At 35.1% G+C, this 71528-nt stretch overlaps 7 protein-coding genes and 2 pseudogenes across 10 annotated transcripts in view; 1 reads left to right on the forward strand and 8 right to left on the reverse strand.

Annotated features, from left to right (window-relative positions):
• Positions 1 to 2830: 2830 nt before the first annotated feature.
• LOC134233728 (uncharacterized) lies at positions 2831 to 12238 on the reverse strand. The gene is made up of 10 exons (XM_062715723.1): positions 12022 to 12238; positions 11479 to 11567; positions 7105 to 7332; positions 6250 to 6471; positions 5818 to 5863; positions 5437 to 5732; positions 5035 to 5256; positions 4776 to 4925; positions 3973 to 4501; positions 2831 to 3182 (listed from the first exon to the last, which is right to left on the reverse strand). The coding sequence occupies exons 1-10, from the start codon at positions 12119 to 12121 to the stop codon at positions 2914 to 2916; spliced, it is 2151 nt and encodes a 716-aa protein (XP_062571707.1). The 5' UTR covers positions 12122 to 12238; the 3' UTR covers positions 2831 to 2913.
• A 4384-nt stretch (positions 12239 to 16622) lies between these two features.
• On the reverse strand, positions 16623 to 21638 carry LOC134233689 (protein mono-ADP-ribosyltransferase PARP15-like). 3 transcript variants are annotated; one of them, XM_062715671.1, is made up of 9 exons: positions 21529 to 21638; positions 20990 to 21138; positions 20326 to 20656; positions 19973 to 20255; positions 19761 to 19849; positions 19426 to 19665; positions 19043 to 19273; positions 18171 to 18879; positions 16623 to 17963 (listed from the first exon to the last, which is right to left on the reverse strand). In XM_062715671.1, exons 2-9 carry the CDS (start codon positions 21124 to 21126, stop codon positions 17701 to 17703), a joined length of 2283 nt encoding a protein of 760 aa, XP_062571655.1. In that variant the 5' UTR covers positions 21127 to 21138; positions 21529 to 21638; the 3' UTR covers positions 16623 to 17700. The 3 variants fall into 3 exon arrangements, with proteins under 3 accessions (XP_062571655.1, XP_062571656.1, XP_062571657.1); XM_062715672.1 differs by having other exon boundaries at positions 17771 to 17980; positions 18175 to 18879; XM_062715673.1 differs by having other exon boundaries at positions 17771 to 17983.
• A 2056-nt stretch (positions 21639 to 23694) lies between these two features.
• Positions 23695 to 24849, reverse strand: LOC134233719 (G-protein coupled receptor Mth-like). Its single transcript, XM_062715716.1, has one exon. It carries the CDS (start codon positions 24727 to 24729, stop codon positions 23695 to 23697), a length of 1035 nt encoding a protein of 344 aa, XP_062571700.1. The 5' UTR covers positions 24730 to 24849.
• An 859-nt stretch (positions 24850 to 25708) lies between these two features.
• On the reverse strand, positions 25709 to 31347 carry LOC134233720 (uncharacterized; annotated as a pseudogene).
• A 1855-nt stretch (positions 31348 to 33202) lies between these two features.
• Positions 33203 to 38024, reverse strand: LOC134233691 (heat shock 70 kDa protein 12A-like). The gene is made up of 6 exons (XM_062715674.1): positions 37962 to 38024; positions 36858 to 36995; positions 35620 to 35906; positions 34994 to 35206; positions 34662 to 34809; positions 33203 to 34481 (listed from the first exon to the last, which is right to left on the reverse strand). The coding sequence occupies exons 1-6, from the start codon at positions 37990 to 37992 to the stop codon at positions 33433 to 33435; spliced, it is 1866 nt and encodes a 621-aa protein (XP_062571658.1). The 5' UTR covers positions 37993 to 38024; the 3' UTR covers positions 33203 to 33432.
• Positions 38025 to 38311: 287 nt separating this feature from the next.
• Positions 38312 to 44859, reverse strand: LOC134233721 (uncharacterized). The gene is made up of 10 exons (XM_062715718.1): positions 44720 to 44859; positions 44152 to 44430; positions 43626 to 43919; positions 40988 to 41323; positions 40631 to 40696; positions 39574 to 39933; positions 39148 to 39462; positions 38617 to 38892; positions 38442 to 38519; positions 38312 to 38319 (listed from the first exon to the last, which is right to left on the reverse strand). The coding sequence occupies exons 1-10, from the start codon at positions 44745 to 44747 to the stop codon at positions 38312 to 38314; spliced, it is 2040 nt and encodes a 679-aa protein (XP_062571702.1). The 5' UTR covers positions 44748 to 44859.
• An 11606-nt stretch (positions 44860 to 56465) lies between these two features.
• LOC134233729 (putative nuclease HARBI1) lies at positions 56466 to 57904 on the forward strand (annotated as a pseudogene).
• A 4766-nt stretch (positions 57905 to 62670) lies between these two features.
• LOC134233722 (myb/SANT-like DNA-binding domain-containing protein 4) lies at positions 62671 to 63099 on the reverse strand. Its single transcript, XM_062715719.1, has one exon. The coding sequence runs from the start codon at positions 63097 to 63099 to the stop codon at positions 62671 to 62673; it is 429 nt and encodes a 142-aa protein (XP_062571703.1).
• Positions 63100 to 66182: 3083 nt separating this feature from the next.
• The window catches only part of LOC134233693 (uncharacterized), a 26985-nt gene continuing 21639 nt past the window's right edge, over positions 66183 to 71528 (reverse strand). For both annotated transcript variants that reach the window (XM_062715677.1, XM_062715676.1), the window contains exons 14-17: positions 68824 to 69110; positions 68297 to 68515; positions 67783 to 67930; positions 66183 to 67503 (exon numbers count right to left, since the gene is read on the reverse strand). In XM_062715677.1, the coding sequence (XP_062571661.1) occupies positions 66449 to 67503; positions 67783 to 67930; positions 68297 to 68515; positions 68824 to 69110 (1709 nt within the window). In that variant the 3' untranslated portion in view covers positions 66183 to 66448. The remainder of the gene's footprint in view (positions 67504 to 67782; positions 67931 to 68296; positions 68516 to 68823; positions 69111 to 71528) is intronic.

Raw genomic sequence — 71528 nt, forward strand, 5'->3', positions numbered from 1 at the left:
GTCTCTTTATGTTCTTAGTTAAGGAATAACTGTCTTATTTTTCGATTTCATGATGTGATCAATCGATTGGGTTGCGTGATAATTCGGCGTTTATGCATAAAATTATCACGCAAGCCAATCGATTGATCATCTTCATGAAATTGAAAAATCTGACAGTTATTCCTTATATTTACATGCTTTGATTCCGCCAATCCACGTGCCCCAAACCCTGCATGTTTCTGTCTAACTGTTTGTTTCGCCCTGCACGTGGATTTTTTTGGAATCGCGCCAATACATTGATGGGAAAATAAAGTACATTTACAATTTGTAATTTTATCTCGGACAAAGACATTGGGAATGTAAATATTGTAGTCTACTTGCATGCCACATTATATTATAATCAGACTAAAACTGTATTTGGAATAACATTTTGAGAGTATTTAACAGAAATGTCCATTTTTAGTAACCAAGGCAACACCGTTCATTGAAGTCAAAAACCGATATACAGAATTATGTACCGTAGTGTAGTCTACTTGTGTGTCTAGTTATATTGAAATAAGACCAAAACTGTAGGAGGAATAGCATGTTGAAAGAATTTCACAGAAATTTCTATTTTTAGTAACCACGGCAATACCGTTCATCGAAATCAGAAACCGATACAAAGAATTTTGTATCTAAGTGTAGTTCACTTGTGTGCCAAGTTATATTGAAATCAGACCAAAACTGTAGGAGGAGTAGCATTTTGAAAGTATTTCACAGAAATTTCCATTTTTAGTAACCACGGCAACACCGTTCATCGAAATCAAAAACCGATACACAGAATTATATATCGTAGTGTAGTCTATTTGTGTGCCAAGTAATTTCTATTTTTATCAACCACAGCAACGCCGTTCATCGAAATCAAAAACCGATATACAGAATTATGTATCTTAGTGTAGTCTACTTGTGTGCCAAATTATATTGAAATAAGACCAAAACTGTAGGAGGAGTAGAAAATATAAAAATTGTTTACAGACAAAAAGACAGACAGACGGACGGATGCCGGACGCATTACTATCGCATAAGCTCTTCTGAACTCTGACCAGTAGAGCTAAAAATTAAATCAGCCATCTCTGAGACATAATTTTCATAGAATAGTTTTGCATGTAAATTGTTTTTATTTTTTTTTTCACTTCTGTTAGTATTGCTTGTTTTTGCATCCATTAAAAGGGCATTTTTTTGTTCTTCGAAATTTTATAATTCGTAACTAAGAAAATAACACGTAATTAGATTGTATGTTCAAAATTCATTCAAAAGTCATTTTTTATATAATATTCTATCTTGTTATATTTATCATAAATATTGATTACATACTCTAACTGGACCGACAACATATCGAAATTTTTGATTTATAGACGTATTTGTTTTTTGTCACTTTCTTTTTCTTTTACTTGTACTTGCGCTTGACAAAATCTAGGTCATTGTTTCAAATGTTTCAAATTGTAAATACTTTGAAAAATAATCACGTAGATATATTAAAAAAAAAACACAGGGGTATAATAGTTATCCTTTTATTATATTTACCTAGTACGATTTAAACCTTCGGGAATATTTAAATTGAGAAAAAAAAATCGATACTGGCGATAAAGATAACTTACCTTTTCCTTCTCAATAGAAGCTTTGAAAACTGACACTTTCACTTTCTTGTAATTCGTAACACATTCGGCCTCAGAGGAAAGATCGTCACTTTCTTCATTATCTTAATCATGAAAAATAAGTTAAATATATAGCATTGCTGTAGTTTGTTTTCAAACAAAATATAATATATACATTTGTAATTGTAGGTTAATTATATTTTTGTTCATTTAAAAAGTGGTCTTACTTCTTTAATTGATTGATGCATTCTCTAAGTATCAGAAAATATGAACTCTTAAGAGAATATTCTGTATTTCAACACATCGATATAGTTTTAGAATTCACCAACATCATCTCTAACAGGTACGGAAGCGTATTAGGACCGTAGCAATATCTTTTAGCAATTTGTTATAACAAATAAGTAATTTGTTATAGCATATTAATAATTTGATTTAATAAATTAATAATTTGTTATAACAAATTAATAATTTGTTATACAAATGAATTAATAATTTGTTATAACATGTTATTAATTTGCTACAACAAATTACTAATTTGTTTTACTAATTTGTTTAAACAATTTACTAATTTGTTTTAAACAAATTAAAAAAAGATACTGCTGCAGCCCTAATACGCTTCAGTAAACAGGTTATTTCTACATCGAAAAATAACATCTCAGGTAACTGTAGAGGCCTTTGGCCTGTAAATGTCACTGAAACTTGGATATAGCAAAACCCCTTACATTAAAATTACTATATGCGAGCCTATATATACACTTAATTACATTGACATTCGTTTAAAAATAGAATTCAACCAAAGCTCTAGATCTGATTTAATTCAAAATTTAAATGTCATTCTTTTTTATATTACAAATTTACGTACAAATATTGATATTATGTGACTAACAAATGAATTAGTCTTACCTTCAACTGTTTCGTACGAATCAGAATCTTCCGAAGACAAGGAAATGTCTTTGTCTGACATTTTTATTAAACAGAAAGTAGAACTTTAATACGCAGGTATTTCCTATACAACTACTTCTATCTAAATATAAAAGCCGGTAATTTTCAAATGACCTTCAAACACTAATCTGAAAACACTACTGACATATTTCACTGTATTTATGATTAAATAAAATTTTAAAAAAAGTAACATGGCATAAAATTCTATTAAAATTGTAGTAATGAATAAAAGTAACTTTATTTATAGTCGGATTATATATACAATTTCTTAAACTTGTACATTTATCAGTCTCTTATTGGTGTTTATAAACAAGAACAAAAACTATAAATTAAACCAACAAAAACGATGTACACTGTATTACACTCTAACATAAGTGATGAGGTATTCCGGATAGTTCTGATAGCGATTATACGTCACAAACTCTCGGAATATCCAGGCTCCATCGCCGACCACACTATCACAGCGCTGAATCTCGGAATGTGCACAGGAATCGGACTCGCAGCCGGACTGGAAGCAGGGAGGTCTTCGGAGATTTGGTTTGGGATGCCTTGCTACATGTATTCTACCAAGGCAAGATCTCACCAGAAACATTTTCTTCTCGCCTTTCGTTCTGTCATCTTTGTGATCTGAAATCAGATCTCTACTTAGAATTCTGGCTCCAAGGCCGTAAACCGAGAATAGACTTAAGCAAAATTTTGATACTGCTTGAATCGCACATGAGTTTAAAAATTTTCAGGTTTGTGTGACATTCAAATGCAAACAGAAAAAAACTTTATTATAATTCTTTTTCAAGCTTTATTGATTTTAAGTCTATCTCAGTTTAAGCTTCGAAGCCTATAACAGTTTGGAAGTGTTCGAGAAAAATATGGGTAAATCTGTTTTGAGTAGATAAAAGAACTAGTAAAACCCCAAAGCGCACCATAATAGAGAAAATTAAGTGATGCATTTAAACAATATTCAACTGATTTTCCCAAGCAATATACTTTATTAGGCCATATATATAGCAACTTTTGAAACAACTGCCATTACTTTTTCGTATGACTGACGTTTTTCATGAAACAACTGCCATTACTTTTTCAAATGACTGACGTTTTTCATACAAATTGTAAGGCCGTTATTTCCACACTTCATTGTCTTCGGATTTTCCCCTTTAATTGGCCAAGTTATTGAGCCCACGGCGGACAACAGGGGTGTTCATTCCTCTATTGCACCTGATCCCATCTCTAATGTTTGCTTTATTTGCTTCCAATGTGTACTTTGGAGCTTGATTACAGAACGTTTTATGCTAGTACTCATTTCATACAAAATTAATTTGAAAATATAAACCTTTGAAAAAAATTATAAAACCTTTGTTGAATTTACGAAAATACTTTATTTCTTTAATTAAAGATTTGCCATTTCTTTACTGTTATGTACCTGTGTACTGGTCTGCCTTCGTTGGACTCTCGGCAAGATACACCCCTTGACCAAACATGCCTTTATTATCAGACATGCTAATATCTAAACCATTCAAAAGAATATTTTTGTACGTTTCGGTTTTTGTTCCATGAAAAAGAAAGTGTTCATTAGCCTCTTCTGGGTACTGATCGCTTCTCAGGACTGGATCCCTACCCATTATTTCCGAGGTGAGTACATTTATCATACTTGGTGAAAGTTCACTCAGTTGTTTGAAAACTCCATTTCTTCCTGCCTTCTGAAAAAGGTATGCCCGAAAATATGAATATTTTTCGTACAAACAAATGTTTTCGAGCCTCTCCACTTTTAAAACCTTTATACTAGAGTAGTTGAGGTCCGCCAGTCCCTCGGCGTCTCTTCCATGTCCAACCATCTGTGGTACCCACGTGGATAAAACCAGTTTCTCTATAGTTTGTCGTGTCGCTGCATCGACGTCAACCAGTCTGGCGTAGAGATTCAACTTCATTTCTATTAACCACGTATACCATGACTGTAATGAATACAGCAACAAAAAATTTCATTCATCAAAAAGCCATAAAAATTAGGAAATGATATGAAATGACAGATAAGGTTTTCTTCTCCCTTTCTTAATTTCGTCTACCCATCGCCTAATTTATCTATCCCTTTCATACAAAAATACCTTTCTTAATTCTTATATCTTTTTTTTTTCAAGCTTGACATTACGTTATATTAAACTGAATTGAATTAATTTATGGTGATTTCCCTTATTTTTTTCCCATGTAGATAGAAGCGGTTAATTATACTTTGTTGACATCCTTGATGGTTCTGCGGGCTGTAACTGTTGTCCAGTATTCCGGTAGTTGAGGTTCTTTGAGGGACAATTCACGACAAAACTCGAGTATCACAGGGGTAGCTGAAGCTCTCTGGAATTTTTTGCATTCTCCTCTCATTGCCTGTAAAACGTTATTAGAATTTCAGTGTTTATCTCTCCCACCCCCTCTCTCTCTCTCTGTCTTTGTGTATGTGTTTATGTGTGGGTGTGACAAACCATGGTAAACTTACTTTAGCTATTTCTGAGTATCGTCCATCAGTTTCTGGTACAACCACTGTCAAATTCATAGTAGTCTTTTGAAAGCTTAAAAAGTCATTCAGTGCTCCAAATATCGCATTTGACACAATCTTTGGCGGTGCATTATATTTGGACTTGTGCAGCATGAAGACAATGGAACTTATCTTTGCCCTATTCGCTTCCGTCAAACAATTAAACACTGCCTCACCAATATCCTAGCATCAAAAAAAATAATTTAAAAAAATATATGATTCGAAAATATTGTTTTGAAAGCTGTTCAGTTTATTTTCATGTTTACACAATGTAAGTAATCAGTTCTATGAAGGATAAAAACACAAGAATCAGTGAAAGAGGAAAGAAAATTTAAGACGCATATTGTTAGAACGTCGTCTCACCTTCCTTATAAAATGTGGATCGTTTTTTCTGTATTGTAACACATAGGTATGATAAATTTTATTTTTATCGAATTGTTTGGAATAAACAATTTCCATATCCCCGTCTGTCATCAAGGAGAGATGGTGAATATCATTTTCAACATGTTTGGTGCGAGTGGTAACATCAAGTGAAGCTGATCCAACAAAGTTGACCACCATGTTGAATTTAGCTTTTTCATCTTCATCTATGCCAGCTTTCACCAGGATTGAAATTTCCCCTATTTTACAGCTGCATACTCTTCTAAGGATTTCTGTGGCTGTTTATTTATATATTTTTTAAATACAGGTTAAAACCATTACCCGGTATTGTATATCAAAGACAAGTTAAGAAAAAAAGAGTACCTTCTTGCTGGTCAAGACCCAATGTTTTAACAGCATCTGCAAATGCCTATAAAGTAAAAACATTAGAAATTAATAGTACCTTTTTATGAATAAGCCCGAGTCTGTGTATATTGCGTCATTACTTTCAGAGAGGGATGCTATGGATTCAGAAACCATAATGTGGCGATATGAAAGTCGGTTGACGTCACAAGATTGCGTGAAATCAAGAGAAAAACTAATCGATCATAAAAAAAGCCCTTTGAATTTCATATCAGCCCTGCAGGTTGCACATCAGCCCTAGAAGCTGATACAGGTAATGTGATGTTAGTGAATACAAACATGCAATAAAAACGTGAATTTTTTTTTTCTAAGGCAGTTATAAATGTATGTATAGATTCTTATCTTCGCAAGATTTTGTAAAACAGTAAATATCTCGCAATAAGAACTGATTACTTGAATGGTTTCTTCGTCGCTGTGGTGTATGACAAAGTGGACCTCTTTAAGTGTTGTTTCGGGATTTTCGTCTTTATATTTCTCCACGGCACGGCACGCGTTTCTTGCCGCCAGATCCCTGGGGAACTTCAGGAATCCCGTAGTCAGAGCTGGGAGAGCTATAGTGGAGAATCCTTGTCTATCCAGCTCTGCCAGGCAGTTAGAAATAAACTGCATATGTACCTACCAAAAAGAAGACAGAATATCATCACTATGTTGCCATAAAGAAAAACAATGTGTTTATGAAATGATAACAATGTATACTGATGTCCTTGTATGGCAGCTTGTAGCGAGGGTTGAACTTTCTCATATGCAAGTCAAATTCCGAGGTCAAAATTGTGGGCATCCAAAAGGAGGACTTGTCATAAGGAGTAAACCTGTGAAAACTCTATAGCTCTAGTTATGACCAAGGTAAAATTGTTTAAAAAATTGGACAAACTCTATGGTCAATGTCAAAAATATTTATAACCATTGAAAGGTCTAGTCACAATGAATACAAATGTGAGCTATGAAAGCCCTAGCACCAACTGTTCAAAGGTTTGGCCAAGATTAAAGTCTTGTAATTTGGATAAAGTTAGCCAAACTCTAGGATGAAGAGGTCAAATTTGGAAGTAGAAAAATGAAAGGTCTTGTCAAAAGGAATACACCTGTGAAATATAAAATCCATAGATCCACACACTCAAAAGTTATGGGCAAGGAAAAAAATTCTGCGGACAAACAAACAGATTAACGAACAAATAGAAAAACAAACGGAAAGATAGTGCAAAAACTATAGTCCCCTGAATAATCTCCGATTACAGAGGCATAAAAACTAACCTCTTCTGCAAGACTATCTCCGTATCTTGCAAGGGAGCCGTGACAAATGATTTTGCACTTAAGTCTTCCTGGACCTGTGACTGCTACATCGCCCTTTCCGACTCCTTTCGGATATTTTTCAGCACACTCATCTTGAATATCTCGTCCTGCTGCGTCTAATAGTGCCCTGGAACACTGTCCGAATGTTAGTTTCAGGTTTTCTGACGTGCTGTTTACTATCACGTCAACCTAACACGAACAGAAAAAATACTAGTAAGTAAAAATTACATGAAAGGTTTTTATTTGGAATCCTCTAAAGAGAAACTCTTGAGATATACAGACCTATGCTCTAAAACCATTAAACCCAATTTAACAAATCATTCAAAGGATAAGTTGCAAATAATGTTACAGAAATTCTTGTAACTAAATAATAAAGAGAAAAGCGTCAATATTTCACCCGTATCGCTCCAATGATGGAAAAAAAATGAAATGGCTAAGTACTGTAAATATAGTAAAAGGAGTTCAGGGAATCAGCCCGAACGCCCACATGTTGAATACAGAAATTCCCGAACCCACCATTGATATCCAAAAGATGATTTGGTAACTGGAAAAATTGTAAGAGGAACCAGGCTTTTTTCGCAAGGGCGAAAAACCTCAAAATCTTATTGCATGATTAGAGGATTTCCTCCCATTAAGCACATTCCAAACTAGAGGTACTGTGAGCGATGAACTCACTAAATGATACTCTCATATGAATAAAATGTTTTTGCTGTGGAAAACTCAAAATATGTGACGGATCAAAAGGTAAACTAGGAGGTGCACAATGGCAATATATGATAAAGATTTTGTGAAAGTTTCATTAAATTTCATTCAGTGGTATGAGAGGAGTTGCGGATAAGAGATGGGTACCACAAAGCTTAAAGGTACTTGGACACAGATTTGAAGTTAATTTTTTCTGTATAATATCACGAATTATATATTTTAATAGCATTTCACACAAAAATTATTTAAAAATCTTAATTCATTAAAAAGATATTAAAACTTTTAATTTTTTGGCGGGTTTGATTGACACATCTTGCACTTTCACAAATTTTAACTTTATTCATAATCTTTAGGAAAAGTGGCAATCTTGTTGTGTATTATTGAGAAATATTAAAACTTAAATCCAGAAAAATAATTTTATTCAGAGTAAAAATGTTAGAAAGCAAAACTCTTTCACAAGTATCGTCATTCCGTTGTGTACAGAGTTTAGCAAATCGAGCACACTCGTGTTATGTACACAGTTTTTGTAAACAAGGCAAGAGTCTGTTATTGTTTAATGTTTACGATTCACCGGGTGCGTTTAAACGCCAAAGTCTGCTCACCACAACTACATGGACTGACAATATATTGTGTGTTTGTTTTGCTTTCGAACATGTAGACCTACTCTGAATTTTCTGGATTATAGTATTAATATTTTTCATGAATACACAACAAGATTGCCATTTTTCCATAGGATTAAGAATAAAGTTAAAATTTGTGAAAGTGCAAGGACGTGTCAATAAACCCGCCAAAAAAAATAAAAATTTTAATAACTTAGAAATGAAATAAGATTTTTAATTAATTTTTGTGTGAAATGCTATTAAAATATATAAGTCGTAATATTATAGAGAAAAAATTAACTTCAAATCTGTGTCCAAGTACCTTTAACAGACGAACAGACAGACGGACGGACATACCGATTAGTATATAACCTCTCGCTTTTCAAGCGGGGGGGATAATGGTTCTTTTTACACACTAGTAAATTTGGCCCCAGAGTAAAAATTAAAATTTTAAAAATCTATTGCAGATGTTCATAGCTCCATTAATGATATTTTAAAAGGTGCTTGAATGTAAGAGTCGTTGTTGGAAGAAGATGTGTAACAGATAGACCGACGGACGGAGCAGAAGAACAATTTTATATCCCAAGTCGCCATAGAGAGTGCGGGTATAAAATGATTACCGGTATCCGTGGTGTTCCGGCAATATAGAAAACGGCTTAATGCATTCTTCGTCGGATTTGCCTAGTGTTAAAGATTCCTCAATTTTATTTGGTGCTGTTATGTAATTTTTGGATAATGTTACAATTTTGTCGATTTCCTTTGTAACGGGCGAGTCGAACTTTTTTTCCTGTCAAATCTACTTAAAGTACGCGTTACTGACACTGAGTTGCCTTAAAATTAGCACAACCCCTTAATTCTGAAATTCGCTTTCATTGGGATGCATGGCTAGAGTTCTGATTCCTCAAGGCCATATAGGAAGTAAGTCTCTAGTAGATTTACAAGTATACATCACGATTCTCATGAAAACCCCGACTGCTAATTTGAAAGAATTTTACCGGCTTTAATGCAGCTTATGCCAATTTCACTAAAATAATTGAAAAGGGCATATAATCTTGTATAATATTAGAATTATTTAAAAATTGTACATACGTAGAGCATAATAGGAAATAAAGTACATTTACAATTTGTAATTTTATCTCGGACAAAGACACTGGAAATGTAAATATTGCTACATAAGTACATGTAAGGGAAATGAACGACTTTTAAGTTCAAGTCATCACGTTTATCATAGAGTTTGATTGTTGCATTTCCATCAACGTCTCTTTCATGTAAAATATTCAAGTATGAAACAGATGTGTTAGATTTTGTGGTATCTTTTATTTCAAGCTCACCAGGATATATCGTATGGACAAATAACAAATGTTATGATTTCCTTAAAATGTGTAATATTTTAATATGGATCATGCTTTAGTAAATTTGTTTTGAAAATCAAACTATTTTAACTGTTTTCATGACAGATATTTTAGTATACAATGAATATATTAAAAAGATCGTTCATCTTAAGAAATGGTGTCCACGAACTATATGGACAACCTTCGTGCGTCGTAGAGAAACGTTAAAATCATGATCTGTATAAACTGCGTATTTCAGATGACCCCTTAATACTGAAGGCAAATTCAATTTTTTACTCTAATCAATCAATAAATGGAGACTATGAAGGATATGGAGATAACGAACAGTATTCAATATAAAAGTCCGTAGAACAATACAAAATAGGAGCAGAGCAAACACAGACCTCCAAAATATCAGAGGTGGGATCAGGTGTCATGGAGGAGTGAGCATCCCCTGCTGACAGGTCACACCCATCGTGTGCTCCTTGTCATTATCGGGAAATAATCGAAAAGTCCGTCTTCAATTCAGTGTAAAAATAATGGACTAACAATTTAAAAGATGAAAAACGTCAATAAGCATTTGACTCAATGATAAATTGTATTTGCTGAGAAGGTCAATGTATCGACCATAGAACTTACGAAATGATGACTTTTAACGAGACTGCTGATACTCTTGTTCCATCAACTTGTTTTTCAATAATTTACCTCGTTTTAGAAATTGTTCATACGTAGAGCATGCTCTTGCGTATCGAATCAACTAAGATATATAAACTCCGTATGCAGGTGATGAAGGTATATTGCAGCATAAGTAAGGGAAGTTGACGATAGAAAAGTTATAGTCAACATGTTTATCATAGAGCTTTGTTGTTTGATTAGCATTAACGTCTTTTTCATATATCCAAGTATAAAACACATGTGTCAGACTCTGAGGTATCTTTTATCTCAAGCTCACCAGGAGACATTGATCGACATAGGAATGGAAATTACCGTTGTTAATTGAAATCCGTCGTTGATACACTTATCTAAGTGTCAAGTTGAAGGCCACAGCAATTTTTTTTCTTTTCACGCATAAGATTTTGCATAAATTCTGCTTCATGTGAATACAAAAATAGGTCTGCTTTTATCTAATTAGTACCCATGGGAATTCCAATAGATTGTTGAAAGGCCTGGTCTCCAAAAGCAACATAGATATTGTCAATCAGAAACTCAAGCATCTTGTTCTTGTCAACCTCGGAGTACTTGTGTGTGCTATCAGAATGTGTTTTAACAAAATAATTTTGCAAATGACCAATGACCAGGTAAATAAATTTACGAGTTCCAGTTTTACCGAAAAAGCAGCTGTTAATGATATCAAAAAGCCTGCACTTTAATTTATCGTGGAAAATGGTTGTGCATAAAGTTGAAAAATCGTGAGTTTTTAAGCTGTTGATTTTGGTAAAATATTGTGATTTCAAATTGTCCAAAAAGTTCTTTCGAATTTTTTAGTATCCACATCTGATTTACACAACTTCTTGAATACATTGTTGCACAGTAATCTTGAGGTTTCTCCTTCACTACTGTTAATATCTTAGTGAGGAGTAAAAAAAGATGCTTGTTTGAACATTTACTGGGACGATATGAAATTCAATGCAAGACGCGAACACTCAATCATACATGTTTTTTGAAAAGGAATTTGCTCTCGCTGGTTAAAAAAGGCTACATACGTTTTCCCTTTGTAATGCGCCTCTGAAGACAGCGAATGTTATGTCTTTGCACAGAATTCTTACCACCTCCTCTGTCTTGTCAAGACGATCTAAATTGAACCAATAAGTAAATACTGTAAACGTATTGCATTTTGCTGTTTTTAAGAGCCTTTGGCGCAAAACAATTTCCATTATATCAGTTAAATCAAATTCAACGCTAAGTACTGCAAGAAGAAATGCAGTAAATCAGTCTATACTAATCACCTCGACTCAAAACCAAACCAAACATTAAAAGGAAACAAGTTTTAAAAATACTGAAAAGGCAGTTTTATAATTTTATTTATTTCTTTCGTAATTCTGCAGTAAAGTTTCAAAACTAGCCTCTTACCAAAGAAATAATAATATATGTTAAAATTATATTAGAAGCTTTAGCAACTAATTTTCAACCTTCAGACACTAAAGGAAAACATTTTGAAGCATCTTTGTAGAAACAGAATTTAGAGATATAAATGAAGACACAGCAATAGTTACTTGTTACTTTTCCTACCTTTAATTAATTCTTACCTTTCTTAATAAGGTGACGTAGATAAGGGACGTAATCCATGGGGAACTGTGGGAGGTAAAAGGGAGATGGCATCCGGTACGACCATGTTTGACGATACATATCGTGTCTTTCAGGATCAGTATTTCAAATCTTTATAATAAAACTGAAAGTATGATTAAAAATGAATATAGAAATGATATTATATGTCTTCCTTCCTTGACCTAATCCCTATCTCCATACATTGTAAATGTATTTGAGGAAGGAATCTCTGTTTCTGAACAACTATATATTTTACACTTCAGACACGTGCTCGTTTTTGTGTGATGCTTAACGTACATCTCGAGAATTATTCACTTAAAACTTAACTTTGAAAGAAATTGCTAAAACCCTGAAGCATTTACTTATTTGTCAGTACCCGGTAGCCTGCACCGGTTTACAACGTAAATAAGATGTACCTGTATACTCAGGGCATAATCTAGAGCACAGAATAACATTGGAGACCTGGACGCCATATGATGATGATAGTGCAATATTTAAGAAATAAGGTATCATTTTTTGAGTTTTATTGAGATGTAAAACGGGTTGGTCACGTGATCAAATCCCATAAAGCCCGAAGGGCTTTATGGAAGATTTGATCATGTGTCAACCCGTTTTACATCTCAATAAAACTCAAAAAATGATACCTTATTACTTATATTTACATTTGTGACTTATTCATACTTTATATTTGCCTGATTGTTACTTTTAACGTGTGAAATGCGTTAATTTTTCAAACCCAACGGCATGTATGTAATCCACTAAACGCGCGTCGACCCTTTATGACGTCACAGAGAAATTACGTGGAACGTTTATCCAAACGCACATCTATGACCTCTTGACCCCAAACCTGTATTTACACAGTTATAAAAACGCTTGCCTTCAGTAGTGTTATGTAAAGGAAAACATTTGCAAATGTAAATATAACTCCTAAAACCTCCATATATCAAACAAATGTGATCGACTCTGTGGTATCTTTGAATAAAATCAAGGTTACATACTTATGAAGAAATTGATAAATAAAGGTCATTGATAAAACAAACGAGGTGTTTTGGCTGCAGTAGAAAAAGTCACCTTTGAACCACCAAGTATTACCTAAAAAGAAAACTCCGACTTCACATCGATAGGACAACATTTATAATGTTCAAATTTCAATATTCACCCAGCCAAAACATACCAGGTAGATACAATACAAAAAAAACCACCTGTTATATATAATTGAAATTATATATACATGTATAAAGCCTATGACATGTCAACCAAATACGTACAATAAATTTCCAAATAAAATTTTAAGGATTTATCATTTTGACAAGATGGTCATTAGGTATTTGTAAGCGAGAAATAATTGAGTAAGCTTTGAATTTATTGAATATAATCTTCAAAAATAAGAATATACATGGGAATGAAATTTTTATATTAAGCGAAAGCAATCTTCTAATGGAAGAAAAAAATCTTTTAAGACACTCAGTATGTCAACATTGTATTTTTGGAATTCGCTCACCACAATTTGACCTAATATACGGCTTCTTTGTACTTTAAATATTTTAACAGAGAATAAGCATCATACATTACGTTCATATTGATTTTATTCAAAAATCATGACAATTTCCTTGTTCAAACACTATTACGCAATGTAATGAAAAAGGGTAAAGATAACGAAACGTGATAGATCGAAAAAATTGCAAACTATACAAACCTGTAATAGGAACAGACCCTCGGGAATTCCAGAAGGATCAGATGCGTCTCCTGTACACCCGTCCTGAGTCGTACGTACTGATCAGGTACACAGGACTTTCTAAGTAAGCTTTTCTATGTAAGTCAGAATACTACCCTATGAAAGGGCACATTTGCTGACAAGGTCATAATAACATCCATATAACTAGTGCTAATTGTAACGGGAACCGTTACAGATGTTCCCCAAACGCTCCCCAACTCCCTTTTGATGCCATATTCCCTGTAAGCTTCATTAAAATAGACAATTCAGTGCATTTTCTACTTTAACAACGTTTTCCCAGAAGGATACCAATTATATTCAAATTTTAGCATTGCACCCAATCGCTTGTGAATGCATGTGCGTTAAGACCATATCCTCATGTCTACACTATCTATATATTTTAATATACTATATATTAAAGCATTCAGTCCAAAAGTAATAAAAATCACTCATTCAAGTGTATTTCTTATTTCTCTCGTTCCAAATGCACGCACCTGCGTGCACGTGCATGATCACCATACCTTCTTGTGGGAGTCTAATATTTATCTGTGTTCTGAATCCCATCCTGTTTGGTTGAAAAACAAGGAAGTTATAGGTATTTCAAGTTTCAGCCAATCAGATTGCAGCACACATGCATGCGCGTGATTTCATGATATTTTTTCTATATCGCATTGTAGGATATCCTAATGAATGACTATATTTTAAATTTCAAAGTATTTCGTCAAAAAACAAAGGAGATATAGTCATTTAAAGTTTCATCCAATCAGATTGCAGCACACGTGCATGTGCGTGTTTTCTTGAATTTTTTTGTATATCATATTGCAGGACATCCTAATGTATGACGATGTTTTAAATTTCAAAGCATTTAGTTAAAGAACAAAAGAAGATATTGAGATTTTTCTTTCAGCCAATCAGAGCAAAGCGCACGTGCACGCACGTGCTTGCATGTGCACGTCGACCATACCTTCTTGTGGGAGTCTATTATGTCTGTCTATGTTCTAAATCCCATCCCGTTTGGTTGAAAAACAAGGGAGTTATAGCCATTTTAAGTTTGAACCAATCAGATTGCAGCACACGTGCATGCGCGTGTTTTCATGGCAATTGTTGTATATCATGTTGTAGCGCAACGTAAAGTATGCCAATATTTCAAATTTCATAGCATTTCGTCAAAAAACAGGAAAGATATTGAGATTTTTGTTTCAGCCAATCAGAGCGAAGCGCACGTGCATGCGCGTGAGTTGGTGCTTATTTGACAGTGTCACATTATCAACACTATTAATGTTTGCTAATATAATGAGTTTCAAATCATTTCATTGAAAAATGTAAAAGTTATAGCTATATTAAGTATATCAGTCATTTCACTCAAATCACGCGCCCGCACGTGCAGGCGTATGCGTGCAAAATGACCTTCGTTCAGCACATCTACACAACACACCTATTAACCCTAAAAAGGTTTTAGCTCAGTTGGGTGAACAGTTTCTGAGAACACTTCTGGACAAAAAAGTACCGGAGAAGAAATAAGAAGAAAAAAGAATAATAATAATAATAATAATAATAATAAGAAACAGAGTAAAAACAATATGTTCCCCAACTTCGTTTGGGGAACATAACTAGTGCTAATTGTAACGGGGACCGTTACAGATGTTCCCCAAACGCTCCCCTACTCCCTTTTATAGTCACATTCCCTGTAAGCGTAATTAAATAAGACAAACTCTATGCATTTGAGACTTTAAGAACTTTTACCCAGAAGCGTACCATGTTCATTCAAATTTTATCATTGCACACTTGCGCATGTGAATGCATGTGCGTAATGACCATATCATATTGTCTACACAATCTATATTTTTTAATGCGCTAAATATTAAAGTATTTAATCCAAAAGTATAAAAAAAAAAAAACGCTCATTCAAGTGTATTTTTGATTTTACCGATTTTACGTGCACGCACGTGCATACATGAGCATGATGACCATACCTTCTTGTAGAAGTCCATTACATCTATCTATGTTCTAAATCTCACCACGTTTGGTTGAAAACCAAGGGAGTTATAGCTATTTAAAGTTTCCGCCAATCAGATTACAGCGAACGTACACGCATGTGTATGCATGTGCATTGTTACCATACCGTCGTGTAGAAGTTCCTTATATCTATCTATGTTCCAAATTCCATCCTGTTTGGTTGAAAACCAAAGGAGTTATAGCTATTTAAAATTTAAGCCAATCAGATTGCAGCACACGTGCATGCACGTGTTTTCATGATAATTGCTATATATCATATTGTAGGATATCTTAATGTATGGCTATGTTCAAAAAACAAGAATTCAAGATATAGAGACTTTAGTTTCAGCCAATCAGAGCGAAGCGCACGTGCATGCGCGTGAGATCTTGCTTTTTTGATCATGTCATCTTGTTTACGCTACTAATATATCCTTACATTATAAATTTCAAAAGATTTCATAAAAAAATAGAAAAGTTACGGCTATATCCATTATATTGTTCATTTCACGTGTTGCACGTGCGCGCAAAATGGCATGTTGACAATGTCATCTTATCTACATTTATAATATGTCTATATATTCTAAATATCAAAGCATTACATCAAAAAATGTAAAAGTTACGGCAATTTCAAGTATATTGGTTAATTCACGTGTTGCACGTGCGCGCTCTTGCAAGCACGTGCGCGCAAAATGACCTTCGTTCCGCAAATCTACATAACATGCCTACTAATCCTAAAAAGGTTTCCCCTTAATCGGATGTGTACTTTACAAGATCATTCGCGGACCAAATTTTCCCAAGAAGAAAAATAATAATAATAAGAAACAGAGTAAAAACAATATGTTCCCCAACTTCGTTTGGGGAACATAATTACGAATTATTGACTTTAAAGGGGGTTTTGAAGAGCTCGCTTCATGACGGGAAGGTAGTGGTTTCAAACCCCAGTCGAAACTGACCTAGGTCAATAAAAAATAATAGTAGCAACTGCTTCTTCACCAAGCATTCAGCACTCTGAAGTGAAATTTGCGACCCTTCACGATCTCATGGCAACATTTCTATAAGAGTAAAAGTTTTTAAAATGGGGGTCTAAAAGAACATAAATAAATATGTAATGAAATCCTTGCATCATCAGTTCATCTGTCAGTAGACTGCCTCGGTTTTTAGAAATTGATCTTACTCTTGATACCTTTATTTATATCGTACCATCTCTAACAAATTGGTTGTTGGTCCTCTCCCTACCGACCAGGTAGATTTACGCAACTATCTACCAATCCATTTTTTTTTACCTTGGGTCGGGATAGGGCAGACAAACATTATTTTTTAAAGATGGCCTCGACTGTATATTATATAATTAGCAATGGTTACACCCATTCATAATATGACATATTATGTCAGTTAGATATATCCAAGTCAGCTTGACATAAGACACCACAGGATCTGTCTCTTATGTTTCTCTCAGGTGGTTTATTTATTGTTTGGCCTTTGACAGGCCATCTATAAAAAGCGTCTGAATGCTCGCTCCCGACTCACCAAAATTGTGTCGGTAGGTAGGGGGAATTCTGTTGGCTTAAGCAGAAAAAATATCGTGTTCTTGAAAGTTGAACAAAGTTTGTAGTTGGGTCACTTTTAGCCAGTCTGTCGGGAGAGGGCAAACCATTTTTAAAGATGGGCTCATCCTTAGTCATATAAACACCCAAATATGGAAAGCAGAATACTCTGTAGCTTTTTTTTCATTTCGGGTTCACAGGGGTGCATCGAGTTGACATATGAAAGGAATCAACTTAATATTGTTGACATTATTTGGTATATCTGAATGTGAAGCTAAAAGCCACAACTGATTTATTTTTATGTAAATTTTTTAATAAATTTTGCTTCATTCAAATGAACAGACTCAGTTGTAATTTTCAATTTCTTGTCAACACATTCAGGTTTGAAAAAATAGTATGGTGTAGTTTTATGCACGTTCGTAGGTGATGAGATATTCAGGGTATGTCTGACGCTTGTCATACACAATGAATTCCCTGAACAACCACTTCCCATCCCCAACAACAGAATCATAGAAGTCTTTAGGTTTGTGAGTAGTGCAGTTGTCCTTTCTACACTTCTTACATGGCGCTCGTCTGTGAGCTACAGGGAAATCATACAGACATACGTCTCCCAAACACATGCGAACTAGCAGCATCTGATGAGGAATTTTCTTTCTGTTTTCTTTCTTGTCTGCATAATATACCAAACTTCTAAATTAATTAAACATTGGTGTTTCAAACAATGTTTATCATGCAACTAAGAGAAAAGTCACTCGACAAAAGATAAACAAAAGACACGCGGAAAAGGTAAAATTATAAAATAATCATATTCAGGATGTGGAATGAGTGTAAGACGAACGATAGAGAAAAAGAAACGTAATGGGCTACGTGTACCTACCTACATACTGATCAGCTTTTGTTGAACTCTCGGCACCGTATGCCCCCTGTCCAAACATAGCGGTACCTCTAGACATTCTACAATCTAATCCTTGTGTCAGAACAGAATCTAAAGTTTCTGCTAATGTCCCGTGAAAAACGTAATGTTCATTGATTTCTGGATAAATGTCCGACAGAAAAGAAGTGCTGGTTTTGTTTGATTTCAGAATAGAGGTAGTTTTGATTTCGCCGGATGATTTTGGAAGAGTTCCTAAAGGAAATGGACCGCCTCTGGCTCTTGCTTTGTCAAAGAACCTTTGTCTTTCCTGAACATAACTCTCATATAAATCTAGATTCTCCACACGTTCTACTTTGGTAATTCGAATATTGTTGTAGAAAAGCATATCCAAGCCCTTTGCATCGGCCCCCTTTCCTACATTGTGAGATTCCCAAGTCTTCTCTACGATGTTAACGACCAGATCCTTTGTATTCTGGTCGACGTTGACAAGGCTGTAGGGATGTCGTCTGTTCCGCCGTTTACAGACCTTAATCTTTTCTCCTCCTTTATAATCAGTCCAATAGGACGGAACACAAAGCTCCTCCTCGTACATCATGGAGAACCAGTCACGTGATCCCCGAACTGGTGGAGGTTTGGGTTTTGGTTCTATTATTATTGGGGCCTTATTTTTCATCTTTGGAGGTGCTATCTTATTTATTTCTCTTTCAAATTCCTGTAAAAAAAAGAAATGGATAATATTTAGTAAATCGTGTTTCTAGTACACTATTGCATCGTTATTCTATTTGTAACATTTAATATGTTGTGCAATAGAACGTAGGAAAAATGATTTATTTTTTTATTTTTAGTCTTAACCCCTATAAGTTTTTTCAGCGTACCTTCCATATATTTAGAAACTCTGAATCTCTTATGTCCACTACTACATAAACTGTATCTATTTTTGAGTCTTTGTTGGCTGTGCTGTATTCTTTGATAGAAGAAAAGATTTTCATGGCCGATATCCTCGGAGGAAATTTTAAGTCTCCAACACCAAGTGTTGGAATTGCAATGGTTTTATAACCATCTTCTTGTAGTTTCATCAAAGAAAGTTGAACCGTTAATACCAGTGCCTGTAAATATGAGAGAGGTTTTATAATACTCAGTATTGAAGATTGTCACACTCAGGGTATTTAAATTTAGGAATATAGAAAAGAGGAGGAACTGACTGCAAGTTAAATGAAAAGAGCACAGTCGAAATAAAGCAAGCCATCTAGTACCTTACCTGCTGGTTTTGATCCCCTTCCTTAACAGCATACCTTGGCAGGGCCCCGAAGTACACATTTTTAACGTTTTGAAGATTATGACCTCCGATAGATTCTACATCACCCACGTCTATTCCCACCGGGAACGCTTTGGTGAATTCCCTTTCTATACCGGGACCACCAGCCTTAACGATAGCTCTAGACGATCTGGTGGACCCAGGCTTTCTATATGGAGGTAGGGCCTCAACAATGACATCAACCTAGAAAATGAAGATTAAGGCCAGTCATCTTATTCGGAGTAAAACAATTAAGAGGAGGTATTTTCAGTCATCTACAGCATTGAAATGCAAAATACCTTCTGTTCCACTAGACATCCAGAGACAAGCTTCACCGTCAGATTTTCAAGAGAATATTCAATATCTTTTGGTTTGGAAGGTAAAACTCCTGTGAATATTTATACATAAAAATTGAGATTTTCCTTTTCTTACGATGAAAAAAAAAATTTAAACAAAGATATGAACAATTAAAGATTTTATTTAATAATTGAATCTTGTGCAAAACAATTACCTTGCAAAGTTGGCTTTTGGTATATAGTATACGAATAACGATTGAATTCATTTTCGAAGTCTTCAAACGTTTTGGTATCCTTAGGGAATATAACGAAGCGTATATCCAAAACAGTCGTTGATTTATGTCTCATTTCAAAGTCTTTTACACATTGAAGCAGACGACAAACAACGACTTTAGCGGGAAACTGTAGAAAACCTGTGCCCAGTGCAGGAATGGCGATCGAATTAATTTGCAATTGATCTCCCCTCTCAAGACACTTGGTAACAAAATCTGTAAGAGTCTGAAGAAAAAACAATCTTAATCTTTGGATGCAAAGGACATTTAAATATGTCATTTTCTGGTATACCTACCTGCTCCACTGAATTACTTTCTTCTGCTCTCCAATACTTCAGACATCCATGGAATATATATCCACAGTACAACTCTCCGCCTCCAGTTTCTGCCAGTTCTCCAAACTTGATTCCGTCCGGATATTTTCGCGTGCATTCCTGTTGAATAGAGCGTCCGGCTTTTTGTAACATAGCTCGCGAGGCGTTTCCCGCGTCCAGTGTTAATGTTTGTGAAGTACTGTTGACGATTGCGTCAACCTCCTCTTCGTAAACTAACCCTTTTTTCAAAGTGACTTTTACTCGCCCAATCCTTGCTTGGCAATCCTTTGGCTTTTCAGATGGAAGTCTTTTCCTGTAATATAAACGAAATATCCGCTCATCTGAAAATTCACGAAAGTAATCAATGTACGTTCTTTTTTTTCATATGATCCTTCATAATCATTTAATTCTTGGTGTTAAGGGAATCCTATTTCATAAATGTTTTTCGTCTAAACAAATTTATTTAATATTTTACTTGAATTTCAGAAATTCAAGTAAAATATTTCAAGTGTTCTTTTTTTCAGAGGGGGTTCGGTAGGAGGGGAGAAGGGTTCAAATATTTTACAAAAAAGCATAAAGATGAGATAGAAAATCTAAATAATACAAGGTAATGTTATCACACCTTATCACATATTTGAATACTCACTTCCTTCTCCCTAGTAAGCCAGGGAGAAAACTACTCTTCAGGTCATCATCCTCGTCAAGAGGTGGCGCTTTTGAGCTTCCGTCGTCTGCTTCTAGCAGATTTCCGGACGATGCTGATCTGGTTATTCTTCGCGCCATTTTATCATTTCACTAGAAAAATTTGAAATAAACAAACTATTTGACAAATTGCAGTCTTTCCTTCTTTATTCGATTAAACAATATACAATCAATCAATCTATATTCGATCTCCAAAACTTTCAAATACTACAATGTAGTTACTGATATATTTAGTTTTAGCAGCTAATAATGTGTTATTCAACAGACATTTCAGATAAATAATAAGAGGTAAAAAGAAATACGTTCAAAACTTTATATCACAAAATCTGTTTATTTCTGACTTTTTTGACTCTCGTTATTTCTAGATAAAAAGAAATATGATAGGTATATGTTAACATAACATTTTAAAAATGTACTTTCGTTATCAAAATTTAAAAAGAAAACAACAAACATATGATCGTATAACAAATACTTCCAATTTACCTTGTCAGTCTTCCTCTTGGCATGAAAAGTTGATGGAAATTTAAACCAAAAGTAGATGAAAATTTCCACGAAGGGAAGTTCCGACTTGCATTTAAAAATATCTACTACTAAATCGATCTTCTGGTAAAGAATGTTGAAATTAAGGTATTTAAACATGTTATAAATAACCTGTAAACAAGTATAAACATATTTCCCCACACATACAATTAATTAATAAAAATATGTCCCACGGCAGATCCGATGTAACGACGTTGTGTTTTAAATTCACTCTCTCTTAATTATATAATTCTTTCATTTAGCGGCGATTTAGCTTCAGCTGTTGAGAAAGTCAAGTATTAAAGCTATATTTCTTTTAACATTAAGTTGGATATTTCAACGATTCTCTGCACATGTTTCTTATTTTATCTTAGTCTCGATACTTAATTCTTCGAACCTTCCAATTTCTGGAATTTTGATTTTCCTACGTTTCATTGAATTTGAGATAACAAGTTTAATTGTATATCAATTTACATAATATACAAGGTACAACTGAACTTCGGTATCTCGAACACCAATAGCTTAAATACAATAGATATAGGTTTTAAATGTATTTTCATGGTCCGATCGAGTTCAAGTCAAAGATATTTGACTGGTCATTAAGTAAGCAAAAAATTTATGTAATACTTGTGTAAGTTTTTTTTAAAAAAAAGTTTATTTTAAATATGTGAGGAACAAAGAACATGCTAAAAATATAATTTTCAACATCAAATAAGAGGAGAGAGAAATATTTCCAACATACATAGGCGTAGTCACAGGGGGGGCAGCGGGGGCACTAGCCCCCCCACTTTCAGATGTGGGGGGGCAAGAGTATGTCTGTGCCCCCCCACTTTTTAAAAGAAGAACAAAATCACAGCTATTTTCCCCAACATTACCTTTACAATAGGAAATATTCATTGAATGGATTTCAAAGCAACTTCCCTTTGAAAAAGTTGGCCTCTACCCCCCCCCCCCCCCCCCCCCCTCCCCCCCACGAAATAGGATTTTCGAGTTTGGGGAACTTTCCCTTTTTTTTTTTTTTTTTTTTTTTTTGCTTGTGAAAGAATTTCTGGAGCTGAGCCCCCCCACTTTTAAGTTTGGTTTTTTTTTTTTTTTTTCAAAGAATTTCTGGAGTTGAGCCCCCCCACTTTTAAGTTTGTGACTACGCCTCTGACATATTAAGCACTGAACACTTAATAGTGCTCTTGGCTATCTTTTGATGCTCCCAGGTATTGAAATGGTGATGTATCTAAAACTTTTCACTTGACACGCATAAACCAGTATCACATTTGAATACAAAGACACAAGTACTGAAAAATAAATACAAATCTGATTAAAGAACGGTTAAATAATGAGTTTGCATGTTGCACAATGGCTGATCAAGTTTAGAAAAATGCATAGCCTTAATTCAATAATTGCCAGAAGAAATTAACAAAAATACCTTTGAAATATTAACATCAAATTATCGTAAAATTTTTACAGGATGCTATTTATTTTTATATACTACAATATACAGCCATAGCTAGGTAATCCTCAACCTCTTTCTCTTCCTGGGTGAACACAAAATAACAAACGTACTTTTTTTTACCTAAAATATTTTATAAACAATCAAAAAGCATAAATAAAAATATATGCAGTACAAATGTTTTAAATTAAAAAATATATACAACTCACTTTTCAACAACAGAGTGGTGGAGAGGTATACAACATTGGCGAAATACATGTACTTATAATACAAAAATGCAAAGTTTGAAAGTGATGCTATATTAATAGATTATGACATATATGAATTTTACATTTATAATTGAAATATGTGAATTAAAAGAAACTTTGAATTTGCAAACTTTTGCAGTAATTAATTGTACGTCATAGAATCAATATATACAAGAAAAGAAGGAGCAAGAATACATTTTTTTTGGTCATGTCCACAAGGGATGTCCACTCAATTATGACACTTGATCGACTTTGATTGCTATTTAAAATTTGCATTGTTTAACTGAACTTTTGAGAATTTTTTTTCTGTTCACATATTATTTTTGGTTAACATGATTTTATTTGGGGATAATTTAGTTACAAGTAAACAATTTAATTCTATATATATACGACACAAAGTAGAAATAACACTGCCATTGCATAATTGTTCGAAAGAAGCTAAGACTCCAAACCTGGTGTTTCCATGGGTGTTTCATCAGTGCCACACGAGGTCTTCACATTTGACTTTCTATTTCTAAATGTATCGGGTGCAACCATTTCTTGAACAATTCGTCTGACCCTTTCATTAAATACAAATGAAATCATGACGCACAGCCCCTGTGATCCATTAAGAATAGACACTAAGTAAGAAAATGGAGATATTTCAAAAAGTCCATCAATTATCTGAAAGATCCAAGTCAGTCCTGTGAGGAGAAACAGCTTTAAGTAAATGGAGAGATAATTTCGAGAGGGACCATTTTCAATTTTAGGAGATCTCTGAATTTTAGAAAAAGTTACGGAGAACAAGATGACGTTCACAAAGCAAAAGACTGAAATTGGAATGATGAAAATTAATAATTTTTTTCTCCCACCGTCTATGAAACATGCGGTACCTCCAAACCCAGTCAAGTGCGAAGCAGAAAAAGTCACCTGAAATCCGATCGTGACAGAGACGAGTACCAGAGGAGTCAAATATGAGAAGAAGATGTAAGCTAGGATGATACGATTGCAGGGATTTGTATTGTTAAACTTTGCATCACAAGCAAACACTCGGAACATGTGGATACAAGAAGAGGTGGCACAAGTAAATGTTGATAGCCAAAAGTAATACGTCAAAATACCAACAGTTGTACAAGCCACGTCATCATAAGTGAAAGGGCTCTTAATAAGGGTAAATAACTGTGCAAAAAAGAGTGAAAATACAAAACACATCAAATTTTGTCCAGGTATTGAACGCAGATTTTTGAGAATGCAATACATAGTAAAGGTTATAACAAGCGAGACAAGAGAAACACTTGTTGAAATGATTGTTAGGATTTGAAGCAAATTTAAAGTAGGTGTAATAGAAGGTGGAAGAGAATAATAAGACATGTAATCACTGGCACAAATCCGAACTGCACTGCCCTTAGTTATAGAGAACTGATTGTGATAGAATGCTCTATTCAAAATTGGTACAAAAATTTGAAGCTCATCATTTGAGAAATAGAAATCCATTATTGAAAGTGATATTTGTGGACAAAATAGAAGCTTTGTAATGTCACGACTAGTTACCTCGCCAATTTTAGTTGGTGACTGAAAGCGCTTATTGCAAAATGAATGCAATGGAGAAACACTCTCAAAAACCACCCTTTTACGTCATCATAATATTCGAAAGAGACGTTCCCAATTGTTTCTGTTTTTAAACTAGCTTCATAAATTCGGTATTCAATGAGCTTTTGATCTACTTGTTCTGTTACTTTGAAGGGATGGTTTCGAATGTATAATTTCATGAAAAGAGTTAATATTATTGGATGTGATTCAGAAAACGTAACTATCTTTTGACATTGCCTGTTGAAGCGAAAATGGTATTCTAAGATCGTAAGAATCAAATTAGTATCAATGAGCATTTGATCAGTGAAAAAGGAAGTTATTGATTTGATTAATATATCAATGTCCATGTTCTTTTGACCCACTTTACTATTTTAACTGGCAGTAAACGCAACATTGTGTATCATTCTGGGAGTGAATGATGAGAAAAATTAGATACATTCTCCATTCACAAGCTGCTGTCCAGGGGAACAAAGGAGACTGCGACAACTTCTCCGAAAAGATGATAACGACACCTTTAAAGATAAAATAAAGCCACCAAAAACGTTTAAACTAGAAAAATATTTCATATATTAAATATTAAAATTTGCCTTACAGTAAAGGGGAATTAGGAAATGAAAATTGACTGTGTCCAGCAACAATTTTATATTTCCTTTATAGATAGGAATAAGAGCCTTACCTTGTAGCTATCAAATATTTCATTGGTTAAACACTGGCTTCTTTGATAGTTTTCGTCTGATTTATGATCGTCTTCTAATATTGAGAATATTGAACGGTAATCAGGGTCCGTAGGACTGTAGAGCGAACAGTTTTCGCCAGCTTTACTAGGTCGTTCACAAAGTGAACAGTACAAATTTTCTGTTCCTGGAAATTCGCAATTTGGTGGTCAAAATCGTGGATTTGGATGGACATTTATAGAACAGTTTCTTGACATGGCCTCCTGTATCATAGACTCAAACTTGACTTCGTGTTTAAAGTTCAAGATGTTTGGACATTCAAGGTTAATTTTCCATGGAATCGTCTGCATCTGTTCTGTATCACTGCCTGCGTTAAATAAATTAAAACAAAGGAAGCAAAAATAACTCTTGTAGGTTTCAAGTGTTCGAATAAATGTCACTGGAACAAAACTCGGCACATTATTATATTCATCTGATTCATAAAGATTCCTTATGATAACATTCTTGTACATGTGTATTTGTTATGACATTTACTGATCATAAAAAATGAAGCTGAATCAGAATCTACGGAATTTAAGAATTGTGGCAGATATGTTGGCACACATTCCCACTTCTTGATTCGCTTCAGTATGCTTCCCTCGGCTTTACAACAACTGGTTTCTTTACTACAGCTAAAGATACATGAACAAGGAGGTTCATTTATGATTTGACTCAGAGTTCGGTTCTCAGGAAAGAAATACGCTTTTGCGTTACCACACCATCTCTCCCGCTTAGTCCAGCCGAATTCTTTCCGATTAAGTGCAATAGGAATTGTCTGAAAACTGCCAAATTTTATTGTCGATAGATATTTGCTTATTGTGGGATTTTCTGTGAAATCAATTGTACTTAATGTTATTTCTGATAAATAAACCTGGTGTGGTGATTTCGAGGATTTCTGGACCGGTCTGTTGTAGATATGAACTGATATTTCAGCGTCAGCCATCTGAACGTCTCCACCATTTGTTTTCACCAAATTACATTCTTCACAGTGCTTGTTTTTATATGGATAACGCAACAAATCCACAGTTTCATTTAAACATGCATTCAGTAGTTCGTTATCAGAATTGTCCATCCTTCCCGTTGCGTTGCACACAGATATAGGTGGGAGAAAGGTCTCATCTCGAATGTTACACAATAGGCAAAACGGATTCTGAAAACCTCCAATCGGTTGATATAAAGTGCTGCAGGCTTTTTCAACATTAAATTGAGACATGACAGAATAATAACCTGACACACCTGTGGTATTACACCGATTGACAAGATTAGCATCGCACCTTCTAGGAACTTCAAACTTAGACCTAATTTCGTCTGAAGGAAAATAACGAAATGAAATATCCTCGTCCAGAATGAATTTCCATAATTCATCAGTAGAGCTGAAATCTTCCAGTTCGGTTATACATTTTATATCAATTAACCAAGGTAAAACATTAAAATCATTGTTACATCTGGCACAGTAAATATTACTATAGGTAATTTGGTTGATTTTGAAGTAACTGGATTTGTCTTTACTAGCATATTTTCACAATGAGTAAATTTGTAATTTGACATTTTCTGATAAGTTCCTCCTCTGCGTCTGGGGGACAGTAATTTTTCATATGGTAAATTTCATCGAGCCACTCTGAGCCGTGCGAGGTTTGCGCGAACGTGTTGAATGCAATGTCCAAACAAGTATTAGCTTTCTTAAAAAGCTTGTCTGACGTGGTTTGCTTAAATTCATTAAGCAGAAAGAAATAATAATATAATTTCTTTCGTTCGATACAATATCTTCAAGAGACCATGCGTAATCAATATTGTATACAATGAACTTTAAATTGAAGCTCGATCCTGGCTCCAGAATCATGACACAAACTAAGACTTGAAGTGAAATTTTTAATCGCCGAAAAAATATTTATTAATTATGGAATTTATTTCTTTATTTGCACATAACAACATCTCTGTGAAACAATATTAAAATATCCCTAACCCTAACCCTTCTGGTCTGCAGAACAAACAAAATGAAATGAAGGTTGTAAATGATGAATCTTTGATCACTTAATGGGCGCGTATAACCTTAACCCTGGCGATAACAATCTTGGCAGAGCGTTACACATGCTGACCATTTCCCTGCTGTTCTTGAAAGCTTTCATTGCTTCTCAAACCATTTGATGTACAATGATTCTCTACATAACACTGTTACGTAATTGATTGATGAAATTCTGAACTGAAGCATCTGGGAAAAGAAACAAGAAGATGCATACTAATTTAAAATGTAATATCGTCCAAAATATAATCGTTGGATAGGTGTGAAGTATAACACTTCAGCCAACATACAAATCTATTTACACAATAAAGAATTAAAAGCGAACTTGAATAAGACATTTTTTTCTGTTTTCGCTTAATTTTTCTCAGGCACAGATTTTCAATACTTGGAGCTGGGCAATTAAGAGAAAATATTTAACCACGTGCTTGATAATTCAATGTCAAGGTATAATTTCACTGGCGGATTTAAGGGGGGGCGTGGGGGGCGCACCCCCCCCCCCTAAAATTTTCAAAGTATGATGTGACTTATATTTATAATGCCACATTTTGGTACAAAACTAACCTAACCACTGTTTTTCTGCCTGGATTTACTCTTAAAATACACAAAAATCCAGGATCTTCCGGGGGCTGCGCCCCCTGGGCCCCCACCATTCAAAGTATGATATGACTACTATATGTATAGTATTAAACACGCCATACCATGGTACATCGCTAAGCAATATACCACTTTTAGTAAGTAATAAGTAATTAAATCGTTTAATAGTGGCATGTGTTACAATACAATGAGAATTGAGAAACATTCATTACAATTATTATTCAAACATCCGGACCTATATGCCACTGTAAACAAAAATAATTGAAAAATATGCACTATTATTGTGCCTGATTTTACTCTAAAATACACGAAAACCCAGGAGCTTTAGGGGGCTTCGCCCCTGGGCCCCCACCAGGGCTTCACCCTGGACCCACTGGGGGCCTTAAGGCGGCCCCCAGACCCCTTGCCTCAACAAAGATATGCACGCCCCCCCTAACCACAAATCCTGTATCCGCCCCTGAATTTTACTGAATATAAGCAATCAATTATTTAACCATGACATGTAAAATGACTTAATCTTTGATACACAACACAAAACAGTGAGATTAATATGCTAAGGCATGTTTTATGGAGAACTGAAGCGGACATGTTCATAGATGAAAGTACGGATTATACTAAAGACAAGATCATTCAGTAATGTAAATAAAAGCTCATTTCCTACATGACTCTTTGGAAATTGTGCATGTATCGAAATTTCCACCATCGAACTATCTAAACAATTTCATGGAACGACTGCATAAATAAGCCCTGGTTAAATCTAGTACTGTCTGACGCCGTGACGTCAGACAATAACAGTCTCCAGTGTTTGAGCATGCATCATCACAGCTACACTTCGGACAAGTCATTGAAATGTTTCTTTTTGTATATTCTTTTACTGTAGCTTTGGAAAAAAGATTTTTATCACAAATATTTTCAATGTCGCAAACATAGGAATATTCCTTCAGTATATTTTTCCATTCTTCAGTGAAATCATCTGCACTTGTGCAGGGTGCCAAAAAACATAATGGGATAATCACCAACCTGAATACGTCGGCAGAAAATTTGCCTGCAAATATAACACCGGAGAGAGTACATAGATATTAATTACTTTACTAATCATGAAACATATGGAGATAACTAACAGTATTCAAGATCAAAAGTTCATAAAACAATACAAAATAGGAGCAGAGCAAACAAGGACCTCCAAAACATCGGAGGTGGGATCAGGTGCCATGGAATAGTGAGCATCCCCTGCCGATCGGTCACACCCACCGTGTGCTCCTTGTCATGATCGGGAAATGACGGAAAAAATCTGTCGTCAATTCAATGTATAAATAATGGACTAACGATTTATCTGAAAAACGTCAGTCAGCATTTGTCTCAATGATAAATTGTATTTGCTGACAAGGTCATTGTATCGATCACAGAACTTACGAAATGATGGCTTTAAATGAGACAGCTGATATTCTTGCTTCCTCAACTTGTTTGTCGATAATTTACCTCTTTTTAGAAATTGTTCATACGTACAGCATTCTCTTGTGTATGGGATCAACAGAGATATATAAACTCCGTATGCAGGTGAGGAAGGTATATTGCTGCATAAGTAAGGGAAATTGACGATAGAAAAGTTAAAGTCATCACGTTTATCAAAGAGCTTGGTTGTTAGATTACCATTAATGTCTTTTTCAAGTAAAATATCCAAATATGAAACAGATGTGTCAGACTCTGTGATATCTTTCATTTCAAGCTCACCAGGATATATCGTATCGACATAAGAATAGAAATTACCATTGTAAATTGACAATACATCGTCGATATATCTAAAAGTATACCTGTCACACCCGCCGTGTGCTTCATGTTATGATCGGGAAATAACAGAAAAATCCGTCGTCAATTCAGTGTTAATAAAGTACTAACAATTAGTAAGAAAAACGTTTGTCAGCATTTGACTGAGTAATAAATTGTATTTGCCTACGTCATTGATCGACCATAGAACTTGCGAGACTGCTTATATTCTTGTTTCATCAACTTGTTTGTCAATAATTTACCTCGTTTTAGAAATTGTACATACGTACTGTAGAGCATGTAAACATTTTTTTCTTTTTATATTTAATGTGAAAAAAAGCGATTTACTTACTCATGGTGATTTCTGGCGTTTTGTTGATAGAAAATTATAAATTCCTTGTTTTATCGACATCAGGATCTTATCATCACTCTCTCACTGCATTATATCGAATCGGCGCTATATGCAGCGATATTATGTGGAATTTATACTACCATGTTCTGATATGCACTCGGCACTAAATTGTAAGGAATAATGGATCATAATGAATTTGAGATCAATTAAATTTTATTACTTTAATTCATTAACAGGATATTTTAAAAATTTTTGCTTAGGAACGTTTTTGTCCGTAACAGTATGCTGATTTAACATATTTGAAACCAAATTTATTATCGTCTCATTACCCATCACTTAACATTGTATTACTTAATAAGAAAAAACAAACAAATAATTAAAGTGATAAATGATTAATAATGCCATATTATCCACCGGACTTCAATTTTCTTTCAATAAAAAAAATAACTTTAAAAAAAGTATTGGGCTTTTAGTTATTGTAAAAAGTGAATTGTAGTCCTAATACGCTGTGTAATGCATAATAATGTATGATGAGAAGACGTTGACAAATAGGACCAAGGAAATACTTAGGAGTCGAGATAAAGAATTGTCGAAATTTGTTGATCTGATCCCAGCTCTGGAATTTCCAGGGAGTCGTGTTCACGACGGAACTCGAATATTGTCTGTCGTTGGATATACTTAGTACAATAGCCTGCAAGCACAATTCCAGGTCTTTCCATCCTCCTCTACAAATCTTCTATACAGAATGTCATTTTCTATACATAGATTGTTCCACTGTGACCTCTATGAACGCACTACATATACTTGACCACTGACTACACTATACTCGGGTCTTGTCTTTTCTTTGAGCCAACGTTTGACAAGTGATAAAATCGTTGTCTTTGTCTTGCATTTCTTTGATTAACAGAATATTGGATCGTTACCATCTTACTTTGATCCACTGGCTTGGGCTTCGCTCTCACTTCATCTTGCTTGTTACCTTCCAAAACTTGTTCCCAGTTTGCATCAAAACACACTGGCGAAATGACACACGACTCAGTGCGTTTGCATCGCTGTGTTGGGCTTCTGGTCGATGTCATATGTCAAAATTGTATGTACTGAAGATTTTCAGCTTATGTGCAAATTGTCCTACTGGATTCTTAAACTTAAAAACCACCTTAAAGAGCTATGGTTTTCGAAGACTATAAACTTTTTACCATAGAAGTAATGCTAAAAGTGCTTGGCAAAGTGGACAACCGCAATCAATTCCTTTCGTGTTACATAGTACCTGTGCTTACACTTTGTCAGAGTCCGACTAGCATTAGCTACAACTCTCTTTTGTTCATAGATCTTTTGTAATAAGACTGCGCCTATAGACAAATTGCTGACATCGGTGTCTGATATAATGTGGATGCCTTTATTCCGGAATATTGGTCAGCTTATGTCTTAGGGCATCATACACCTCTTGACATTCATTAGACCAGACAGAGGCGCGAACTTTTTCCGCCAGCTTGTGAAGGCATTTTCATTACTTGAGAAATCTTTGATGAACCTCCTGAAATAGCTGCATAGTCCAAGAAATGAGCGTACCTCAGTAGCATTGTCGGTACTGACCGCTGTTTTACTGCAGCTACTAGTACCTTGTTTGGGTCAGTCGCTACACCTTCCTCTGACACTACATGTCTAAGGTAAGTCACCTTCTTGCCAAACAAGTATTTCTTGGCTTTGAGTAGTTTAAGGCCTGTATTTTGAAGTCGGTCGATCTTTCTAAGGTTTGCCGACATTTCCTCAAATGTCTTGCCTTGTCATGATCACGTAATTTAGGTAAACTACACAGATATCCCAGTGAAGGCCAGCCAAGACACTATCCATTACGTGCTCAAATTTTGCAGGAGCATAACATAACCTGAATTACATGACCTTAAACTGAAATAGTCCATGCTTTTGTTTGTCGTCTGGCTCCATTTCTACCTGCCAATATGCTGTACAGAAATCTAGAGCCGAGAACCATGATCTACCTCTCAACTGATCTAGTGACTCGTCTAGTCTGGGAGGGGGTATACATCTTTGTACAGCTATTTAACTTGCGATAATCAATACAAAAGCGAAATGTGCCGTCCTTCTTTGTTTGCTAGATCAATAGGCGCTGACAACGGGCTGCTTCATGATTCTTAACTTTTCTCAGATTTGCTTGATGTATCCTCCTCTTGTGACGCAATCACTTTGACTTCAAAGAGTTGTCCATTTACCGTACCTGGTTATAAATGATATTGGCTTCCTCGTCAACATTAAGCAAACGGGCTGGTACCATCTCCTGAGGTAAGACCAATGTTCGGATATTTTATAGCCTTCCCATGGCGTACCAGATGCATAGAATTCTACTAAACAGGTATTCTCTGGAACATGTTTTCAGTCCTTCTAGACTTGGCCTTGCGTGATGACCTCAATCCTGGGAGGTTTGTTGACTGTCTTTGTTGCTGTTATTCTATTCCAGTCTATGTAGCCCACCATAAATATCCACCGCACATGCATTTGACAGTAGAAAGTCTAGTCCCCGTATTCCATCTGCCTGATGCGGATGCGATTCAAAATTGCACGTTTTCAATATTGTCAGATTTCAATTACTCTAGTATCTGTTTTAATTTGATTACCAGTGTTTGGAACTTTTATTGACTACAGTATGCAGGGGGTGAAATTTCTACGTACTAGCACAAAGACATCCATTTTTTTTCTTACAGACACTTTGTAGTAAAATTGAGTTTTCATACCTCCTCCCAAAAAAAGTTAACAAAGGACATGAATGTAAAGTGGAACGGAAGGACAGAAAGACGGAGGACACCTCAAACAATGCCCCAGCCAAATTCATGGTGGAGTGTAAAAATGTTTAAAGAATTGAAAAAAAACACAACAAAACGTTTAACAAAATTATACAAATCCAGAGAGTAACCATTCAAGTCAAGTTGTACAACTTTAATGTACATATATGCCACATGTAAATATACATTTGCATGGATTGTGCTAATTGCACAGAAAATTGTTTCTTGACCATGACCTTTTATGTAGGAAACATTAACTTATAAGAGAAATGAAATAGTGAAGAATGTTATTCATATTTTAATAGTGTGCAAAAACATAAAAAATTATTTCTCTATTAGTCTATAAATAATGTTGATTTGTATGGATTGCTATGTAACTTTTCCTTGGAAATCAATTGTGGTATTAACTAGCTGCCCAGTGGTTTTGTCAATTCCACGCACTGTAATTTCTGTCTCACCAAATTTTAAGGACAGATGCACCGCATGTTCAGTTCCATCCAGTGGGTCCAATAAATTAATTTTCAGTTTACCAATACACACACATCCTTCATCATTAACACTCTGCACGTCTCGTTTATCAGTTCGATAAAATCTTAACTTTAAATTTTTGTCTGAGTTACTAGGGGCAAAGAATTCTCTTTCAACTGTTTTTCCAACCTCCACAGTGTCTTCAATAGTTACGAGTTTGTCAAAAGTTCCGGTAAAGTAAGATGTTCCATTTATTATTTTCTTCCTACCCTCTGGATCAGAGGCCAACCAAAACCGCAGGACCTCTACTCCATATGTGAAAGGACAGATTCTAGATTTGATTAACTTTTCATCATGTCCAAAAATAACAGCTCCTTTCAGCACCGCTAATCCAGCATCTGCAGGTATTATCACCTCATAGTCCATGAATCTTTCCTTGAATTGTTTTTGAATAATTTCTGAATCAGAAAATCCCCCTACAAGCACTATGTCCTTAATATTAGTACCAATTTTTAAAAGTTTATCCATTATATTAAAAGATTCTTCTAATGTACGTTCAAACATTTTGTTAATCATTTCATGTTCGAATATAATTTTCCCAGTGCGGACTTTCACAAGCTGTGCATAATGAGATTCCCCCACCAGTTCTCTATAAGTTTTCCCCGTCAAGGATTTACACGTCTCAGAAAGGGACGGGAACATTGTTAACTGTAATTTACTTTCAGAAGAGAGGTCTCTCTTCTTTAGTTCTATGTTGCTTTCCATTTCCATGAAGTCTGATGTTTGTTTTTTGAATTCCTCGATGACATTTTTCCCTAGAAGCTCTTCTAGAATTTCCCAGACTTTGGTGTTGATTGTGTTCCCTCCTAAAGCCCCTCCACTGGCTTTATGTAGCACCTCAAGCTTCTTATCCCCACTGATACCAATCAAAGAGAAATCAGCTGTACCACCTATAAAATAACAGCCTTAGATTTTATATCATCTATCTTACAGTGAGTAAATATATCATGCTTTTATCTTAGAGTAAGTAAATAAATCATACAACTATTTTACAGTAAATAAATCATACTTATAAATGCACTATTTAAAATAAATATTTAAAAAATTATAGTAAATATAAGAAATACCACCTCCTAGATCAACAATCAGAATCTGTGAGCCCCTGCTGTACTTGTTGATAGATTTAGAGGTTAGGTCAGTCCTTGACCCTTTGATGCTATAAATAGCTGCTGCCTCAGGTTCAAGGGCAAGAGTTAACTGACTTCTGGGGATACCAGCCTATAGATAGAGTAGCAAAGAACAACTATTAAAATAAATGAAGTGATTCTGAAAAGCAAAATTATAATATGGTCCTTTTTTCTTGTTTTTCCATTAAAAGAGTTTGAGATCTACTGAGAGTCTTTATTTTGAAATTATATACAGATTTATGAGATATCCATGAAAAGCTTCCATAAACATGTACCTTTTCTGCTGCATTCCTCATAAACTGTTTTGCGAATTCGTCCCAGATAGCAGGTACAGTTACCACCCAGCGTATACCCTCTTTCTTGACGTTTTTATCCAGTAAAGTCTCTAAACACTGATCATAAAGGTATTTTATTGCTAGTGAAAACACATCAAGAGCCTTCATTGGACGATTCATGTGGTCCATGACCTCCACTGCTGTTTCATCTCTCTACAATTTTACAGATTGAAAAAGTTAATAAAAAGCAAATGTTTACTTATAAAATGGGCAATGAATTTTGGACCCAAAAGAAGTCTGAACTCTTACATTGTACTTCTAGTGAGACAAACATTGTGGTGCTTAGGAATATTTTCTTACTCTTTCTTATGGGGAAAAATATAGACATGACATGCAAAGACCTTAAGGGGGAGCTATTTCTTCTTCTCAAGCACACACAAAACACATGTACCATAAATATTTCTTTTTATGCATATTTGTAATATAATTACATGTATAAGAAATAATATGTGAGACTAAATGACTTGAAACCTCTATTGACAGTTTGATTCAAATATTGAATACTTGTTGACATCCTTTATATACATGTATGACTTTTGTTTCATTATTATTTATTAAACACATACCTTATCTTGGAATAACACCATTTTCATCTGATTAAAGTAGCGGTAGTCATTATGTTTATCTTCCTCCACCAGCTCTCTGAACTGTTTCTCCGCCTCGTAGCCAAATGCCACAAAGTCGTTACTGATCGTCAGTAAGAGAGAAGTTGGAGTTTTAGGAGATTCCAGTAGATCTGAGGAATGAGTCTTCCATTTTCCCGGGATTACATCTAATTGACTGTCTTTCATGGAAAAGGCAAACCCAGAGTATGCTGTCCCAAAGTCAATTGCAGCAACAACTTGCCAGGTCCCTATAAATTAACAGAAAGATGTGTCAGAAATTATTACTCAAAATAAAACCATGTTGCAAACATCAGATCACAAGGATGCACGGTATTTGGCATGCCTCATTATGATTATGGTCATTATGGTTCTGATGTTCTTCTGGAGATATCTTCCTTCATATATGCAAGGTAAAAAAAGCTGGATCCTAGATTCTGGCTTAACTCTTACCCCAACAACTCAAAATTCATTTAATAAAAAACTATGATTTAAATTCAAAATTAGGAAACAATTTAGGTATGTTGTCCCAACTTGTATAGTGTAGTGTGCTGTTGAAAAGATTTCTTCCTATATACACCCTTTTAAAACTCTAGCTGACTCCACAACCTATTTCAGAACTTCCTGATCTGAACAACGTTGAAACTTACTACCTGAGAACACTTGCACATCAATATAACTAATAATAACCTGAGAATACTTGCACATCAATATAACTAATAATGACTTTGCTGATAATTCTAAATACATCTATGGAAAAATTTTATTGCCTATTTGGCCCAGCCCTACCACCAGTGTCAATGATTTGAACTAAATCAATTCTACACTAGCCCCAATAATCTACTTCAATTAAATTCAAATAAGACCAACTGTGGTGTTGCTGTTCTGCAGAAAAAGAATTCTAAAATTGTCACTAATTTTTTCTATGATTCTTGATCATCTCCCATGATAAGAAGGTGTGACCCTTAAAATGAATCCCCGTCACACAAAAATGCTTTGGAGCAAGTATGAGTGATATTGGCTAAGTGGATTTGGAGAAGAAAAGTTTACCGTCAATACACGGCATATGGATTTTAGATGGGTACCTTACATTTTTCAATCAGGAAAGCTTTCATGACCTTTAAACTCAGTTGAGCTAAATATTGTTATCAATTAACAATCACAGCTTATAAGTAAAATAAAATGCCAAGAAAAGCACATACTTTTTTCCTCTGTTTGAATAGTCACTGGTATGCTCCTGTCTTTTCGGTATTGTCTTTGGTGTCTCTGTGGTGGATGCATCTTTCTTTGATGCACAACCTTAATAGGAGTGGGATAGAATCTTCTTAATGGCACTCCTCCTGTAAATATAAAATCAATAGACACCATGTGGCTGGTGTGGAACTTGTTCTTATTTTTATGCAATTACAAAAACAGTTATTTTTTCCTATCTTGAACAATGGATATGTGAAAAATCAAGTCCCAACCTACTCATTTTTTAAGTAATATTTTATTCTCAATGTCAAAAATTCTTGGATATCTTGATTTTTAGGAGAGGGAAGATGGGGTTCATTGAGTTTGAGATAATGTATCATTAAGACTATTTTCATTATCAGATTTTTCTTTAGCTAAAGAACATGATGATGAAATGGACTTGTAAGACTGAAACTAGAAGATCAGTTCTAAAGGAAAAACCCATTTGTGTATCTTTCTTTTTTTGTGCATCTGTTAAAAGAAAAAAATATATAGATTAAATATATTCTAAAGGAAAATAAAACATTCATCAATGATCAATTATCTCATAGACACAAAGTGGGTGAGACCTTTAACTAACTTGTGCTTTAATTGAAGTTGTATCCAGATTGGACAAAGGGGGGAAATATACCTAAAAGAAAAATTTTATGCAGAGATTTGCTATGACTGATTGTAATATACATTTTTGTACAAGGCCACTGCACATCCTTAATCATTGAGCATTCTTTGGGTGAAGAATAAGCCAAATAGGGCAAAAGGAGAAAACATTTGCTTTGCATTGGACATGAATTTTACAAAAGAATTTCTACATTTGCCTTTCTTTCTTTTTTTTTTGATGATTCCCCAAAAACTGGTTCAAGGTCAATTAACTCATGGTCACTGTGGATGAAGTTTAAGCCACACTGGGCCAACAGGAAGAAAATATTTTCTGGAAAATTTATATCAGATGGACAGACAAATGCTACAGGACATTGGAAAATGGGGCTTTAGGCAAAGTTGGCAATCATAATATATTTTTTAAGAAAAAAGTTTTCTATTTTAAATTAACTTAATATTTCATTCAAATGATGTACCATAAACCACTCCTCCTGTTACATAATACATCCTAGGCTCATAGACTGCACAGGTTTCACACATATCTACTTCCACATGTCTATACGGAGGATTATATCCTTCTGTAAAGAAAAAAAAAAAGAATATTGGTCATTCTATTCTTCAATATTTTTACTGGTTATCACCTCATTGTCCAAATGAACAGAGTTGCTGCATAAATAACCCTTTGCAACATTTTTTTAACCAAAATTGTTAACTTTTTAACAAAAAAAAAAAAAAGACAAACTTAACTCTTAAATATTACATATCTGTATTTGTTTTAAAATTTCAATATAGCTTTGAACTCACGATCATATCTTAAATCTTGTGGTTAATACTCTTAAATTATATTAAGTTCTTAAATTTACATTGATACTGACTATACGCCTCAGAAACAAAAGGCTTTTTTGTTAAAATAAAATAATGTTACATAAGTATTTGAGGAAATATGAAGTACTCACCTTTCAATGATGATGTATATTTACAGTCAAAGAACTCATTCTCTTTTAAAGCCTTCTTACTAGTGCTTGTGTCATGATCTTCAAAAAATAATAGTAATTTCACAATCAAATAAACAAAAAAAAAATGTAATAAACAAGTTTTCATTCACATGGTCATGGTAAATATTAGAGTTACCCTTTGTGCTTTCTACTATATCTGCATGGAATATATTGAAAAAATGCCCCTTTTCTCTGATTTCGAGGATCTTCTTTAGTACCAGCATGAGCCCGTCACTTTCAAACACAAAAACAAGGAAGCAGTATGCCCTCCCCCTCCTACTGAAGCCAGACTTGGGTCTGATGTTATCTGGTACAGGGTATCCACACTTAGTCAGGGTGTTCTCTATTATATGGGAGTCAATTTCCTCCAAAGCTTCATCAAAATGAAGAAGAATACATTTCCTGACCATCTCTGCAGGGAAGTTTTCAAAAACAATTTAATATCAAAATAAAAGCAAAATTATACATGAAAAAAAATATACACATTCAATTCATAATTTAGAAAAATATATATATACATGTTCACAAAATATTACAAGAAAACACCTCTTTTTCATGATTCGTACACAGAGAAAAAGCTTGGGTTTTTAGATGTGATGACTGTAACAATAAAGAAGTTGACAGTTGTGTCCCTTGTTTTCCTGAATGTTAGATGTGTCTACATTACCTGCTTCTTGGTGTGCGGTCTCCACATCTCCTGAAGCTAATTTTTCAGCAAGGTCAGTTTTATCCATTTGTTTTAGAAGTAGGACAAAATAATCTAACATGGAGGCACTGGATGACTTAAGGAGAGTTTGTAAAAGGGCAACAACTCTAGCTTTGCGTTCATCTGACTCCATAATACAGGTTTCATCCTTCTCAGTCATCAAACCTTTCTTCCTGAAGCATGTTAACATTAGACAGGGCTCCAGCTCTTCAATCAGTATATCCCACTTCTCTTGTATGTTTAGTTGAATCTTTTGATGAACATCTGATATGTCAGCTATAAAAAAATAATCAACAGTTTGATGATGATTCTTGAGTGATTTTACCAATACTTTTCAAAATCATCAGCTTAAAATTTATGAAAATGATTAAGATGGCTCATCTATACCATACACACAACCTCTTTTGTTGTAATCTGCCTCTGCATTCACTGTAACTTGTACATCCAATGGTTTCTTGGCTTGATACAAATCTTCTGAGAAGTCAACCAAGTCTAGCACAGTCGTGACCACTTCCTTGACTAACCGACCACCACCAGCCAGGAACCGCTGCCCCGCCTCCTCAGTCAGGGAGGTCAGGTGGAGGACAAGAAAGCCCTCAGCCTTGTCGATTTTCATGTGAGTGAGCTGTGAGAGTCTACTGCGTAGTTCTGTATCCCGATTTAAAAATCTAATGGCCTCTGCCACTTTGTCTTGATCGACTTTCTCAGGAATGGATATAGTAAGGACTAACTTTGTAGGGAGTTTTCCTATATTGTAGCAAAATAAATTGAAATAGTCTAAGTTATTACAAAGTCTTAATCTTTTAGCTTATTTCTTAAATACATTTACATTGTGGAGATATTGTAAATCACTATTTGTGAGAACATTATTTGTTTGTGTAAATGCAGTATACTGGCTCCTCATGAAAATTGGATATACTGTATACAGGGAAATTTTCGCCACCGTTTAATTTTCGCCCCATTCGCCCTCGTCTGAAGTGGGCGAATTTAAAACGGGGCGAATTCAAAGTAAACAGTATAATATCTTAAAAAAAATCTTTTTGGGCGAATTTAAAACGGGGCAAACTTCTTTCCGAATGTGATAGGGCGAAAATAAGACGGGGCGAAAATAACCCTGTATACAGTATTTGTATTCTTAAAGATAAAAAACAATACTGTATACAGGGTTATTTTCGCCCCCGTGTTATTTTCGCCCTTTTGCACTGGCAAACTATTTTGCCCCATTTTATATTCGCCCAGTCATTGTTTTGTTTTAGAAATTATGCTGTGTAATTTGAATTCGCACCATTTTAAATTCACCCAATCAGGAAGAGGGCGAAAGGGGCAAAAATAAAACGGGGGCGAAAATTTCTCTGTATACAGTAATTGGATTCATGACAAATTTTATCTTGCTTAGAAAGATCCAAATAAATAACTATAAGTAAGGTGTCTGATACATGCAAACCTTCATAAACAGACTGAATCCCTGCTTCCTCTGGCTTCACCATAATGAATCCTTTATCCTCTTTACCTTCAAAGAAAAATATTTAAACTTGTGGTCTCTGTGAATTTGAACTAAAACAGAGTACATGTATACTTTATTCCTATAATATATACCATATATACCCGCCTATAAGTTGGTCTGCCTGTAAGTCCATTGTATTTTTTAAGCTTATGTTAAAAAGATTGACCTTCTAAAATACCAATCATTTTATATCTCGCCCATAAGTCGGACAAAGAGTTTTGGACCAAAGTTTAAAATTAACTCCCAAAAAGCTGACTTATAGGTGAGTATATATGGTAAATATGTCTAAAATGTCACCTGTATTTTGGAATTCTATGAAGTCCTCAAAGGGTGATTCGTTCCCTTTCAGTTTTCTTATTACTGCCTCCCATTCCAGCTCCTCTAGACAATGTCCAAATTTGTTGAGATTTGATTCTGACTCCAGGTCAAGGTTTTCTATTAGCCGTACAATATCCCTGGCTTGTTGTTCTCTTGAAGATTCCCGTTTTATTTTTTCCATTTCATCCACATCAACAATTTTCTCCTCAATCAAGATTTTACAAAGTGGAATTGGTTCCACCTCATTAACCAGGAACTCAAAATTGGAATTTCTATACAGACATTCTCGATCAACCAAAAAATGGCATTTTCTTCCTAAAAGTAAGTGATATAAAAAATATTATCATTATAAACATAATCATGGTATCTGGTTCTTGTACTAACATGTTCTAAATCACATCTTTCTTTCACAATGTACAAGAGGCCCAAGGGCCTCGAATCGCTCTTCTGATAAATTGTACAACCTATCACTTGTATTTGTAGCCTCTAACCCTAAGTATCCTAAAACCTAAGCTGCATCATCTGATAAAAAGTTTGATGATTCTTAGCCAATTAGGACTAGGATATTTTAATAAAGCTATAAAAAAAAAAAAAACCATGAGTAGGTCACGGTGACCAACTTTAAGATTGAAGTTTTCTGAGGACTCAAGATGCATTAATAGACAAACTAAGATTGAAGATTCTAAGCCAATATGTATTTGAGATATTCAAAAGTAGGTCACCATGACCTACTTTTTGGTCTACATTCTTGGAAAACCCAAGATGCATTAACTGACAAAGTTTGATGATTCTAAGCCAATAAGTACCGGAGATATTCAAAAGTATGTCACAGTGACCTACTTTTTGGTCGACATTCTCTGAAAACCCAAGAGGCATAAACTAACAAAGTTTGATGATTCTAAGCCAATAAGTACCGGAGATACTTAAATATAGCCATAAAATGTCAAAAGTAGGTCACCGTGACCTACTTTTTGGTCAACATTCTCCGAAAACCCAAGATGCATACACTGACAAAGTTTGATGATTCTAAGCCGATAAGTACTGGAAATACTTAAATATAGCCATTAAATGTCAAAAGTAGGTCATCGTGTCCTACATTTTGGTTGACATTTATCAGAGGCCTAAGATGCATCTGCTAACCAAGTTTGATAATTCTAAGCCAATAAATACCTGAGATATTCAAAAGTAGGTCACTGTGACCTACTTTTTGGTCGACATTCTCTGAAAACCCAAGAGGCATAAACTAACAAAGTTTGATGATTCTAAACCGATAAGTACCAGAAATACATAAATATAGCCATTAAATGTCAAAAGGATGTCACCATGACCTACTTTTTGGTCGACATTCTCCGAAAACCCAAGATGCATCAACTGACAAAGTTTGATGATTCTAAGCCGAAAAGTACTGGCGATACATAAATATAGCCATAAAATATTGAAAGTAGGTCACCGTGACCTAATTTTTGGTCGTCACTCTCCGAAAACCCAAGATGCATCAACTCACGAAGTTTGATGATTCTAAGCCAATAAATACCTAAGATACTGAAATATAGCCATAAAATGTCGAAAGTAGGTCACAGTGACCTACATTTTGGTCGACAAAAGTCCCAAGATGCATCAGCTGACCAAGTTTGATGATCATTGGTCTGAAGGTAATCAAAATATGCCTTTTAAACAATTTGAAAACAAATGCCTGCAAAATTGTAAAAGTAGGTCACAGTGACCTACTTTTACTTAAATATGTTTTAAGGTCCCAAGATGCAGCAACTTACAAGATTTGATGATTCTAACCCTCTCAGTGTCTGAAATAATGGGATGAAATGTTTTAAAAAGGATAAGTCATAAAGTTCAAAAAGTAGGTCACGGTGACCTACTTTTAAGTTGACGTTGTTCAAGGACCCAAGATGCATCAACTGACAAAGTTTGATGATCATAGGCCTTAAAGTGTCCTAAATATGCCTTCAAATCAATTTGTAAACAAATGCCCGCAAAATTAAAAAAGTAGGTCACCGTGACCTACTTTTGAGTTAACATGATGAGAAGTCCTAAGATGCATCTACTTACAAGATTTGATGATCCTAGTCCTTATAGTAAGCAAAATATAGACATTTTCATTAACTGTAAATTTAGGTCAACTTTGAAGTGACCTTGAGACCACGCCCTTTGCCCCAGGGTCATGCCTTGAACAATTTTTAATCTTCAACATATCCTGATCATTGTATGTAAGTTTGGTGAAAATCTGCCTGGTGGTTCTGGAGAAGAAGATTTTTTTGCAACCAGTACTTTTGGTTTTGTTTTCCTGATTATCTCCCCTTGTTTTAGGGTCCCAACCCTTATTTTAGTATAAATGGTAGCCCTTGGGCCAAGGATACCCTGTGACAAATTTGACACTGATTGGCCAAGGGGTTCTTGAGTTATGGCCTATATTCTAAAAAGTTAATGCACACCGCACGACGCACACCGCACACCGCACAAATGGCCATAGCATTAGCTCTTTGAGCCTTTGGCTCAGAAGAGCTAAAAATGTGGGTTGAAATTCTTAGTAAGTAAATGAAACATTATTAAATGGAAATAAGGGGGAAGAATATGCATACTGACTGTATAAAGAATTAATTACCTTGCTTTTTTGGATGAATGCCTTTGATTTCATTCAGTGCTTGGAAACATTTTGATCTCTGCAGTGCATATCCCAACTTGTCCAGTACATCTGGGTATTTTTCAGGTAAGGACAACAGAACTTGACATTTTTCTTTCCTTTTACCAGCTCTTTCTACTTCATCATGTTCTTCTATTCTAATTACACAGCTCTCAAGGAGGATGTCGTTTATTAATGAAGGTTCCAACTCTTCCAATAAAATACCTCTATGATCCCAGAGAGAGCTTAATGTTAACTTGTCTTTTTCAGCATCAACTGAAAGAAAATATGTATTAAAAAACTGTTATTTTCTATTTTTACTGATTATACTGATTTAGAAACACATGAAAAATGTTTATTTTTTTCAAAATGAAACTTAAATATCAGCAAATATTTATTCCAGTAACAAAAAGTAATACTTTGTTCCTTCTTAATTTCCAATAAAATATGTGTATATTAATATTTTCCCCCTTATAATAAAGTGACTTATGTGTTAATGTATATTTACCATTTTTACCAATTTCCTTTTCCAGTTGCTCTGTGAACTCATTGAATAGTAGAGACTGCTTGAAAACATCTAAAAGTTCTTTGCATTTCTCAGATCCATTCCTTAGTATTGACTTAAGTTCCCTCCCTATACAGATGTATTCCTTTCCTTCTGTCAGTCCTTGTTTTTCTTCATCAGAAAGTTCTGACTTGACAAGCAAGTGATCAATTAACGCTTTCTCTTTGTGGATATTATCTCGCAGAAACAAAACACACTTTTGGAGGGATTCAACTGGCTTCTCTGGAAAAGAATAAAATCAAAATTTTAATCCATTTACAGCTATCAGAATTTCAATAAAATGTTGTAGGGGATTAACCTTTAGACAAATATATAATTATAGAACATACTCCTTATAAAGGTAAAAGGGAATAACCCCCAATTTTTAAGCTGCCAAAAATTCATTTATTTTTAAAGAATTTTTTCTTTCACTATAAATACAATTAAATTAAAATAAGAATTACATATTTTTCTCCAGTTGATAAAAACATGTTTAATAGATCTTTAGCAGGTCGTTATATCATTCAAATACCGTTTTCACTAAAGGATCCTTGAGCCATTTTCTTTCCTTCAGATAAGGTTTCGGACAATGTCCAAACACACTAATAGTTATCATTCTGTAGTGACATGTCTACCCACGATATTTTTGCCATGTATTTATCCATTTGAACATGCACACAAAGAATCCTACTGACAAAAGAATGCATTTGATCAAGATTTCTCTAACGATATGAACATCAATATCAGCAGTTTCTAAATTCTACTTTCGTTTTGATTTTCACCTCAAATTTTGTACTATGCACTGTGTGTTAACATGTATCCAAAGTATTTTCAGGTTTCACATAATGACAAATGTCGAAAACATCACAATTTTAAAATATTTTCCCATGCAAAAGATCCCAGATTACTATTTCAATTGATTTTTACTGTGCAAGATCTTGGACGACATTTGCAATCCTCGGCCAGATGATAACAACAAACAAATCGGGACACTTCGTCAATCCGATTGAAACTTCGTGTTATTCCGATGTTGTCTTTATTTTGGCTCGAAGAATCGAAGTACTGAAAGTATTCTAAGGACAATTAAAAAAACAGATGAATTAAAGTAAAAAAGAAAAGAAAAATGCAGTAACGTGTAAAATTTTTCCAATGATGTATCCATATTGTCTCATATTTGTCTGCAGAAAACTGTGCTGAATTTTTATTTTATTACATTATTTATTTATTTTTTTATCATGTTTATTCTGGCATTTTCAAAAATTTCTTGCATTCAATATTATTGCAATGATCTGAGCCCAAAATCATGCAGCTTCCAAAAATTCTTAACATTTTCTCTGTAAGCAATATTTTTTAGGTACATAAATCCCAGAAATCTGTTCAGCAGTTTGCTTTTAAAAATGAAAGAAAAAGTGAGCTAGCTCACATACCCCACGCTCCCCCAAAACTTGATGGTGAAACACAAAATGAAAGGCACAGTGCACTTTAAATACATAGTATAGATCAAAAAGGGCAATAATTGCAAAAACAAATCTTCACATCAAAATGTCTTACATATGAGGACATTTAAATGTGGAATATGAAGTTTCTAGATAAATAATGGAATCAAAATTTCTTGGCAAAATACAAATCCAAACATTAATTTGAAGTGGTTGGGGGGGGGGGTGAGAAATTTTCTTGAATAATAGGCAAAACTCTTTGGGATAAAAGAAACTATGTACAACAGTTCAAGAGGAGTGGTGCTGACAAACTGTTCGATCATCTCTATATTCAAAATATGCCCAAAAAGTCTAAGTTGGAAAGTGTGGAAATTCCCGGAAAAATAAAGGAATCGGAATTTCCTGGTAATATGCACATCATTCTACATATTATGTCCTAAATATCTGCAAAGTTTGACGAAATTCTGTGCAGTGGTTTATGAGGAGTTGCGCTGACAAACTGTTCATCTCTATATTCAAGGTATGGCCAAATGCCTAAGTTAAAAAGTGCGGAAATTCCCGGAAAAAATAATGGAATCGGAATTTCCTGGTAATATGCATATCTACACATTGTGTCCTAAATACCTGCAAAGTTTGACGAAATTCTGTGCAGCGGTCTATGAGGAGTTGCGCTGACAAACTGTTCATCTCTATATTCAAGGTATTGCCAAATGCCTAAGTTAAAAAGTGCGGAAATTCCCGGAAAAAATAAAGGAATCAAAGTTTACTGGTAATATGCACATCTACACATTGTGTCCTAAATACCTGCAAAGTTTGACGAAATTCTGTGCAGAAGTTTATGAGGAGTTGCGCTGACAAAAAAAGAGGACTGACTGACTGACTGACTGACTGACGGACGGGTCAAAAACATTATACCTCCCGCAACTAGTTGCGTGGGGTATAAAAAGTCTTTGAGATTAATTTATTCACCTTTCCATTTGAAACTATGTGCAGACCTTAAAGTGGCCATGCATGAAACACCTCAAATTCATCATCTGTTAAAATTTCCCCAAGTTTAGAATAAAGATTACCGGTATTTACAAATTAAACAAAAAAAGATATGTTTGTGAAACACTGCGCCCGGCAGCAACAAAGTTTGAAAAAAGCTTTTTTAGCATTTAGGTCACAGTCACAAGGTCATTGACCTTGGTGTCAAATGAAAGAACTTGATTAGTGGAGTATGCATACCAAATATGAAGTATAATTATATCTTTCATAGTTCAAAAGTTATGGCGAAGGTTCAAAAAGCCATTTTTAGCATATAAGCCACAGTCAAGATCACAAGGTCACTGACATGTGTGTATTTGTAAGAGCTTAATTATTGGAGTATGCATGCCAGATATGAAGTCTCTATCTTTCAAGGTCGTTCAAAAGTTATGGCAAAGGTTAAAGTTTGGAGACAAATATGCTATTTGTAGCATGAACTGGGTCACAGTCAAGTTATCAACATCACTGACCTTGGTATCATTTGAACAAGAGGCCCATGGGCCATATCGCTCACCTGAGCACCTTTGGTCGGCCAATATGGCCCCGCCCTACCCTGGGGGTCATGATTTGAACAAACTTGAATCTACACTACCTGAGAATGCTTCCATACAAATATAATCAATTATGGCTTGGCTATTCTTGAGAAGAAGATTTTTAAGGAATTTTCCTATATATTTCTATGTAAAAATTTGGTCGGCCATTGTGGTCCCGCCCTATCCCCGGGGGTCATGATTTGAACAAACTTGAATCTACACTACCTGAGGATGCTTCCATATAAATATGATCAATCATGGCTTGGCTATTCTTGAGAAGAAGATTTTTAAAGAATTTTCCTATATATTTCTATGTAAAACTTTGGTCGGCCATTGTGGCCCTGCCATACCCCCGGGGGTCATGATTGAACAAACTTGAATCTACACTACCTGGCGATGCTTCCATATAGATATAATCAATTATGGCTTGGCTATTCTTGAGAAAAAGATTTTAAAGAATTTTCCTAAATATTTCTATGTAAAACTTTGATTGGCCATTGTGGCCCCGCCCTATCCCCGGGGGTCATGGTTTGAACAAACTTGAATTTACACTAACTGAGGATGCTTCCATATAAATATGATCAATTATGGCTTGGCTATGCTTGAGAAGAAGATTTTTAAAGAATTTTCCTATATATTTCTATGTAAAACTTTAGTCAGCCATTGTGGCCCTGCCCTACCCCCGGGGGTCATGATTTGAAGAAACTTGGATCTACACTACCTGAGGATGTTTCCCTTTAAGTTTCATCTTTCCTGGCACAGTGGCTCTTGAGAAGAAGATTTTTAAAACATACCACCAAATTTTCATTAATTCCCAATTATCTCCCCTTGAATGAGGGCGTGGCCCTTCATTTGAACAAACTTGAATTCCCTTCACCCAAGGATGCTTTGTGGCAAGTTTGGTTGAAATTGGCCCAGGGGTTCTTGAGAAGAAGTCGAAAATGTGAAAAGTTTACAGACAGACAGATGGACAGCTAGACAGACGGACGCCGGACAAAATGTGATCAGAAAAGCTCACTTGAGCCTTCGGCTCAGGTGAGCTAAAAAGGTAATGTTGGGAAAAAAAAGTGCCACCCCCCTCCCTGTTGCAACGTGCCTGAGTAGGGCGACGGGGCCATATGGAGTTATGGTATAAAATTGAATTGCTGGGATAGGATACAATATTTATAAATTAAAACTATGCAATAGGCTGAAAACACCTTTTGTAGCAGGGGCCAAGCCAGAAGTTGTCTGTTGGTTCCTTATACCTATCCTCACAAATTCAAACCCTCAGTTTGGTAATCTGTTTTTCCTCTCGAGTGGGGTATGCACACCAAATAATGAGTCTCTATCTTTCATTGTTCAAAAGTTATGAGGAAGGTTAAAGTTTGCAGGCAACAGACAAACAACCAGATAAACAGACCAACAGATAGGCAGACAGGACAAAAACAAAATACGCCTCGGATTTATCGATTTAGCGCTGTCTGAATAAGCTAGTTATGAAAGTTATTAAACAAAACATTTAGTGATGTACTTGAATTAGCGGACTCTGCTTTCCGCCAAAATCGCTAAATAGAATACACCGCTAAATGTATAATAATATGCTTACAGTGATCATTAGAGCCCCATCCTAACACCAGAACCCCTGACCCTGAGGCTATGGAATTCCTAATGTTTGAAGAGATATCCTAAATGCTCGTCAAAACTTTGTGTGTTAAGTTTGTTCATTATAACCAGGAGCAGAGAAGATTTTCAAAGAAACTAGAGGTACTTTGAGCAATGAGCTCACTAAATGATACCCCCCGCCTCCCATATCGTTATAACTGATGACAAAGTCCATGTTTTGCCGTGGCCGGGAAACCCAAAATATGTGTCTGATCAAAAAGTAAAATAGGAGGTGCACAATGGCAATATGTAATAAAGATTCTGTGAAAGTTTCATTAAATTTCACTCAGTGGTATAAGAGGAGTTGCGGATAAGAGATGGGTACCCTAAAGCGTAACAGACGGACGGACGGACGGACGGACGGACGTACAGACGGACGGAATTAACGATTACTATATACCCTCCCGCTTTTCAAGCGGGGGGTATAATAATAATGCAATATGTTCACTATATAAGCAATAGCATTCTATCCTAACAGTGACCAGAGCCTCTGACCCAATGACCATGAAATGCACAATTTTGGAAGAGTCACCCTTACTCATCATAACTTAATATGTATAAATGTAGTTAGTTTGTTTAAAAATACTCAGGAGCAGAGAAGATTTTCAAAGAATTTGCACTTTCACTATGATATCTATAGTAACTGTAACACAGCCATATCCTAGCACTAGAACCACTGGCCATGGGGCCATGAAATTCACAATTTTGGTAGAGGACTCAATACTTATTACAATCATGACAACAGTTTGATTCTTTGATGTCCAGGGGTAAAGAAGATTTTTTTTAATGATAGCAATAATTTTGATGGTTTAAGCTCCACCCTTCCTGTCCCAGTAAGGACCATGACATTCACAAATTTTGTTCCCCTTCACCCTTAGTTATCATTTGCTAAAATTAGCTGAAATTGGTTCAGCTGTTTAAGAAAAGAATTAAGCTGAAAATATTCAAATCTTAACACATGACAAAGGAGGAAAACGGATAGCAATAGGTCACCTGAGTGACTCAGATGACCTTAAAAGGTACAATTTATGGTACCAGAGGTCTGTTAAGCAGAGCGAACACTTGCGAGCGCTCGCCAAAATTACTAATGGAGGTATATGGAATTTTGGCGAGCACTTGCGAACATTCGCTCTGCTGGAGCCCACTCGATTGGGACCCTTCTTATTCCAGAATAACCATTCTGTCTGCTCGATTGGTTTGGTAGGGTAGACTTAGTAGGCCTTCTCAGCCTTCCACATCAAATATAGAAGGAGAGCATTCTAATATGGTGTCCAACGGGTTGGTGAAAACTTTGGGGATTTTAATTATTGTAAATAAACCAAGCTTAAAACAAAATACAGTTGCAAAAATGTATTTTTATAATGTATGAAGGGTAATTCTGTTTAGAAGCATTTTTCTGTTATGTAATTGCAGTAAAATCAACCATCGAACAGTTTTATGATTTACCATGTAATATGAGGTGGAGATTTGAGCCATATAGGTCCCTGATTTGACCATAATTATTGAAACAAAACTAGGAATCGAAATGATAAATCCCATTCTGTCCTTCGGAAGCTTTGTGTGTGATGAATACTTCCTGTTTAGTTTACCCTTTCGATCCTCGGAGATCACGTGATAGTTTAGGGTATATAAGCAGCGATATCAGAGCTCTAAGGCAGTTCCAGACTGAAGTCGACACCAGTCAGTTGTTTCCCGTGAAGGTGAGAAACGTAAACTTGCTTAACAAGTCTTACTTGCCTGAATAAGGCTTTCAAGACTGTTGTATTTTTCTGCAAGTTAGTAAATATTAATGTTTGCTTAGTTAGGAAGCGCACACGCTCCAGGACAGAATAGGATATTGTATATATTGATGATTAAAGTCCTTGATTGAGAAGTTTTATAATTATTTGATTTATTCCTTAAATTGCTCAGGCACAGCAACCGAATCTTCGAACCCAGAAACGTTACATTATTAATTTTTTTTTTATTCCTGTAATTTAATATTCTTCTGTCTAATGCACTTGATGTTTTAACCTCTCTTTACATAAATAAAAAAAATTCCCCAAATTATTATATTTATTAAAAAAAATTCACTCTAAATTAATCTCTTCAAGTTTCCCTTTCAAACTAAAATTCAATACTTTAAATTAAAGGATTCAAATTCTTGAAAAACAACTGCTGCAGTAATTCAAAACATTGCAGGTAATATACCATCCTATTGAATATCCTTGAACATTCGATTTAGAAATACATATTCCAACCCTTCCAACATTCCCCTCTGCTTCTGGAATGGTCCCAGTCGAGGGGGCCCCCTGAACAGGCCTCTGATTTTATTGCATGGGAGAATTTCTCCACTTTCTAGCATTGGTCAATCATCTACCTATCACTTTGTAATTCAAGACACATACTTTAACCAACATGCTTATTTTAACTTCACAACCCTTTGTAGTCGACTCTACAGGATTCGGTTGCACAAACGTTAGTTAAATTTAACTAGCCGTTAACTTTACGTTAACGCGGCGTTAAATTTAACGGCTAGTTAATTGGGTTGCACGAAAGTTAACTGACAGTTAAACGTTAGTTAAACTTCTCATTTAAGGATGTACAACACACCTACCCCAAAAAATTCCTGTCGTTTAATTTTCGTTATTTTTGTATATTTAGTACATGACTATATCTACTGCATATATGCATATTTTTGACAAAATCGTTCGAGTGGTTTTTGGACAGGAACTTCCAAAAGTTACCCCCCTTTAGTTGTTTACAAGGAGAAAACATTTTTAATCAATGAACTACTTTAACCTTGATTTTCAATAAAACCAGGTTAGATATGAATGTCAAATTTCATTGGCTTATTCCTTTAACCATTTAACACAAAAACATAGTCATCTTTTTGATATACATATCATCAAAACAATTTTTAAAGACCTTAAACTGAAAAACTATGAATTTTCTAAGCCTTGAAAATTGCGTATTTTTCAAATTAAAAATTTTTTTGTGAAAAAACCTGTCGTTTAATTTTGGTAAAAAACTTTCTTTAGGTTGCTGGTAGTAAAAATAATCTTCATAATTTTTTGTATAATTTTTGTACGACCAGTTTTGATTTAATAGCGGAAAATTACCCCCTCCCCCTTTCTCAATAAATCACGTTCCCGCGCGTCTTTCAGACGGGGGTCGATCACTTTGTTTTATGAATCTACAAATACACATTAAAAAAAATTAAATTGGAATATTGCTTTTGCTTCAAAAATATATTAACTTACAAATTTAAAAGTTCTCATATGTAAAGCGTATTTAAATGTAGATTTTTAGGCAATTTTTGAATACCCCTATCACCCCCATCCCTTCCTTTTTTGCGTCGCAGACCCTTAGCATTTGACGAAACGTCGTTTACAGTGCAAATATACTGGTATTTCGTCAAGAATCCTGGAGGTATGCATTAGTTTTTAAATTCCTGAAATGCAGAATAAATAATGACTACTCTTTTTATATGTATCAGGAAAAAATTACTGAAAGATTTTAGTGTTTAGTCCATATACGTATGCGTTATGCATTCCATATCACATGAAACCTGGATACGAATTCAAGTTTTATTGAACTTGAATATGTTGATTTTTAATTTTATTTCTTTAATTTTATTCATTATAAAAATGGTGTATATTCAACTCTCCTGTGATATAAATGGAATAATTGTAGTTTCTTTCATGTCATTATTTCAAACGAGACAGTATGTGGCCGTGGGGTTGCATCGACATTTGCATTAGATGTACATACACCCCTCATGATATTGTATGCATTTCTTTCAATGTCGTCGCTTCTAAAGTTAAAATGAAAATTCCGTATTCGTCCGCATTAACTTCAAAATATCAAACATTAAACTCTTCATCTATTTCAATTTATATGAAATCCCACATTGATATTTTTTAAAATCTTATAGGCTACGTTTTGTTTTGATTCGAGGAAATGCGAACCGACATTGTTGACAGAAAGTCAAAGTTACGATTTGCTGCAATAAGATATTCATAAATGCAGATAATTTCAATACAAGTGAACAATTCTTTTCAATTCTTTACTTACATTGTGTATATGAGGTCTATAGTATTCAATTCTCGAATTTATCAGGTCTTGCTGTAAATGTATCTGATTCTGTGGAAAACCGTGAATAAAGGGAGGAAAATAAACATCTCCTACATTTTCAGAGTTGTTCCTCTTTGATCGGTAAGGGTCTGAGAACAACATCAATTTCACATTGTAAAAAGTTTATTGTTTATTTATTGTTGTTTTATTTAATTAAAGAAGAAAAACAATATTTATATCGTGTATGCACAAATTGTAATGAAGACCATTATTCGGAATGTTATATAGCCAATATATTGTACATAATGAGAATTTCGGCAATGTAAAATAAATTTTTCAGAATAAAAAAAAATGCTGCGCTTTGATCAAAAATACAATTTATTGTACATGAAATGAAATGAAATAAACATTAAGGGATGGTATTTTATGTCTTGCTTTTTACGGAGTTTAATCGGGTTAATTAAAAAAAAAAATATTGATTGAGTATGGTACGCACAATCACAGCCAAGCCGCATATCCCAATTTTCTTTCATGATTGATATACATCGGGATCGTTTTACTCGTCGTTTTGACGCTTTATTTTTGACGTTAAACTTCACGTCACGTCAAACGTTCAATTGAAATCGCAATAGTTATCTCCCCCAGTGTGTTGTACGTCTTTAACTGACAAATTTAATTGAGGTATACAAGGTACATTAAATATTTAACTAATCATTAAAAATCAAAATGGCGAATTTGTTGTTATTTGGGAACGTGTTTGTGGAGAGGAAAGAGAGAAAATACAGAGAGAGAATAGAAATGTCAGACTTGAGTGATACTCAAATCCGATCCCGGTTCAGATTTCGCCGAGATTCGCTGGGTTTTATCTCAAACATGCTGCGAAACGACCTGCAAAGAGCAACAAGGCGAAGTCAGTCCATATCAGTGGAAATGCAGGTACTTTTTTTTTCCTTGGTGACATGAATTATCATTACAGCAATTATATTTAAACTTTAAACTGAATACTAAGTATTTCAACATGTATGTTACTACAGTTTAGCCCAAGACTTGAAATAATTTGTTCAATACCATTTTAAGTTTTAGACATATACACAATTTATGAAATGCTTGTCAAACTTTCCTTAAGAAGGAAATGCGCACTGCTCCGTAACTTTATATTGATGTAGAAAATATATATTTAATTTTGAAAATATCATATTAATGTAAAAAATCAAAATTGAACAATGTAAAAATGATAAATTGAACAAAAATATTTAAGGGGGCCGACTATAGTTTCCATTGCGCATTATTTCGCGCATCATAGTAAAATGAAGCGTATTTAATGTTTTAATGCAACTTTTTTCGCTTAATTATTAAAATTAAACAGAATTAAGAAATTATAGATATAAAAATGTAATTTCAATTTGATAAAACTGATTATTTAACTGATTTTGCAATTGATAGGTAGGTTGACGTCGCAGCAGTGTCTTTTTGACGTTATGATAATCTGAAGCTCTTAAAGAAAGGGGTAATAAAAATATTATTACAGAAAAAGTAATAAACATACGCTCTTGAAATTTAAAACATAGAAATTCTAGAATACCTCCAATATTTTCATTATATTTTCTTGTGAATCCATTGTTTACTTCATATTTTGTAGTACTCTATAAAATAGTAAAAAATTGCTATTTTTTTGCATTTTGAGATGCCCCCTCTCTTAACAAGACGGTAGAATTTTGTGTTTCTTACATATGTTGTATCATATAGTATTACTCATAAAATATTATAGTTTGAACAAAATATCTATTGTAGTATTTGTATACTTTGCTTTAAAGTGCTAAAAATTGGCATTTTCCTCTATAATCCTATAGTAAATGTACCTTATTTTGAGACGGTCCCTCAAAAATACCTGGACGGTAGATTTTCCCCAAACTTTGCATGTACACTGAAGTTAATGTAAGTTATATATGGTATAAAAATGAAGAGTTTCGCTATTGTAGTTTTCACACAATAAAACTATAGTCGCCCCTTAAAGAAATTAACGCTCATAAAATTGCGTCATTTTGATTATGACGTCATTAATATATGCAAGAATGCTGATAGCGGCGAATCAACAGAAAAAATAAAACATTTAATGCAGATATATATTATATCAGGCTGTGCCAGAGTCTGCCCTTCCCGTTTTTCCAGACATAACATTTACTATATAGAAAATGTTTATCGAAAGTCATAACGTTGGCCCAACACTTTTTGTTTCAGTGTAAATAAGGGTTGTTACAACGCACTTTGAAAAATTACGCACTTTGAAAAAAATTTTCAAAGTGCGTTAAAATTTGGGACCAAGCTAACGCACTTTGAAAAAAATATTAACCATGGTTAATATCGACCATATTAACGCACTTTGAAAAAAATGTAAAGATTGATCAATATTCCTTCAAATAATCGCTATGATAAATAACAGATCCTGGTTTGATAACTTTTTTATGATAAAGTCACTGTAGGACCTGAGATATTGACGTTTTAAATATATAAGGTTTTGATAAAATAAAAGGGAAAATTAAAGGGTATTGAAAAAAAGAGTGACGATTGTTTATGTTCATTAATTCGTTTCTTCTTTTTTTTAATTCAAGTCTGATAAGTAGATGTAAAGGTGTATAGGGGGCACTAACAGAGGACAGCTTCAAGCAACTTAGCATTTATCATAATAAAAAGGGGCCAATTTGATTGTTCAAAACTATGAAAATTCTTTCTCTCTCATACGTTTTACTGTACCTAAAAATTTCTAGTTTTAATCTGTTTTAATTAACTCATTTATTATTGGAAGTTTTCAAGGTCATACCAGTTAGGTAAATACATAATTATATGAATGCTTTGAGTATAGCATAGACATCGAGACTGGGCGAAGGGCCAGGGGAGGGGATGGGGGGCTAAGCCCCCAACTTATTTCGGAAAGATATATACATCGTATAAGCATTGAAAATGCAGCGTACCCTTTTTAGGTTTATTGCTCCCCCCCCCGTTTGTTACCGACACCTATGTATTGGAAAGATAAAGATTTGGACTGAGGGATCTTATACCCGTCTTCTCCTCTTTTCGACGGGAGTAAATCAATTCATTTTTGAGGTTAGGGTTAGGCTTAGTTTTTTGAAAGATAAATAACAAATAAAATCTTTCCATGACTAAAATATTATTTTTTTTTTTAAGTGCGTTAAGTGTCTCCATGGTAAAATATATTGAGGTAGACTCTTAACGCACTTTGAAAATTTTTTCAAAGTGCGTTGATTTTGTCCCAATTTTAACGCACTCTGAAAAATTTTTTCAAAGTGCGTAATTTTTTCAAAGTGTGTTGCCACAAAGGGTTATGCAGTGTGCTTTGGAAGAAATGGAAAATTGTTACTGAATAAAGTTGAATTTGACCCCCCCCCCCCCCTCCAATACCGACCAACCATTGTGCAAGAAATAAGCATTTTTAAGAGAATTTCGATTTTTTAAAACAATTTTTCCTGTTTTTGAGCTTGTCAATATTTTTATTCAGATAGGTCGAACCCTTTTTTTTCAAAAACAATGTTACATCACTGGTAAACAATCAAAATCCTTGTAGGTTATGTTGGCTCTTCGTTTTTATGCCTCTGGCAGTTTTATGGAGGTGATAGGAGATACCATGGGACTGGATAAAAGTACAGTAAGCAGAGCCGTCGATCGAGTTACCGATGCACTCCTTGCACAGAAAGACAGATTTATAAAATGGCCAAGTCAAGAGGAAATTGCAAGATCAAAACAAAATTTCTTTGCAAGGGGAGGATTTCCAGGAGTTATCGGATGCATCGATGGGACACACGTCCGAATCCAGGCACCGTCGGAAGATGAGGCCGTCTTTGTTAACCGGAAGGGATATCATTCCATCAATGTTCAGGCTATCTGTGACCATGAAGGTACATGAATGTATTATTTCCTCATTCACCGATGATTATTTTTGATCCACTTCTCTAATACAAGATCTGAGTATGACTCCCTTTCACCCCCCCCCCCTCCCCCCCAAAAAAGGGAAGAAAAAAAAAACTACCTGTATTTAATTTTTAAGAAGCGAGGTAAAAAAAATCCGATATACCAGGGGTATGTCAAGATATCCCTTCTAAACTTCACTTATACTATAAACACACACACACACACACACACCCCCTCACACACACATATATTTATACATGTACGTACATTACTTAATAAATTATACGCGCAGTGTTTTTTTTTTTCCTTTTGTATAGAAACCATGCAATTAAGCATAGTAATGATATGAAACATGCAACCTTTCTAAAATAAAAAAGACATTTAAATGATATCCAAAAACTTTCAATGTTCATTGCTCCCTCCCCTCGCCCCCCCCCCCCCCCACCGGCCTTCTTTAGATGACTATGAGAAATAAACGTAAACCATTTGTATTGATTTTTCACCCTAGATCTAGATTACTATGAGTAGTTTTTTTTTTTTTTAGCATTTTATATACCATAGAATATTTTGTAGTTGGGTTGAAGGCATATTTTATGCAATGCATTTTATACACATGCAGGGAAATTTATAAACATTGACGCACGGTGGCCCGGAAGTACCCACGATAGCCACATTTTTCGGACATCTGAGGTCAGCGTATTCTTGGAAGGAAACCATCGTGGTGTTGAGGACGTCTATCTTCTTGGTGATAGCGGCTATGCTTGTTCCAGGTTTCTCATTACCCCGTACCTTCACCCAGCGAATTTTTCCGAGGAAGCCTTTAATGCAGCCCATTGCCGTATACGTAACACCATTGAGCAAGTATTTGGATGGTGAAAAAGAAGGTTCCATGTACTGCATAGTGAAATGAAGATGAAGCCTGCGAAAGTCTGCAGAATAATTGGCGCATGTGCAATTCTGCATAATATTGCATTGTCTCTAAAGGAAGAGATGGAGGACGATGATGAACAAGATGACAACCCTGCAGTTCAACTGGCTTATCGTGGACCCGAAGATGGGAGGGCAATTAGAAACTTCATCACCAGAACCTATTTCTAAACTGAATCACCAGAAATAATTTTTGGAATTAAAACTTTAAAATATTTAGATGATAAATATATGATAAGGTATTTAAACACTGTAATACAACTGTTCTTTTTTTATTCATCAGTAATTGCTTGTAGAGCTAGGAGAGCATTTTCATTTTGAGAGACAGTCTGCTTCAGGCATTCGATCTGTAGCGCCAGCTTGGTGTATTGTAACTCGATGTTCTGCTTCTCGAGGTCTGTCCGTTCCAGGTCTTTGACGAGTTTCATGTTCTGCAGTTCAAAGTTTTTTTTCTGACAGCATAAGACCTTGAGAATAAAACAGACTTTTGTTATTTGTCGTTTCTAGCTTTTTTCACTCAAATATACTTATTTATATTCGACAAAAATATATAAACAACATGCACAGCAGATTAATAACTAAATACATGTATCCTCTCCTTTGGCCAAATGAATACCCGATTAGTATAAATGAATGATTATTCAGCCCCGTCTTACCTCAAACTGCATCTTCTGAAGTTGTTCAAGGGAGATCTTCCTTCTCTTTGCCGGTGCAGGTGCGGCCGGAGAAATATCGCCTTCGCTATAAATTGGGGAAAAAAGTAACGAAACTATAAAATCCATCTAATTATCACTGCAATATTCCATCATGCAATGTCATCAGCAAAGTCATTTCAATCATTCTGCAGGAATGTGCACGATCTGATCACCTTTTCTTTGCGTCTATAATTTAAACAATAAACTCCCTTTTTTGTTTATTATTACTGGAATTAACGGAAGCAGCTGTTGCAGAAAAAAATATACATAACCCGCGTAAGCGGGTTATAAGCGGGTTATGTAAATTTTTTCTGCAATAGCTGCGATCGTTAATTCCAGTTATAATAAACAAAGAAAGACATTTTATTGTTTATATTTATGTCTGTTTAAATAATTATTTAAAGTAGGTTTAAAAAGATTAATTATTGTATTAATGATGCGAACGTCTTTATACGTTTCATTGATGGAACAGCCACAGATCAAGAAATCTGTACAGGCGGCATGCCTACTGCAGTTCAGTGCGCAATGGGGTTTCTTACGAAAATAATAAAGGAGAAAATATTCAGTGGATATAAATATGTACATGTAACCAGATACGCATGGGTGAAGGACGTTGTGAATTAATTGGGCAAACGTACATGAAACAAACAAAAAATCCGACAGTTATTCCTTAAATTTACATATGCTCTTGATTCCGCCAATCCATGTGCTACAAGCCCCGCTTCTGTTTCTACTTGTCCCGCCCCGCACGTGATTTTTTTTAACCGTGCCTATCGAATTCGATGAACCAGTACCTTATGATTTGTGTAATAATAAAGTACAATAAAGTTAACAATTTTGAATTTTATCTCTGACAAAGACATTGGAAATGTTTTAATATTTTAAATTAATTCATGGAATTTATCTTTTTAAGCATGTAAAACAAAACAATGATTATAAGTCGGTGGGTTTCTGTTTATTTTTAAAGGAGGAATTCACATTACTTTGTACCTCGTAAGCTAAACCATGCTTAAGTTACTGCATACATGTACATATATGTATGTAGAAAAGTGGATTGTCAGTGTGACCCTCTTCCCTTCTTGTCAACTTTTTTTTCTTTTTATCTTGTTGTGTATGTATTAAAATATTCGTTCATTTTAAAATTAAAAACTCGAGAATTTAATAATTTCCTTTATCCATGGGAAAAATTTCTGTTTTCGAGGGGGGTGTACTGATTTGTGTTAGGTTTTATGTCGCGGACTTAGGGCAAATTTTGGAAATGATACCTTGCTGGTTCACTTATTGATCCACATGCTGTCTGTGTTTGCTGCGTCTCAGTCTCTGCTTGCTCCTCACTTGAGTCCTGTGGTGTCGACTCCGACATATTATACGGACATTTTTGCTGAAATTTTTAATTTAGAATATTTTTATTCAATCGGCCCCCCCCCTTTACCCTATTATAATTATAATAATTCTATTGCTTAAAGAATGCTGGAAGAATACTTTTAAATTTTTGTGATATAAATATTGAATCAAATCTTGTTTTCTGTTAAGGGTAAGAAAGACCCCCCCCTTTAATCACGAAATGATAATTTCTGATTAAAAAAAAATTGAAACACTTTTTGAAGGTTGCTTGGAAAAAATTTTTTCCTGCTAAACATTCCCCTAGAACCCCGGCTTTAACGAATAGGCCTATATCTACCCTTCCCCAATTTGCCAACTCCCCACAGTTTGTGTGTGTGTGACGTATCCAGCACCTATTTGGTGCCCCATTTATGACGTCATGACCTCTGAATGAGTTTCCACGTCGTCGGGAAACCCACGTTCCAAAAAAAGGTTAAGCGCAAGCATTATACTGTTTTGTGTTCTACAGATTCAACTACATTTAATACTGATACATTTTATTTATGGATTTTACGCATGTTCCATGATTGAGCACTTTTAAAGGATAGCAATGTTGGAGCATCCACTGACCACTGCTGCACGAAGTAAGTGATTTGCTAAAGAAATTTCGAATACAGTACAGCTAGGGTTTATTAGGATCAAGAAATCGTATGTAATGTTTATGTTTTTAATAAATCAGTCTGTTCACATTGAACACCATATTAGGCTTATCGAAGTAAAGTAATTTCTAACTATCTATAGGCCTAGACTAGGCTAATCTGAAATACAAGAGGCCCAGGGGCCACAGCGCTCACCTGAGCACATCGGGGTTTAATTTACTCCCCCCCCCCCCCCCCCCCTCCAGGCATTCATCATTTGAACAAACTAGAATCTACACTACCTGAGGATGATTCCATATAAATATTACTAATCATAGCTTTGAAGTACTTGAAAAGAAGATTTTAAAAGGTTTCCCTATATATCCCTATGTAAAACTTGGGTCGGCCATTTTGGCCCCACCCTAGCCCAGGGAGTCATGATTTGAACAAACTTAAATCTACACTACCTGAGGATGATTCCACATGAGTTTCATCTTTCCTGGCCCAGTGGTTCTTGAGAAGAAGATTTTTAAAGATATTTCCTATATATTCCTATGTAAAACTTGGGTCGGCCATTTTGGCCCCACCCTAGCCCCGGGGGTCATGATTTGAACAAACTTGAATCTACACTACCTGAGGATGATTCCACATGAGTTTCTTCTTTCCTGGCCCAGTGGTTCTGGAGAAGAAGATTTTTAAAGATTTTTCCTATATATTCCTATGTAAAACTTGGGTCAGCCATTTTGGCTCCACCCTTGCCCCGGGGGTCATGATTTGAACAAACTGGAATCTACACTACCTGAGGATGATTCCACATGAGTTTCATCTTTCCTGGCCCAGTGGTTCTTGAGAAGAAGATTTTTAAAGATATTTCCTATATATTCCTATGTCAAACTTGGGTCGGCCATTTTGGCTCCACCCTTGCCCCGGGGGTCATGATTTGAACAAACTTGAATCTACACTACCTGAGGATGATTCCACATGAGTTTCATCTTTCCTAGCCCAGTGGTTCTGGAGAAGAAGATTTTTAAAGATTTTTCCTAAATATTCCTATGTAAAACTTGGGTCGGCCATTTTGGCCCCACCCTTGCCCCGGGGGTCATGATTTGAACAAATTTGAATCTATACTACCTGAGGATGATTCCACATAAGTTTCATCTTTCCTGGCCCAGTGGTTCTGGAGAAGAAGATTTTTAAAGACTTTATTTATATATTCCTATGTAAAACTAGGGTCGGCCATTTTGGCCCCACCATTGGCCCTGGGGTCATGATTTGAACAAACTTGAATCTACACTACCTGAGGATGATTCCACATGAGTTTCATCTTTCCTGGCCCAGTGGTTCTGGAGAAGAAGATTTTTAAAGATTTTTCCTATATATTCCTATGTAAAACTTGGGTCGGCCATTTTGGCCCCACCCTTGCCCCGGGGGTCATGATTTGAACAAACTTGAATCTACACTACCTGAGGATGATTCCACATGAGTTTCATCTTTCCTGGCCCAGTGGTTCTGGAGAAGAAGATTTTTAAAGATTTTTCCTATATATTCCTATGTAAAACTTGGGTCGGCCATTTTGGCCCCACCCTTGCCCCGGGGGTCATGATTTGAACAAACTTGAATCTACACTACCTGAGGATGCTTCCACATGAGTTTCATCTTTCCTGGCCCAGTGGTTCTGGAGAAGAAGATTTTTAAAGATTTTTCCTATATATTCCTATGTAAAACTTGGGTCGGCCATTTTGGCCCCACCCTAGCCCCGGGGGTCATGATTTGAACAAACTTGAATCTACACTACCTGAGGATGATTCCACACGAGTTTCTTCTTTCCTGGCCCAGCGGTTCTGGAGAAGAAGATTTTTTAAAAATACCATTAATTTTTAACAAATTCATGATTATCTCCCCTTGGAAAAGGGCGTGGCCCTTCATTTGAACAAACTTAAATCCCCTTCACCCAAGAATATTTTGTACCAAGTTTGGTTGAAATTGGCCCAGTGGTTCTTGAGAAGAAGATGAAAATGTGAAAAGTTTACGACGACAACGACAACGACAACAACAACAACGACGACAGACAACGGACAAATTTTGATCAGAAAAGCTCACTTGAGCCTTCGGCTCAGGTGAGCTAATAACGTCATCATTTAATCGGCCGATAATGTAAACAAGCATATATATGTAAACATTTGAAGTCTGTACACTACAGATATTTCAGTTTAATATGCTAGCTATAAAATATTATATTTCCGACATCTAATAATGGACTTTTTACATATTTATGTCCTTTCTATGTAATATTCATCGTTATACCTGTCATGCCTGGCATTGAGGACTCGAACCCCCCAGCAATCCCAGAGAAATTGGGCCTGTCCTTCATAATCTCTATGATCTTTTCCTCGGCGGCAGTAGGGGGTTTGGGTGGAGGTCCACCGCCCGTTTTCCTGGCATGTTTACGGGCCTCCGTAAACGTCTTCTTGGCCCCCTGTTGTAGATTTCCCCATTTGAACTTTACTTGCTCGATCGACCTGCGGTGGACCCCCACCGCATTGATCAGTTCCGTCACCTCCGCCCATTTGCTGGTCTTTTTGGCATTTGTTATTAAATTGCTCTGCTTGGCCTTGAGTACTTCTTCATTTTTCTCCACGAAATCTGTTAAAACAGATATTTCGGCCAAGGACCAGTGGCTGCTCCTCTCTCGCTTTACACTAGCAGACATTTTTTTTCTCGACGTATGTACAGGGACGCGCGCGTGCAGAACGATTTAACAGAGAGTTAACTATAAGACGTCAATTAAATGTTAGTTAGCTAATTTATTTTTAATTGACTTTCGAGCAACAAATTTTTAACTGTCAGTTACGTAACTCGTCGTTAATAAAGTGCCACGCCACAGCATGATACGCCCGTCAAAAAATTACAATTATAATGTATCTTAAACAGTTAAAAGTGCAACCTTGATTTTAAGATTTCAATGATTTTTACACACCTTAAAAAATTTGTTTATCCATCTCATGTGGTGTAGGCATTAATTATAACAAATATTGCATCATTCATAGATTTCTATACCTTGCCAAATGCCTATCATGTTAAACAATATCAAATTAATCTTCACAACTTAATCTATACCTAATTAATTTTGGAAATAAAAGGCTGGCCATCAAATATAAACTGACCAACAGTTCTTCTGTCTAATTCCCGAAGGAGACAATTAAGAGCATGCTCTGAAGTAATGAAAGAGACATGCAGCTAGCCTTCCTACATTGAACACATTAATTAATCTTTAACTGGATGCTTGTCTACTCATTACTCCCAAAAGATTATTGGATCTGCACTATCTACCATAAAACATTTTTAAAACGTATAAAACATCAATGATTTTTTTTTTTTAGATTTAATGTCAGACAGTTAATTGTTAATATGCAATTCACATGGACATGCAGATTCAACCCCTACCCCCATAAAATTAATTTTTAAGTTCACAATATTATGTAATAGTTTAATATGCAATATCAAATTAGTTTTAATTACTTCTCATCAAATTCATTTTAAAACTTTGGCTATCCAAGAAGAGCTATTTTTAATCCAAAAGGCTTACCCATTTGGCCCAATACTCAAGGGATATAGATAGCACTGATGCTCTTACAGCTACTCCTCACACTAAACTCATTAATTTCTCTCTCTAATTTGACATGCAATTTTCTGTTATCAAAATTCTTCTTGACCAGTGCTTGATAATTAGACTCATGGGAGTGGTGGAATTTCTCTAACATACATTACATTTGTTATAGATTGCTGTCAAGTATATATGCTAAAAAATAAGTATTTTCTTAATTTAACATTTTTCTAATAAGGTTAGTGCAATAGTTTTACATTTTTTTGAATGTGTAAATGAATAGAAAAAAAGACATTTCTTTTTAAAAATTCCACTTAAATTAAAGGTCACAGTGACCTTGAAATAGGTCGCGACACACCTTCTACCTAAGATGCATAAACTGGCCAAGTTTGATGATTCTAAGTCTAATAGTTTTCTAGTTATGAACCGGACAGGATTTTTCCATATTTGGCTATAACTTTTTAATTATAGGTCAGAGCGACCTACTTTTTGTGCGCGACACACCTTCTACCCAAGATGTATCAGCTGACAAAGTTTGATAACTCTAGGCCTTATAGTATTCAAGTTATGAGCCGGACACAAGAAAAGCTAACAGACGGACAGACAGAGAGACAGACAGACGGACGGACACGAAGCCGATAACATAATACGTCCCATCTTAAGACGGGCGTATAAAAATTTAACGGCTAGTTACGGCACTAACTGGGAATAAATTTAACTCACGTTTGTGCAACCGAATCCAGACCTTTTAACTGACAACCTCACTTGTTTTGATTTTTTAGTCCAATGGCAAAAAATTCAAAACAAGCAAGTTTATCAGTCTTTAGAGACAACTCATAACTATAGGTTTGGGAAATGGAAAAATTATACAGGTTGAATGTAAAATGGGAGTGAAAGGTAGATGATTGACTAATGCTGAAAAGTGGAGAAATTCTACCCAACCAAGCACAGAAAATATCAACTTCTACAACAAATGTTTGTAAAACACTTATGCGCCCCTCCTCCCAAACTGGAAATTTTCTATGTCCAAAAAAGCATAGCTCTATTAAAAATGGCGCTTTGTACCCAAAACAGAACTTGACCTAGATATTTATCTGATAAATCTTTATACTCAATTTCATTCCTGTATGTGCAACCTCTGTATAGAAAATGAAAGGAAACTGCAAATAATTGGAATTTTTCCAAGTCCAAGGGGCATAACTCTGTAAATAATGGTGCAATCATACCCAAAACAAAACTTTTTCTAGATAATAATCTGTTATATCTGTATATCAAAATTTAATTTTAGTATGTGCAACGGTTGTGAAGAAAATGAACGGAAACTAAATGGACCGACAGACAGCAGCAAAGCAATATGCCCTTCCCTCTTCGAAGGGGGGAATAAAAAATCTGAGGGGACTGAAATTATCTTTCATGTAAAACATAACATACAGTACATGTATATGATAGCGTTATACAAACTTTATTCTGTAGAGTACACAATGAGCACAACTAAGCAGAAAGTTTGCCAAAGTGAAGTGAAAAGAAAAATACCATTACAACATACTAAGTATATAACAAAAAATTTCTTTTCATTCATAATTTTGAAAGTTGATGAAACTTCCTTGAGTTACCGGTTACACACACTGAATAAGTGCAATTTACAACATTATACAAATCAAGTGGACTGTATCAAGACATATGAAATAAAATACATTAGGCCATCTTTAAACAATTGTTTGTTTATCCCCATATCAACTGGCAAATTTTTTTGTAGCCACCAGACAATTATTTTTTTTGTTATTCGGGAAAATAGATTTTTAAAATTAAGCATTGGATTTGAAATTTTCTAATAAAAACATTTTTATCATCAACCCAAGTCTTTCATCCGGAGTTGGGAGAGGGCAAAAAACATTATTTTAAAGTTGGCCTTACATGTACATTTATTCACAGTGTTAATATTACAGGTATGTTCAAACATGTGTTAATGATGAATCATGTTGTGAGAAATATACAGAATGTTCAAAAAAATCTTTTACTTGGATGTCAAAGTGTAATTATGATTTTAACACATATCAAATATTTTGGATAAAATAAACTTTAATAATGTATTACAAAATCATGTTATTTAAAAAAAAAATTCTAATATTTTAAATCAATGGTTTGGGGATCTCACATATGAAGTATATGTTTCTATTTAAAATATTTTTTTTTATTTATAGCCCAGTAAACACTTTGAATTCAGTTCATTTCATTTGATCTATACTTGTTAAGAAATTCAAATTCAACAAAAACGTATAAATCAAGTTAACAGCTCTAATGTTTTGGAAATAACTTATAACAAAATCTTTCTACAAAAGGAATTCACAACAAACTGAATGGTGAAATGAAGTCTTTTGAATGCTGTAGTTTCTAAGTCTACACTGTGATTGGTTCACAGTATTTGTCAGAATACTTTTTGTTATTCACCAGAATTTCAGTATCTCCTTCCCAATAAATCAAGTTTGGTTTCTTGTCTTTTTCCCGTTGTTCTGTCCACACCACAGACCATGATTTCCGTTTCCCCGAATTTGATTGACACCAACACAGAGCGTTCTTTACCACCCCTAATATCAGGCATGTCCACCAACAGTTCACCGATACACACACAACCTTCATCACTAACAAACTGCGGATTCTCCTCATTAGATTGATAAAACTTCAACCCCATTTTTGTCATTTCAGCTGATGCTGCATAAACTTCTTTTTCAACTGTTTTTCCAACATCCACAGATTCACCAATTGCAACCATCTTCTCAAAAATATCAACACAATAATATGTGCCATCGATCTTTTTCCTCTTATTCTGTGGGTCTCCTGACATAAAATACTTCATTGTATCAAAACCGTAAGTGTGTGGACTTATCCTGGATGTAATAATATTAATGTTTTGCCCAAACATCACGGCACCTTTCAGCACAGCAAGCCCCGGATCAGTTGGTATTATGACCTTGTATCTTCTGAACCGCTTCTCAAACTGCTTCACAATGATCTCAGACTGTGAGAACCCACCCACCAGAATAATGTCATTGACTCCATGCGTGTTTGGACTTCCAAGAATTTTATCTACTGTAGTAAATAAGTGGGATAATGTCATATCAAAAATTCTCTCCACCATTTTTGGTTCAAATACCAATTTCCCGACGCGAACCTTTACTATGTCAGCAAAGGGTGATTCTTGGATCAGGTTCTTGTAAGTCTTTCCCCTCAAGCTTTTGCAAAGATCAGAAAAGGATGGAAATATAGGTAGCTGCAATCTACTTTCAAGAGTAAGATCTCGTTTTTTCAGTTCAATATTGCTCTCCATTTCCAAGTATTCTGCTGTTTGCTTCTTGAATTCTTTAATGATATCTTTTCCAAATATATTTTCGAGCATATTCCAGACATTTTTGTTGACCATATTTCCTCCCCATGCCCCTCCACTAGCTCTATACAACTGCTTCATTTTCCTGTCATCTAACAACTCCAGAACAGTGAAATCAGCTGTCCCACCTTTGATTGTAAAGGAAAAATGTAAAAATAAAATTCACATGTTGAGTTCTTATTTTCAAGTAAGAGCAGATATATATTCTAGTATTACTGGTACTCAAAAGACATCTTTTATCAAATTTATGCAAGAGTTGATCTTGGAAAAAAAGATGGATTGAACCTGGAATGTACAATCTGAGCTGTCTGAGTGTTTGTTTTTTATTACATGTAGTACTGCACATTTTTTAAAACAAGGCATTCATTTTTAGTGCAGAGAACTTTAGACATTTATAGCAAACATACCCCCTAGATCAGCCAACATGATTTTGGCACCAGGTTCATATGTCGTAAGGGACTCTGCTCCAAGAACTTGTTTGGATTCTTTGATGACATATATTGCCGCTGCTTCTGGTTCAAGAGCTAGTTTCAGTTGATGAGATGGAATTTCCGCCTTAAATTATATTTCAGAACAAGATTAAAATTTCTAAATATATAAAATTTATATATGTCAGGCATGATAGTTTAAAAAAGTCTAAACCATACAATAATCCTTAAAGTTTTAAATGAGAAAGTCACTGAACTAGTACAGTGTATTCCTGATTAGTGATACTAAAATTCTTTTGAAAGATCCTGTGTTTTATCCTCCTAAGTTGAATTCTTGAAAACATTTTTTTCAAATAAAAATCTTAGGTTCTCTTTTCCTAGACTTAGGAGGAAGATTTGAACTCATGAGTCCATTACTGTTGAAGAATATAGTAATTCCTTTAGTCTTAAAAACTCGAAAGAGAATATTTAATACATGTATAAAGAAATTTACCTGTTCTGCTGCTTTTCTCATGAACTGCTTGGCAGATTCATCCCATATTGCAGGCACTGTCAAAATCCAGCGTATTTCATCATCAGCGACCATCATATTCTTCTCTTCAAGAAGTTGTGTGCACTCATCCTTCAGGAACCTGATGGCAATAGAAAACACCTCTATTGCCTTGGCTGAATCTCCCAAATGATCTTCAATTTCCATTTCTTTGTCAAATGTCTGCAATGAAAAAAAAATTTCAAATTAGAAAATTTTTGGAGTTTTAAGGTACATCAATACTCTGATAAGAGAGATAACTCTCAATGACTTAAATGTCTATTATTCTTATATATATCTGCAACGTTCAAGCATCTTTTTTGTCCAATTTTGCCCCGCAAGCTATTCTATAATTGTTTGTATTTTAATTGTAAAATACATTTCTTTTGGAAAATCATTCAAGTTCAAGCAACATGTTATAAGAGTAAGCAGAGGGTTTATAAACCTTAAACTAATTAAAATCAAATTTCATAATTAACCCATTTTCTTACTTGTTTCTGGTGAAGACACATCTTGAATTTACTGAAAAATCTGTAATCACTATCAAGTCTGTCTTCAAGCAATTCTTTGAAAATCCTCTCTGCCTCAAATCCAAACTCTATAAGTTCATTATTTTTGTTCAACAGCAAAGAAGTGGGAGTTTTAAGTGATTCCAGCACTTCTGCAGAGTTTGTTTTCCATTTTCCAGGATAAATCTCAGAGGGATTTTCTTTCCTCCAAAATGCAAAACCTGAATATGTTGTTCCAAAGTCCAGAGCTACCACGACTGACCATTCATCTATATGGCATGAATTTGGAAGAATTAAATATGAAAATGTCAAAAGACTTTCAAATTTTAGAGAATAACCCTGAATACCAGGGTAACAGCTATCATGTACATAATCATTATTCTGCAAATCCTACACAAGCTATCTAAGGAATGAAATTTAATAGCTATAAAAATTGATTGACAGCTACAACGCTCAACCCTGTTATTATGTAAGGGCTATTCTGCTTTCATAAACAGATTCATTTTCCTACATATTATTATTACCTCATATGTTCAAGTTTGATCACATAATTATATACTCAACAAAAAAAGAAATGCATATTGTTTTACTCGTCAAAGAAATTTTAAAAATATACATGGAACAACTATCTTGTAAATCATTGGATACCTGTGATCTTTTTCAAGGACAACATGGGGTTTTAAAGCCCAAGTGTTGAATTATCTCCCTTGATTAAACGTGTGTATAAAAGTAGTGTTTTTCAAGATTTCTTCTAAATCGGATGTCTATTTTCGTTGATATTTTGGATTTAGAGAAAGCATTAACACTCCGATTAAATCCATATTTAAGATTTGATTGCAGTGTTGATGCTGCAATGCCACGCCAAAACAAAGATGAACACAACCAGGCTAACGATGATACTAAATGGAGCTACGCAACAGAAAGTTGCAACTGCATCTGGAATACATGAATGGGCTTTGCAACCATTGAGCTAACGTCGGAAGACCAAGACCTGGCCGTCCTCAGGTAACCACACCCAGGCAGGACCGTCAGACCCCCCCCCCCCTTTCAGCACATAACGCTATTCATAACTTGCTGTAACAAGAGGCCCAGGGGCCACAGCGCTCACCTGAGCACACCGGCATTCATCATTTGAACAAACTAGAATCTACACTACCTGAGGATGATTCCGTATAAATATCACTAATCATAGCTTTGAAGTACTTGAAAAGAAGATTTTAAAAGGTTTCCCTATGTATCCCTTTGTAAAACTTGGGTCGGCCATTTTGGCCCCACCCTAGCCCCGGGGGTCATGATTTGAACAAACTTGAATCTACATTACCTGAGGATGATTCCACATGAGTTTCATCTTTCCTGGCCCAGTGGTTCATGAGAAGAAGATTTTTAAAGATTTTTCCTATATACTCCTATGTAAAACTTGGGTCGGCCATTTTGGCCCCACCCTTGCCCCGGGGGTCATGATTTGAACAAACTTGAATCTACACTACCTGAAGATGATTCCACATGAGTTTCAGCTTTCCTGGCCAAGTGGTTCTGGAGAAGAAGATTTTTAAAGATTTTTCCTGTATATTCCGAAGTAAAACTTGGGTCGGCCATTTTGGCCCCACCCTAGCCCCGGGGGTCATGATTTGAACAAACTTGAATCTACACTACCTGAGGATGATTCCACATGAGTTTCAGCTTTCCTGGCCCAGTGGTTCTTGAGAAGAAGATTTTTAAAGATTTTTCCTATATATTCCTATGTAAAACTTGGGTCGGCCATTTTGGCCCCACCCTAGCCCCGGGGGTCATGATTTGAACAAATTTGAATCTACACAACCTGAGGATGATTCCACATGAGTTTCAGCTTTCCTGGCCCAGTGGTTCTGGAGAAGAAGATTTTTAAAGATTTTTCCTATATATTCCTATGTAAAACTTGGGTCGGCCATTTTGGCCCCACCCTAGCCCCGGGGGTCATGATTTGAACAAACTTGAATCTACACTACCTGAGGATGATTCCACATGAGTTTCATCTTTCCTGGCCCAGTGGTTCTGGAGAAGAAGATTTTTAAAGATTTTTCCTATATATTCCTATGTAAAACTTGGGTCGGCCATTTTGGCCCCACCCTAGCCCCGGGGGTCATGATTTGAACAAACTTGAATCTACACTACCTGAAGATGATTCCACATGAGTTTCAGCTTTCCTGGCCAAGTGGTTCTGGAGAAGAAGATTTTTAAAGATTTTTCCTATATATTCCTATGTAAAACTAGGGTCGGCCATTTTGGCCCCACCCTAGCCCCGGGGGTCATGATTTGAACAAACTTGAATCTACACTACCTGAAGATGATTCCACATGAGTTTCAGCTTTCCTGGCCCAGTGGTTCTGGAGAAGAAGATTTTTAAATATTTTTCCTATATATTCCTATGTTAAACTTGGGTCGGCCATTTTGGCCCCACCCTTGCCCCGGGGGTCATGATTTGAACAAACTTGAATCTACACAACCTGAAGATGATTCCACATGAGTTTCAGCTTTCCTGGCCCAGTGGTTCTTGAGAAGAAGATTTTTTAAAAATGCCATTAATTTTTCACTTATTCATAATTATCTCACTTGAAAGAGGGAGTGGCCTTTCATTTGAACAAACTTGAATCCCCATTACCCAAGGATACTTTGTGCCAAGTTTGATTGAAATTGGCCCAGCGGTTCTT

The sequence above is a fragment of the Saccostrea cucullata genome, unplaced genomic scaffold, assembly GCF_032062105.1.
Source record: "Saccostrea cucullata isolate Sc308-1 unplaced genomic scaffold, CSIRO_AGI_Scuc_v1 ctg145, whole genome shotgun sequence".
Classification (NCBI taxonomy): domain Eukaryota; kingdom Metazoa; phylum Mollusca; class Bivalvia; order Ostreida; family Ostreidae; genus Saccostrea; species Saccostrea cuccullata.

What these genes read in the sequence shown, in the direction of transcription:
- LOC134233689 (XM_062715671.1), bottom strand. Translation starts at nt 21,126, where the DNA reads ATGGCGCGAAGAATAACCAGATCAGCATCGTCCGGAAATCTGCTAGAA. An exon ending in CCAAAAGCCAACTTTGCAAG is followed by an intron (nt 19,850 to 19,972) that starts GTAATTGTTTTG and finishes AAATATTCACAG; the next exon opens with GAGTTTTACCTTCCAAACCA. An exon ending in AAGGGGATCAAAACCAGCAG is followed by an intron (nt 19,274 to 19,425) that starts GTAAGGTACTAG and finishes TCATATTTACAG; the next exon opens with GCACTGGTATTAACGGTTCA.
- LOC134233722 (XM_062715719.1), bottom strand. Translation starts at nt 63,099, where the DNA reads ATGTCTGCTAGTGTAAAGCGAGAGAGGAGCAGCCACTGGTCCTTGGCC.
- LOC134233721 (XM_062715718.1), bottom strand. Translation starts at nt 44,747, where the DNA reads ATGGCTCAAGGATCCTTTAGTGAAAACG. An exon ending in CATTCATCCAAAAAAGCAAG is followed by an intron (nt 41,324 to 43,625) that starts GTAATTAATTCT and finishes ACTTACTTTTAG; the next exon opens with GAAGAAAATGCCATTTTTTG. An exon ending in CAAAAGAGGTTGTGTGTATG is followed by an intron (nt 39,463 to 39,573) that starts GTATAGATGAGC and finishes ATTTTTTTATAG; the next exon opens with CTGACATATCAGATGTTCAT.
- LOC134233719 (XM_062715716.1), bottom strand. Translation starts at nt 24,729, where the DNA reads ATGGATTTCTATTTCTCAAATGATGAGCTTCAAATTTTTGTACCAATT.
- LOC134233691 (XM_062715674.1), bottom strand. Translation starts at nt 37,992, where the DNA reads ATGTATTATGTAACAGGAGGAGTGGTTTATG. An exon ending in TGAGGAATGCAGCAGAAAAG is followed by an intron (nt 34,810 to 34,993) that starts GTACATGTTTAT and finishes CTCTATCTATAG; the next exon opens with GCTGGTATCCCCAGAAGTCA. An exon ending in TCTGATTGTTGATCTAGGAG is followed by an intron (nt 34,482 to 34,661) that starts GTGGTATTTCTT and finishes GTTATTTTATAG; the next exon opens with GTGGTACAGCTGATTTCTCT.
- LOC134233728 (XM_062715723.1), bottom strand. Translation starts at nt 12,121, where the DNA reads ATGTATCGTCAAACATGGTCGTACCGGATGCCATCTCCCTTTTACCTC. An exon ending in GGGTCTTGACCAGCAAGAAG is followed by an intron (nt 5,733 to 5,817) that starts GTACTCTTTTTT and finishes ATAAATAAACAG; the next exon opens with CCACAGAAATCCTTAGAAGA. An exon ending in ATCCACATTTTATAAGGAAG is followed by an intron (nt 5,257 to 5,436) that starts GTGAGACGACGT and finishes TTTTGATGCTAG; the next exon opens with GATATTGGTGAGGCAGTGTT.